This window comes from Hyalella azteca, unplaced genomic scaffold (genome assembly GCF_000764305.2).
Source record: "Hyalella azteca isolate HAZT.00-mixed unplaced genomic scaffold, Hazt_2.0.2 contig16423, whole genome shotgun sequence".
Taxonomy (NCBI): domain Eukaryota; kingdom Metazoa; phylum Arthropoda; class Malacostraca; order Amphipoda; family Hyalellidae; genus Hyalella; species Hyalella azteca.
In genome coordinates, this window is record NW_025946247.1 from 25,115 (window position 1) to 87,917 (window position 62,803).

General features: G+C 37.2%; 6 protein-coding genes and 1 long non-coding RNA gene across 11 annotated transcripts; 2 read left to right on the forward strand and 5 right to left on the reverse strand.

Annotated features, from left to right (window-relative positions):
• Positions 1–3,196: 3,196 nt before the first annotated feature.
• Positions 3,197–13,270, reverse strand: LOC108666747. Its single transcript, XM_018153668.2, has 2 exons — positions 11,496–13,270; positions 3,197–11,107 (listed from the first exon to the last, which is right to left on the reverse strand). The coding sequence occupies exons 1-2, from the start codon at positions 13,104–13,106 to the stop codon at positions 9,473–9,475; spliced, it is 3,246 nt and encodes a 1,081-aa protein (XP_018009157.2). The 5' UTR covers positions 13,107–13,270; the 3' UTR covers positions 3,197–9,472.
• A 3,729-nt stretch (positions 13,271–16,999) lies between these two features.
• Positions 17,000–20,762, forward strand: LOC108666744 (transcription initiation factor TFIID subunit 12). Its single transcript, XM_018153665.2, has 5 exons — positions 17,000–17,165; positions 17,753–17,854; positions 19,244–19,289; positions 19,463–19,921; positions 20,739–20,762. The coding sequence occupies exons 2-5, from the start codon at positions 17,754–17,756 to the stop codon at positions 20,760–20,762; spliced, it is 630 nt and encodes a 209-aa protein (XP_018009154.1). The 5' UTR covers positions 17,000–17,165; position 17,753.
• A 5,981-nt stretch (positions 20,763–26,743) lies between these two features.
• LOC108666752 lies at positions 26,744–29,359 on the reverse strand. The gene is made up of 3 exons (XM_018153675.2): positions 29,151–29,359; positions 28,366–28,420; positions 26,744–27,294 (listed from the first exon to the last, which is right to left on the reverse strand). Exons 1-3 carry the CDS (start codon positions 29,237–29,239, stop codon positions 26,893–26,895), a joined length of 546 nt encoding a protein of 181 aa, XP_018009164.1. The 5' UTR covers positions 29,240–29,359; the 3' UTR covers positions 26,744–26,892.
• Positions 29,360–34,295: 4,936 nt separating this feature from the next.
• LOC108666746 lies at positions 34,296–36,954 on the reverse strand. Its single transcript, XM_018153667.2, has 4 exons — positions 36,842–36,954; positions 36,408–36,546; positions 35,545–35,587; positions 34,296–34,594 (listed from the first exon to the last, which is right to left on the reverse strand). The coding sequence occupies exons 2-4, from the start codon at positions 36,506–36,508 to the stop codon at positions 34,352–34,354; spliced, it is 387 nt and encodes a 128-aa protein (XP_018009156.1). The 5' UTR covers positions 36,509–36,546; positions 36,842–36,954; the 3' UTR covers positions 34,296–34,351.
• Positions 36,955–38,073: 1,119 nt separating this feature from the next.
• On the forward strand, positions 38,074–48,551 carry LOC108666750 (pyruvate dehydrogenase phosphatase regulatory subunit, mitochondrial). 2 transcript variants are annotated; one of them, XM_018153673.2, is made up of 17 exons: positions 38,074–38,454; positions 39,203–39,353; positions 39,596–39,808; positions 40,058–40,221; positions 40,482–40,718; positions 41,034–41,141; positions 41,685–41,860; positions 42,046–42,238; positions 42,593–42,751; positions 43,170–43,318; positions 43,671–43,819; positions 44,109–44,236; positions 45,000–45,082; positions 45,501–45,587; positions 45,786–45,965; positions 46,887–47,087; positions 47,546–48,551. In XM_018153673.2, the coding sequence occupies exons 1-17, from the start codon at positions 38,238–38,240 to the stop codon at positions 47,744–47,746; spliced, it is 2,796 nt and encodes a 931-aa protein (XP_018009162.1). In that variant the 5' UTR covers positions 38,074–38,237; the 3' UTR covers positions 47,747–48,551. The 2 variants fall into 2 exon arrangements, with proteins under 2 accessions (XP_018009162.1, XP_018009161.1); XM_018153672.2 differs by lacking the exon at positions 45,501–45,587 and having other exon boundaries at positions 45,000–45,169.
• On the reverse strand, positions 47,900–49,472 carry LOC108666751. Its single transcript, XR_001930513.2, has 3 exons — positions 49,286–49,472; positions 49,119–49,197; positions 47,900–48,860 (listed from the first exon to the last, which is right to left on the reverse strand). It is a non-coding gene; the product is annotated as an uncharacterized LOC108666751 (long non-coding RNA).
• Positions 49,473–49,985: 513 nt separating this feature from the next.
• Positions 49,986–60,597, reverse strand: LOC108666748 (serrate RNA effector molecule homolog). Of its 4 annotated transcripts, XM_018153669.2 has the most exons (19): positions 60,398–60,597; positions 59,989–60,159; positions 58,745–58,852; positions 58,278–58,454; positions 57,161–57,227; positions 56,802–56,942; positions 56,251–56,360; positions 55,783–55,898; positions 55,151–55,348; positions 54,669–54,844; positions 54,093–54,233; positions 53,664–53,849; positions 53,302–53,490; positions 52,685–52,928; positions 52,215–52,387; positions 51,847–51,995; positions 51,324–51,482; positions 50,881–50,970; positions 50,500–50,567 (listed from the first exon to the last, which is right to left on the reverse strand). In XM_018153669.2, exons 1-18 carry the CDS (start codon positions 60,535–60,537, stop codon positions 50,898–50,900), a joined length of 2,718 nt encoding a protein of 905 aa, XP_018009158.1. In that variant the 5' UTR covers positions 60,538–60,597; the 3' UTR covers positions 50,500–50,567; positions 50,881–50,897. The 4 variants fall into 4 exon arrangements, with proteins under 4 accessions (XP_047740847.1, XP_018009160.1, XP_047740846.1 ...); XM_047884891.1 differs by having other exon boundaries at positions 49,986–50,970; positions 59,989–60,156; XM_018153671.2 differs by lacking the exon at positions 50,881–50,970 and having other exon boundaries at positions 49,986–50,567.
• Between the last annotated feature and the right edge of the window lie 2,206 nt (positions 60,598–62,803).

The following is a 62,803-nucleotide window of genomic DNA, read 5'->3' on the forward strand; positions in this document are numbered from 1 at the left end:
ATAACCTATAGCAAATAAGTATATATAGTATATAATATATAGTACATAGTAACCTATTAATAAGTATATAGTAACCTATAATAATTAATTGCCGTATCGCAACCCTCGCCTACAAAACAACAACTCTTACAACTCTTTGTATATCGCGCGAGACTCAGCCATTAGAGCATTAGTTCAATATTAGAGTTCTGTCAGTTCTAGGACACGTAAACAAGCCATTATCGTTTATCCTCGCTAACTGGGTTCTGACACGCATGCATGCTGTCAACAAATAACTTTGAATAACAATTTATTTCATTTCAAGGTAAGCTAATGTTAATGACTCAAGAGTCGCCAATATTTACCCCTCTAACGTCGTATGTCACTCTCCGGGAACATAACTTTCAACTTAAATTATACATAACTATTGAGTGTAGCAGCCTGAGGACGTTTGTGCTTTCAACTTAACCCTCTACCGCCGTATGCGACTCTCCGAGAACATAACTTTCAACATAAATTATACGTAAACTATTGAGTGTAGCAACCTGAGGACGTTTGTACGCAACAGAGAACATTTTAAAGTTGTTGTACGTGGCGGCAACCATCAGTGCAAGTCATTTTGCGCTCACTAGAACGTATATCCTTTTTGGGAAGTAGGCGCGTGACAATATTGCTCCGGTTACTCATGTCAGGCGGGAGAGGGTTAAGCTGCCAATTTTCAATAAAAAGTATTGAAACGAGATGGAATAAAAGCTTGTTTCATTATTTTAAAGACATTTACATACGGTATCTCTGTTACATATAAACGCAACGAGATTTATTTATAAATTTTATTTTGCACATCGTTTACGATAGACGGTAAANGTTTCTCTGTTACATATAAACGCAACGAGATTTATTTATAAATTTTATTTTGCACATCGTTTACGATAGACGGTAAAAATGCAATGGCGACTTAAACTTGAGGTAATATTGACAATACATACTTAGTAGGTAAGCTATTAGCTATATTTTATAAGTTATTTTGTGGTTATGCAAGAGCGTGACCGTAAGTTAGAAAAGTTAAAATGTTGTTACCATCCGTTGGGAAGGATGAGTAATTATATATTCCCTCTAAAGTTTAAGTACGTTCATTTTTTATCCATAAGCTATTGCGTATGTACAATTGGACGAATACAAAAATCGTCTCGAGGTAAAATATAAACTATATGATATAAAAATAATACAAACGGTTAGTATAAAGTATAAACCATGACTGTCATGACACACAAGTTTATAATACAGTTAAGGATGCGTCAATTATAGAGTGCAATTGCATGATGATCTTGCCACGCTGGAACGATCCTGAATATACGAACTGCCATTCATAGAATTCCACCCTGAGTGAGTTTATACCGTGCCTTGAAAACATACTAATATGAATATCATCATTAGTGCTTCATTGCAGAAAAACTTTTGCCGTCCAACAGAATTTTGTGTGATTTTGGTCAACAGATTTCGATATTTCGTAAGCCGAAAAAAAAAACAATACACACGCCTAATTTCACCTTTCACGATAATCCGTTCCTAAAACTATCTACACATATAATCTTATTCAATGGAAATAATGCAATTTGAGTCAGATGAAAACCATGTTGAGTTATAACATAACTAACCTTATCTTGAAGCTGCTCCATCCTCTGCAGAAGTAATTCATAAGTTCCATATCATAGTTACAGAAGAATCTCTGTTCATAAGAATTTCATGACACATACGCTGAAGAAATTCTCACCTAAATTTTTCAATTCGAACATTTTTTAGACCAGATCATAGATAGAATTTCCCTCAATCTATCATCTTTATATTAGAGAAACTTAATAGAATATCAGCACTCGAGTTTTTCTTCGCACTGATTGCAAACATCACACTCCTCTAATTCAACATCGCACCAACACCACTCTGTTTCTGCCGGTGGCGGGATTCTAACTAAGGGAAACATTTTCCTTGATCCTTCTACTAATTTCATCGACTTTCTCATAACTGATAAAATAAATTTTCGTGGAGCTAAACAAAAAATGAAAAAAATTCTCATTCATCATTCACATTTCCTGCGAAAGAATTTAGATACTTGAGATATATCCAGTAATTGATTATTAATTTTGAGGCTACTTACCAAGTTATCACTCCCAGTCACTTTAATTCGTCTGTTGAACTATGAAGATCATTACGGACCGTATAAGCGCTTCAAAAACCTATCCAACTCCTAACTTTTTAAGTATATACTAGATAATTAATCAAAGGATGAGGGATTTTAAAACATTTTTATTACTAACTTATTTCTTGCTGAAATGGCTGCATGATGTGAACATTAAAATTATTGATTTTGGGGTACAAAATATTATATCACAAACCGAAAAAAATCAAGTTATTAGTTTGATTTGATGGTGGCAGAAGGCTTAAACTTATACATGTTATTACTGTTGATATACCTAATCAATCGTCAGTTATGGAAAGATCGGGTTCCAGACGCCGGATCCCTTGTGAATCAAGTCACGAAAAGTTCAAGAATCGGCAACAGGCCATGGGCCTATTTCTTCAGTGCCGACACTTCTACGTATTCTATAAGAAAAGCAATTTGGACTGCAATAGCAGTAACAATATTTTATCATCCAGTTACCATGTGGAAATTCCTAATGTGTAGTGGTTCATAACCTAGCTGCGTGCAACAATAGTGTTATGCGCGAACATTTTCGGAGCCACGAACGATATTACTTAGTTTATTTATTACTTCACAGTGAAGTTTGGTGCAAAACGATTTTGCAACTGTTGCCTCCTCTCAACCACCGGGTCCCAGCGCCCCACCTATTATTCTAAACTGTAAAATTGTTCTTTGCAATAACCTTAGAGTTAATATCGGTCGGTGGTGAGCGTTAAATGCACGCGATCTCAAAGCGTTATTCGATCATTCACGGTCACGCCCCAACTCAACAACATTCAAACCTAATTAGACGGAACAAAATTCATACTTGTTGGCACAGAATTGATAACCAGCACATTTAAATTATTCTTATTTTGATTTACTACATAAAAAAACCTATGAGCCCTCATATTTCCGCTAACGATATGTCGAGCATGAATCACTTAATTCACGACCTCCGCAAGGCCATGGAAGTACTGGTAAACCCAGTAATAAAAACAATTATCGTCATCGCATGTAACAGGAGGATTAAAAGCCACATTAAAGCCATCACATTTTATTCTGCCAAGACGAACAAGCACGGGCATGTCAGCGCCGCGACGTTGGCGCCTAATTCTATCACTGCAATACATTAGTTACAGCCCCTAGAAGCCACCGCACTCTCGCCTCCACACACGCTCTCCATCACGCCGGCGGTGCAGCGGCAAGCTTTGCACTACAATACCTCCTACAATCGTAACTTTTAAGTACGCTCGACTATTATATGTTACACCTACGCGTAAAAGCCTTACCATGTTGCTATGAGTATTCATCATCTAAAGCAATATTGCACTACGTACACATCTTACATGCCGGAAAAGAATCAGCAGGCCTCCATAGGCCCAGGTCTTCAATAACGTGTAGTGAGAACTGGAAGTCAAGTTCAGTATTTAGAGGACTGAAAGCATGGACATAATACTCTTATAATCACAACCTAAAGATTCGGCGCGTAATTTTAGCAAAAATTGGAACAGTTCCCAGGATCCGATTTCAACTTCAAGCTTGAAACTCCGTTCACACCATACACTCAACAGCGTGAAATTTCTACCTTTTAAAAGACGAGTACTTCACTTCTTCTAAAAGGATTACAAATTCCAGCCATCAGACCTGCGAAGACAAGGGCTGGAGGAGGTTCAGAGATAACCGATTCCTCATGAGGCAAGTATCGCGCTGTCAAGAAATGAAATGCAGCCCCGAACGGACTTTCTTCGTATTGCAAGAGACGAATTCAGTCGGCTCTGCCTACATGCAATGACCACGTCTGTGGATCTCACTTCTGCAGCGGTAATCAATTAACTAACATTCAAAACACGCTAGAAGCAACAAAAGCGGTGTTATTTCATCATTATGCTAAGGGTATTTTCCCTGCTCCTATCACAACGGAAAGCAGTAAATCTTTGAGGAAAATCTTCCTGTCCGCTTTGCGGTCATTTTGTGACGACGATGCTGCAGTTATGAAACAATAATTTATTGACCATTAACTTTTTTGTTGTTCGCGAAAATGTATGATAAAGCCAATTGAATGATCACACGAGTAAAGAATGCTACAAAAAAACTTTATTTCTTAACACTATTAACGGAAGTTCATTAAAAAAATTCATGTTGGCCTATATAACATGCTGTGAAGACTCATCTCGGAACAACAGGTGTAAATTCAACTTCATAAGTTGGAAAATTTCAGCTCAGGAGACCGAAATCAAATGAGAATTTTTTAATGTAACAACCTTGTCTGTTAGCAGACAACCTGACTTTATCAATGCAAAGAAATACAACACTAAATAAAGATTCCAAAAGAAACAAGACAGTTTTCACGAAAATTCGAATGCACAATAGAGTTTCAGCACTGGGAAGTCAACCAAATAATTATACAATCAGTTACGTAACAACAAAAGTCAATAATAAGCGCTTTCAATCACGCAAATTCCGGGCGTTTCACTGGATCACCGACAAAGAAATATCATCGACAATCAATGTTCTGACATTGCACAGCTTATTTTGGTATTAGTCAAACACCATCGCGCTACCATTATCGATGTTTCGACATTGCACTTCGTACTTTGGTGTTAGTAAAAATTCGTAACCAATAGTTTCGCGCTCTCCGAGCACTTGAAGCCAAAAAATGAAAATGTACAGATTCAATTATGGTAATGTTATCAAATTCACTTGAAATTTGTAGATTTCAAAGGTTTTCATAGGAAGCAATGACTAGTCACAAACATTTTGTTAAATACAACACCATAAAAACAATGATTGGCATGAATATTACGAGCAAGACTTACATTACACCGACCGTTCGGTGAGTGGCTGCAGTTTCTAGCAGGAATAACAATTGGCATCAAAAATAAGGGCGAGGCTGAGGTAGCAGTAGCCCGACCAAGTCCACTCAGATTCTATAGGAATAACATTGGCTTGCAAAAATGTGGCACGAACGCGCGCAGTTTAAAACCTATTAAGGAAGAGGAAAACACCCTGCATGCTATCTAACGGCACCGGTTTACACTAGCAACCTTATGTATATATATAATCTAGCTTATCATAAGGTACTTATACACGAGCTAAGTATTAGCCTGTAGTGGTAGTGGCAAGTATCTTTTGCTTCATATATCGAGCTAATTTCTTCCAATTTTCAAACATAATTTTTGATAATTTTGATAAAATTGTTACTAAAATTAAAAATGTTGCATTTTTCTTCCATTTTTAGCCCGATATCTGAAGTAGAAATACTGACCACTAACACTATCGGCTAATACTTTCTCCGTGTACAAGCACCTTTACGCACAGTGTACATTGCACCTGGACTGTACCAATGACATCGTCACGCTTGAAGGCTCAAGCAATACGGACATCAATGGCATTTTAATACATTTTAACTCCACGCTTACATTTTAATCAGCATGGTTAAAGTAAATTGCGAGCGAGAAATACCTAGTTTTCGTGTTTACTAAAAAAACCACACAATTCATTCATAAAGAAGTTTCATCCCCAAATGTCGAGCTCAATCAAATGGAAAGATATCCCTGGTAAATTAGTCTTTGTGGGTATGCGTAATAGCAATTAAAACTAAAATTCCTAACCATAGTTGAATTAACGTAGATACAAACAATTAACCCAAGAATGCCATACAGAATACTTAACAATAATAGCTGTCAATATTCGAGATAATAATTTGGACAACTAATATAATCTTAGTTTATACGCAACATCTAATACAACCATCCGAGTTGAATGGAAAACTAATTTAGCCGGTAGGTAATTTTGGCTTTGGAAACAAGAACGTGAATAGCAGAGGTTGCATCATAATCGATCGGCTCAAAAAAAACAATCTCCTGGATTTGGAGATGAATTTTATTTTATGAAAACTCAAAAAATTTCCAAACTCCAGCACCGGAAGCGAGCAATAAACATGCAGTAAAGTCTGCAATAAACAAGGCACGACGATTTTTTTCATCAAACCCTCGGACGTTTGCAAGATGAAAGTAACTTGAACTTTTAGGACGGCTACACAAAAGGCGTTAATAGCAACAGCAAACCATTCTCTGCCTATAAAATTTAATGGATATTCAAAATACTTCGTTGATAAGTAAATGGAATCCCCGATACCCGATACCTCAAGTCATCGATAGAGAGGAAGTGTCGAAACAGATTCCAATTATCATCAATATTTGACACTCTCAATCATTGTTAAATGGACAATACAAGAGGGAAGATGTTTCTAGTGCATTGATTGAAGCATGACAGGCAGATCTCGGTATGCTAGAGTAACACCTGAGACAAGGGAGTCCGGGAGTGGAGTCATGAAAATGTTCAAGTATTCTGCATAAACGCGTTAATTTATGGTCATAATTTACAACTGAAATGAGAAAAATTTACGGAATTGAAATCAATGTTTCATTTGTTGCACAATTCTCCAAGAGAAATCAGAAACAGATTTCCATAACATGAGGTTTGGATATTCAGTATCAACTAATAAACGCCTCTACAGAAAAAAAACATCTCTATAAAAACTTCAATTAATATACGCATGGATGGAAAATGTGGCGTGAAAATAGTAAACCCAGCTTCGTCAAAAAACATACAACATAGTATCATCATTTTGTATGTTTGACAAAAACATACAATATGCGTGTCAAAATGTTTGTTTCTGACATACATACATTTTGAATCCTCTGACAAAAATGTCGAGGTAATCATAAAAAACAGGCGCGAAGTATAGCAACAAACCCTAGGACGCCTTCAGAATACCAAACAAATCTACGTAAGTTGTAGAATTGAGGACGAGTATGTGAAGAGGTTCCGACAGTAGCCGAGCCTGCGTGTTGATGGAATGTATACAATTAAGATTACGGCTATGAGGTTCTTATCTTAAGAGCATCTAAACAATCCCTAAAGCTAGTTATCTAAGCTGGTAATACTTCATTAGTTCTACCACAGACAAAAGCTCTCATGTGTTTGTGATCAGTTCCACTATAAAAATAAAGCGTATACAGCGTTTTACTATAGCACAAATTAAAAATAAACATTTTTCTATTACAAAAAGAAGCTCAAAATATAGCTCATCTACAATGTTACCATTTCTAAAAAAGCACACTATAAACAACAGGTTTCTAGACTAACATTCTAGGAGTCCAGAAAGCCAGATACTTTGAAGCTATGTAAGGTACTAAGTTCACTCCCTCACATTCACGCACATTTATTCATACAGTGAAGGCTTGGAGCAGAACAAGCTCTCATTACATCATCTTGCTTGCAATAATTCAATAGCAGTAACAACCTCACACTTTAACGACATGCAATTCGTTAGAACAAAAAAGCCTCCTCTCAGTCAGCACACAGCTTTACTTGAATGCCTTGTCAAATATTATTTTTTCTCCTATCGTTATAAATTTGTTCTCCGATCGTAATAAATGAAAAGAATGAGAGAAATTAGTTTTCATGTCCTATAGAATTACAATTATGTGCATTGTTAAACATAATTAATGTTGTTACAAGTCAAAAACAACGATAAGATCAAAGAAAATTCTCGCTACTCCCGGCAATCGTCAGTTACACAACTCTAAAGGTAACTCGAGAACATCAAAATATCAAGGGACAAAAACAAACTTGAATACCATTAAAGTAAAACAAAATAACAGGAGATTCATAGCGGGTACAGATAACGTCATTGCACATCAGTCATGAAATGATACTCAAGGTGGTTAAGAAAGAACCTATTTTGTAATTCGATGTCAACAATTACCTTTTAAACCAAAAAAATATGTACTAAAAAAGTCTAACAGTAAAAACAGAACTCACAATAGGACGGCCATCAAGTTTTGAACACATCTTCATGATGCAGTCAATTCATTAAAAAATAAGCAATTGTATCCTCATGGAAGTTTTTCGAGCACCGTCAGTAGAATTTCAATGAACTAAATAAAAATGAATGAGGAAAAATTCAAGACGTAGCAATTTTAAGCAGTAGTTCTATTATAACCAGATAACCATTATTGAAAGTTTGAGCGTATCCAAAAAATAATAAGCAATTACAAACAGAAAAGCTACTCCAAAATCACTGAAATGTTACATCAACTATGAGTATTTACCAGAGAGTTACTCAAAATATAACGCGTGCATCCACGATATGGCTAATCCACAAAGGCGTAAAAATATCATTTTTCACTCATTGAACAAAGTCTGCGTTCACATCTCCGCAACAAACAAGAACAATAAGCTCCTCTTGAAGATCGTTTTCATGCCGTACGACAAACAATGTAAAAACTTAACTTCATTGTAATGATAAGGAACACAACTATCGAAAACGTTCAAATATGCCCACAACCAGAGGATAACTATACAGTTATTTGACTAATAATGCGAGTATAGATAATACATAACAAAATATACAAATAATCATCAGGAGAACTAGATAGCAACTGGTAACACAGCTGTTGGGTTCAATGTGACAGTGCTAAAGAGTATTAAGTCAGAGTATTAAGTCAGAGTATTAAGTGAGAGGATTAAGTCATTAAATGACTCGTTTGAAAAGTTGAATGCCCTTATTAGGAATCACAGTAATCATACCTTGGCATTGGCATTTCTTTACAGTAATATCAGAAATTCAATAAAATAAAGTTTGTAAGCCAATTTACTGATAAACAACACTAGTAGTATGAATAGGGAGATGAATTCAGTATAATCTCGCACAATAAAATCTCGCATGATTGCAAAAGCCAGCTGCACAAATTTATGAAGGTGATGAAGCACCAGGACGAATAAGTTTCAACACATGTACGAGGTTATCGCAGCATTAGATGCACCTAGTTTCGAGACAGCAGGTAGTTCATATTATTAAAACAAGAATGCAACAACAAATGTCAGGTACAAAATTTCAACCTTGAAAACTTAAAAACACAAGAGTATTATTTCAGGATTAATGAAACGGATAAAAAGCATAGAGAATTATTGTTTACCTAATTAAATGTGAGTATTCCAAACATCCGAGTATTGAAATAATAATAATATTGTTCACATCAGTAGTGACATTAAACAAAAACCGAAACATGGTGTTATTCATAACATTCAATTTCCTGACATTCCTTTCAACTTAGATCACTCAAATGTTTAAACAAATCATAAAATAACAGGAAAGATCATTCAGTCGTTGTATTAGAAAAGAAATGTTTGGAATCAAATTATTACATGGGCAAGTCACTCTGAGAACTGTTTAAACAAATCATAAAATAACAGGAAAGATCATTCAGTCGTTGCATTAGAAAAGAAATGTTTGGTATCAAATTATTACATGGGCAAGTGAGTGCGCATGTGGCACTCGAGTTCAAAACGAGACATGCAGGTGTAGAGGCACTGTGTGCAGCTGTGGGTGCCTGTAGGGTCCATGTGTAGGCGCATGTGCGTCTTGAGCTGCATCTGCGACGAAAAGCAGCACGAGCATTTGTTGCAGGTATACGGCTTGCCTGAGCCTGTGTGAGTCTTGATGTGCTTTGTCAGGTTATTTTTGAAACTTGATTTGTATGAACAATAGGGACATGAGAAAGGCTTCTCCCCAGTATGAGTGCGTATATGGTTATCATAGCTCACTTTTGAGATGGAGCGATAGCGACAGTAGGGACAAACAAGCGGCTTCTCGCCACTGTGTATGTGCATGTGGCGTTGCAAGCAAAACTTATACTTGGTGCGGAATGAGCACTCGGTACAAGCAAAACTTTTCTGCATGTAGCTTTCATTTCCAAGCTCATCAGACGTGTGAGTAAGCATGTGCTCTTCTAGCTCATCCTTGAGTGAGAATCTCTTGCTGCAGAGACTGCAGTGGAAGCTCTTGGTGTGATTGCTGGATCGCGGTTTACGCTTGACCGGCATTGATGCATCGCCAGTGTACCTCATTTTCTTCAAGGCCTGTTGCAGAGTGATGTCTTCAAGCCCCGGGATGGCCTGTAGTCCAGCGAGTCCATTGAGGGGTGGCAAAGAAGTAAGGCCATTCAGGGCATTAGTTATGTTGCCGCTGCCAAGTCCTGCTGATTCCAGCTGAAGCTGTTGCTGCTGCTGAAGCAAGTAGGTCAGGGCCGCCATGTTACCCAAATTGTTCATGGAAACATTCTCTAAAAAAGATTTATCAAACTGTAAAAGCTGTAATTTATCAGGACCCATTGATTTACCATCAACAGCAGATTCATTACGAAAAGGTCCACAGGGCATACCAGATAAAGATGCTGACAGTGTCATCAGGTCCATGCCTGGAGCAAAAAGTGAAGCACAACGAGAGAAATCACTGCCTGCATTGCCAGCAAGAAGAGCTGACAGAGGCGATGAGTCAGGCATCAGTGGATTAGAAAAGCTGCCCTGGACAGCAGCAGCTACAAGAGCAGCCACAGCAGCAGCGTTGTTATCAGAAGCAGATTGCTGGTCGTCACTTGAGTTAGATGCGTGCTTACCAAGATCCATTGCTTGATCATTGACATCTTCAGGATCCTGATCGTTGTTAATATCCATCCTTTGAGAGTTATGTTCATTCACCAAATCCATTACTTGAGACCTTTGTTTAGAGGTTGAGGGCGAAGAAGCACACGAATCGTTTTTGTCTGAATTGTATGGAGATGGAGCAGCATCCTGCTCTTCAAAAGAAGGATGGGGGCTTTGCAATGCAGTTTGTTGGGGTTCTATACCTGATGCAGAAGGGCTATCCCGATCACTTGGGAGAAAAATAGAGTGACTGGAGTTTGGTGCATCTGCAGAGAGGCTATTAGGTTGCACCACATTCTTGGCAATGAGGTTGTTAAGAATACTAGTCAAGTTGTTTTTATCAATGTCAATATTGATAGTGTTTTTAGCTTTCTTTCCATTAGCAGAGGAGTCCTCAGGGTGCTGAATATCATCATTTCTTTTGAGTGCTTGCTGGACCATCGCCCCATCATGTCTCTGCAAAATAAGAATTTTATTAGCTCAAACCAAGCAGCAAAATTCAGTACCTAGCTGGAATGAAGAAGCAGTTATGATCTGTAAAGAATGTTGAATGTAGGAGTTTAGGAAGACAGATAAAAAAATGCTTGATTTTACAGCCAATTGCAAATTTATGGGAACTTAAATATATTTCCACTAGAGGATCAGTGTGAGATATAATTAAAAACCATAATTTCAATAATAAATTACTGGGAACCTTTACACGGCATGAAGTGTTATTCACACACCTTTGTTATGAGAATTTCTTCAAATTTAACTGATCACAGAGCATGTCTGAAGTTCATGAATTTAATCTAGATTTCAAAGGAAGTATTTTAAATCAAGAAAATTTTTAAACAAACTTTACCTGTATATTAGAATCATCAATCATGAAAAAATCATTGGCAGGATTTCCACACTCCCTGTTTTGAGATGCAGTCAAGCGCTGTAAAAGCATAGCCATGCTATTGGCTGGGAATGCATCACACGCAGATTTGTTGTCACCATCGCCATCAGATGTCTTCTTGCAGGCTTTCTTGCTGCCATCAATTGTAAAATCAGCATTAGAAGACACTGAGCCTTTTAGTTGAGTATCAGGGATACCAACGGCAGAAACTGACAATGATGAAGGGAGGTGAACAGATGACCAGAATGACTCATTTAGAGATGATACTCTTGAGAGATTAGGAGTTGGACACAATGTTGAGCTTTCACTATCAGTATTGCTGATATCTGAGGGTGAATCACACAATTTTTTATCCAGGTGAGAGAAGAAGTGGCTGTGGTATGGAGGCGGAGGAGGTCTTGAATTGTCTTCTCTGCATTGATTTTGTTCATGTGCATCACAGGACTCGTTCATCTCTTCATGGGCACTATCATTAGAATTAGGTGCTTCATTGGACCTCAAATTCATCTTGTTGGTAATATGTATGTTTTCAACTTTGGGATACGGGGGAGGTGGGGGCAACTCATCAGGATTGGAGATGAAGGAATGGTGCTGTTCATCTTGTTTCAGTTGAGATGAATTGTCTATTTTGTTAGGCAGCTTGTTCAGGACGGCAGATGATGCAGGCCAATTATCAATTGGCAATAGTCTCGGTAGAGGCGCTCGAGGAGCACACTTGTTCTCATCACTATTAACGGAAGAGCATGGAGACAAGCTGGAGAGGCTAGACTGTACGTCAGAAAGAGGAGGGGAGAGAGGAGCTTGCACTGACACAGGGGGAGTGCAAGGTAAAGAAGGGGAACTCAAAGTGGGAGGAGGGGAGAGTTCAGTGCAAGTAGACAGTGGAGAGTCACTCACAGCCTTCACATAACGTATGCTTGACTTGAGTGGTTTACGTGACTTTCTTCTCTGCCTTGGTTGCATCTCTGAATCCTCAACAAAATGATCTGATTCCTTGCCACACTGACCACTGTCACGTGAATTGGTAGCATCCAAGCAGCCATTTTGAAGATTTTTAGATTCTTCTACACTATTAATATTAGGGTTATAGTACCCTTGGCAAGTATTAAAGGAAGCATTATGAGGATTGAGCATTTGCTCATTGAAAGTAAGATTATTTTCCTGAGAACTAGTAATGTAATTTACATCACAACTGCTGGTGTTCAAGATACTATTTTCTCCTCTCTTTTGAAGGTCTTCAACAGAAAATGAATTTCCTGTTCCAACAGAATGATTCATGAATGGAGATTTTCCTTTTTCAAAAGTTTTATTTTCAGCATGGTAGGGCAAATCTTGTTGAATATCTCCATCACAGAAATCAGAACTGGAACTATTTACAATACCTTGAGAGTTGGAAGCACCTAGGCCTTGACTTGAAGACAAATGATTCCATTTATCTTTGTTGTCTGAAAGAGGCAGGTTTTGATTGTTTGCATCAAATGAAGATGATCCCAAGTTGTCTGATTGTAAGGAAATAGTGTCAGATGCAATCATCTTCATGGTAGCATGGAAATCCTTCACAGCGAGATCCATGCCCAACACTTTGCTATTTCATGGAAGACGTCCTCATGAGAGGCTCAACAAATGTTGCTCTGGATTAGTGTTAATTTATGGAATGGAGACAACACAAAAGCTGATACACAAATTGTTTATTTGGAGACATTCTGTTATGTGTGAAGAACCTATTCAAGAGAAAATAAATCATTTAATGGAACATAACACTCCTGAAAGTTTCAGAATTATAAAATTGAATTTTTTTAACAAGATAAGATTTTCAGTAAATCATTACATAGTTAATATAAACCACACTCCAAGTTCAGTGCCTTGGTATCCTCCAAATCCTTAAACAAGGCAATCCTGAAATGCTTGAGAATCCATTAAGAAAAATTCTAATGTAATAAATATCAAGTCCACATCATTACCATGAACATTTTTAGAGTAATTAAAAGGCATCATTAGATGACACAAAATATATATATGTCTTGCAGCTAGATCCATTCTTCTTCTTCTAAGAAGAATGGGAGGAAATGAGGAAATCAGTTCATTTTTGATTTCCTCATTTACTCAAGATTTAAACCAATTTCTTATGTATGATAATGCTGATATCGATGATACTTTGCTTGTTTACTTATAGGAGTCAAAAATAAACTTGAGGGAGAGTCTAAAAAAAACTCCCTGCTTTGCCACTATGCCCAGGAATGAGAAAAATCCTGCCTTTGCAAAAAATGTTTTCTATTAATATGGGCATAGGGTAAACGCTGTCTCTTATACACATCTAGATGTGTATAAGAGACAGACCTAGCTGGAATGAAGAAGCAGTTATGATCTGTAAAGAATGTTGAATGTAGGAGTTTGGAAAGACAGATGCAGAAAAAATTGCTTGATTTTACAGCCAATTGCAAATTTATGGGAACTTAAATATATTTCCACTAGAGGATCAGTGTGAGATATAATTAAAAACCATAATTTCAATAATAAATTACTGGGAACCTTTACACGGCATGAAGTCTGTCTCTTATACACATCTAGATGTGTATAAGAGACAGACTAAGTTCATTCAAGCAGAGATTACCGGACTAAATTGGTTANTGTTCTATTATATTCTAAGCATTATGATTTTCTATTGAAATTCTGAGAGCTCAAATCAGTCAAATGCACATGCCGATTTCATATGAGTGAGAATTAGGGTAACAAATATATTGTTTACAATGAAACTCATCCGACTCGGCTAATTTTTTACATCATTTATTGATGTAAATTGTAAACATAGCTACTGATTCAGTAGCAAATATATAACTCAAATGTTCTAATATGCCGATGATGACTTGAGATTTGGCAAAATTGACTCTTTCCTGCAAGTTCTCGTGTAAAACAACATAAATTTATGAATTAATAATGGTGCAAAACAGTCAAAGAGTTATCAAATGAACTTCAAGCTCTTCTTATCATTGATAAATTTAAAACCAAACTAATATACATTGCGCACATCCTAAATTTTTGTTGACATTCTTGAGACTGAGCACAAACACTTAAGGAGTCAGGGATGCCAACCGAACTACATCGAAGTATTTTCTTTATCCCATTTCTTCTTTTTTATTGAAAATTAGCAAAAAAATTCATTGGCACCCGTGTGAAATAGAGTTTACAAAAGTTAACTATGAAAAATCTGAAAATTTTTCAACTTAGAGCGTGAAAATAAATTTTCATCTTTTTGACTGCAAATTGTCAGCAGCAGCGAAATGAAAATTATTTAATCGGCTTGACGAAAAAACGCTAAGACTTACTTTCGGACATTATAGCTGAAGTTATGCAGCTATTAATTGCTATACTTAATCGTCCTATTATTACATGTAAACAGTTCTTATGAACCTTTTTTGTTGTTGGCGTTTGCTACCCAGTTCTGAAGTCATTATAATAGCGGTTTCAGCGTTTATTAGGCCGCAGGCCTGTCGCCGATTCTTAACATCGCAGAACATTCACAGCATGTAGCAGTCTCAAACTCACAACTCACTGCCCCAATTCTGCTTTACTTAACTGCCCGGCCTCAGGGCAGTTAAACTGGCGCACAGAGCTGGGTTCGAACCCGCGCCTCTCTGCTCCAATCCTGGTACTCTGCTGAACTGTAACTACTGGGCCACTTCTCTATAAGTTCTTTAAGGCCCACTTTCAGCACAAGTCAACTATTGACGAGATACAGTTCAACCGTGGTTGAACTAATAATCTAGTTCAACCATGCAGTTCAACGCACTCCATACCAAATTTTCTTCGCTCTCCACTTGTGCAGAGCACCTCAAGTTTGTTCCTCACTGTGTTGAAAGAAGTTGGGAACAAGTGATGACGTAGCTCGCCGGGGATGGAATGTGAATAAAGGAAAAGGTTAAAATCATTAAGCTGGAGAGGTTAAAAAATCTTGACGCATTAAACTTGTCGGACTCGACTCGACTCGTCGGACTCGACTCGACTCGTCGGACTCGACTCGACTCGTCGGACTCGACTCGTCGGACTCGACTTAATACTGATTTAGTGGCGCGTGCCGTAGTTGAAAAGGATCGTTTATGCAAACAGAACCCTTGATTTGGCGACGTTAAAAATTTGTCATTGTATGAATTTAGCAGGCGCATTTACACGTAAGATACATATCAACCTAAATCAGCCCTTATCAACCTAAAGGTTGTCAACTTATTTAAAAATTCACGAACATGAGGCCTGATATTATTTTATTGCACACAGGAATCGGGTATTCTAATGAAGTTGCCTCCTGTTTAACACAGCGAAAAAAAAACAAATACCTCCACATAGTTTAAATTCAATAAAATACTCCAGATAACTGTAGCGCATTATAACTCTTCGAATGGGTTAATTTGCACACAAGGAAAGAGTGCAACCTCCGTTGTCATTTATCTCGAGAATAAATTTTTTAATTAGATCGCAATCTCTGCGGTTTCAGCGTTGATTAGTTCGTTGTGCATGTCACCGATTCTTAAAACCGCAGAATATTCGCAGCTTGGTGCTGTCTCGAACACGCAACCCACTGGTCCAATTCCGCTGGGCTTAACCGCTCGGCCTTCTCGCCGATTCTGACCAGAAACTGGCGCACAGAGCTGAGATCGAAACCACACCTCTCTGCTCCACTCCTGGTACTCTGAACTGTAACCACTGGACTATCTTATGGGCAGATTGCTTTCATAAATGTGTAGTATGATCCATGGGTGAACTATATAAGGTTGCCCCACGAGAAGTTCCGTCTTTCAGTTCAGCTTTCTTGTTACGTCACATATATCGAGAAACGTAAACAAACCCGTCATTCTCATGAAGGATTGGTTGACTAGTTTGATTGCATTTCGGTGATTAACGTTAGTGAGATCGTGCCGTTACTGAGATCAGTGACGTCACGGGCGAAAAACGAACTACAACCACAAAAATGGGCTTCTGATGGGTCAACCTTATACTAGTTCAAGTATGATATGGTCAGTGTTACATTAAACACAGCTTCAGTATCTCGGGCATATTAAAATATGTTTCCGTCTTGTCAAAGTCATTGTCTCGTCATAATGCGCGAATACAATTTGTTCGTACCAGGATATCTGAAAAATCTTATCATATCTGTTGACGTCAACGAATGTTTCATTAATTATGGTATGATGACGTCAAACAGAATTTGAAATGCGGCTTGATCAATTAACCTTAAATCGTCATGCGACTCTTCTAAGAATGCAGCAAGAGTTTTTTTGTGATAAATATTTGTGTTATCGCCTCCTCTCATCTCCCTCATTATCTTCTGACTATGAAAGACGTCTTACATAGAATCTCTAGTAGAATACAGTATTTTATCTACGATAAGACCACGTCCGTTGATCAGCGGTAAATGCATTGTTTTGGTATAAGAGGCGATCTTCTTCACGGGAAATTCATTTGCTACAACTGTGCCCTGCGGTGCAGTGCTGACAAGACGACTAATTGAGTTGTTGTAGCAATTATCAAAAAACCCTCTCAGACATTATATATAAATAAGCTCTGAAAATTATATAATCTCAGCTATATCATGAGCCAATATTTAGTTTCTTAAAATATCGACGAAAATAAATTTGAAAGGTTGGTATTGGTCTTCATTTTCGGTCTGCATGTGCAAATTTCCGAAAGTACTAGAATGTGAAGCGAGGAAAGGCTTCTAGATTTTCATACTCAAATTCATAATTTATGAAAAATTTGATTATCAATCTTCGAAATCCTCCAATCTCTTTGTCGTGTATCTGTCAACCTGCACGACCCTCTCAAGAAGTAAATCATTGTTAATTACTGTATCGGTGATAAACGTCATAACTTCTATGATTTTTCGCACCTTTTTGTTCCTTTATTGTTCTAACGTTCGTGAAAATCGACACAAAACTTTAGCAGCTAAGTCTACATGATCACTTACTAGACATAGACATGATGTTTCATCAGCTGTGTCTTCATAGATGCTCTCTTCCCAGAAATTGACATGAGGCTTCACCAGCTGAATTTACATGATTTTTCCCAGAAATCAACATAAAGTTCTTTAGCTAAATATATTATCTCTTCGAGAGTCACTCAAAGGACATAGTAATTCTACATAATAACTTGACCAGATAATATCTTCACTGGAAATTAGTATGCACACTATTCCATAAATACCGAAATGTTCTGTTTTTTATATATAGGATGATGGGGCATAGCGGCGCTTGCAAAATTCTTCTCGCCATAGCGACTCTGTTGACCGTCCTAGGCGCGGCCAACGGTCTGCCTCGAGACTACCTCCACGAGTGAGTATCCCAATTTCGTAATTTCCAGTATCTCAATTTTTCCAATTCCGGTATCTCAATTTTTCAATTTTCAGTATCCCAATTTCTCAATTTTCAGTATCTCAATTTTCAGTATCCTAATTTCCAGTATTCCAATTTGCAGTATCCCAATTTCGTAATTTCCAGTATCCCAATTTTTCAATTTCCAGAATCCCAATTTCTTAATTTCCAGTATCCCAATTTCTAAATTTCCAGTATCCCAATTTATTAATTCCCAGTATCACAATTTTTAATTTCCAGTACTATACCAATTTCTCAATTTCCAGTATCCCAATTTCTTTATTTCCAATATCCCAATTTCTCAATTGCCAGTATCCCAGTTTCTTAATTTCCAGTATCCCAATTTCTCAATTTCCAGTAACCCAATTTCCAGTATCTCAATTTTCAATATCACAATTTCCAGTATCACATTTCCAGTATCCCAATTTCCAGTATCACAATTTCCAGTATCCCAATTTCCAGTATTCCAATTTCCAGGATCCCAATTTCCGGTATCCCAATTTCCGATATCTCAATTTCCAGTATCCCAATTTCCAGTATCACATTGTCCAGTATCCAATTTCCAGTATTACAATTTCCAGTATCCCAATTTCCAGTAACCCAATTTTCAGTATCCCAATTACCAGTATCACAATTTCCAGTATCCCAATTTCCAGTATCTAAATTACCAGTATCCAAATTTCCAGTAACCCAATTTCCAGTATCCCAATTTCCAGTATCTAAATTTCCGATATCTCAATTTCCAGTATCCCAATTTCCAGTATCCCAATTTCCAGTATCACAATTTCCAGTATCACATTGTCCAGTATCCAATTTCCAGTATTACAATTTCCAGTATCCCAATTTCCAGTATCTAAATTACCAGTATCCAAATTTCCAGTATCTCAATTTCCCAATTCCCGCCACCACAATAATTTACTAGAGCGATGACTCGTCACAAAGTTGTAACAGGAGCCTATAGTTTATTCACAAAAGAAAGTATATATGCATGACCTCATACGAACGTGGACATTTGCATCACAAAGCAAGGCACATATATTCACAAAGTATTCGAACGCAAACATTTTCATTTCTTGCCGAGCATTATTAGTCATTGCCATCGCTGTGTAAGAAGTTAGCTGGATTTCATTTAGAACAGTGGTTCCCAAAGTGGGCGATATCGCCCCCCTAGGGGCGATAATAGATTAATTAATCAATTTAATAGTAATCATATAAATGCTAATTCATTAAGCATTAATATAACTACTTGATTCCGGTCTGTTACCTACATTAAACCTTTTTGATCACATAGTTTACTTCATTTCACGCCAATTTTGCATCTCAATTCATAAGTAAAATGTTTCATTTCAGGCTCGACGATAATGAACTTCTCTCTGAATACTTGGAGCCGCAACAGGTGAACCAATAAAATTTTTTAAATGAAAAAAATTATAATATGGAATAGTGTATTATATGAAATGGAATAAAACGTGTCATTTTAAAAAAAATTAACTTAAAACGGTGGTAACTTATTATATACCATCAAATCAGTTTTGAATTAACAGCTTTTTACTCATATCTATTATGCAGGAATTTCATAAGAAACTGTTGCTGGATCTTAACATTGAAGAGGATGATGAACTAAAAAAATCAAAAGCTTTTTCCGAACGTTTATCGTTTGAAAAAACCCGAAAGAAAGAAGAATTTGACTGGATTCAAGATGGCTTAGCAATAATCAGTCAATCCGCGAACGCTACAATACCGGACACAGCTTCTACAACACTGGACACAGCCTCTACAACACCGGACACAGCCTCTACAACACTGGACACAGCCTCTACAACACTGGACACAGCCTCTACAACACTGGACACAGCCTCTACAACACCGACCACAGCCACTACAACTCCGACCACAACCACTACAACTCCGACCACTACTACAACACCGACCACAGCCACTACAACTCCGACCACAACCACTACAACTCCGACCACGACTACAACTCCGACCACAACCACTACAACTCCGACCACGACTACAACACCTGTCTCTTATACACATCTAGATGTGTATAAGAGACAGGGTCTANTGCCCGTTCCAACAGAGTGATTCATGAATGGAAATTTTCCTTTTTCAAAAGTTTTATTTTCAGCATGGTAGGGCAAATCTTGTTGAATATCTCCATCACAGAAATCAGAACTGGAACTATTTACAATACCTTGAGAGTTGGAAGCACCTAGGCCTTGACTTGAAGACAAATGATTCCATTTATCTTTGTTGTCTGAAAGAGGCAGGTTTTGATTGTTTGCATCAAATGAAGATGATCCCAAGTTGTCTGATTGTAAGGAAATAGTGTCAGATGCAATCATCTTCATGGTAGCATGGAAATCCTTCACAGCGAGATCCATGCCCAACACTTTGCTATTTCATGGAAGACGTCCTCATGAGAGGCTCAACAACTGTTGCTCTGGATTAGTGTTAATTTATGGAATGGAGACAACACAAAAGCTGATACACAAATTGTTTATTTGGAGACATTCTGTTATGAATGAAGAACCTATTCAAGAGAAAATAAATCATTTAATGGAACATAACACTCCTGAAAGTTTCAGAATTATAAAATTGAATTTTTTTAACAAGATAAGATTTTCAGTAAATCATTACATAGTTAATATAAACCACACTCCAAGTTCAGTGCCTTGGTATCCTCCAAATCCTTAAACAAGGCAATCCTGAAATGCTTGAGAATCCATTAAGAAAAATTCTAATGTAATAAATATCAAGTCCACATCATTACCATGAACATTTTTAGAGTAATTAAAAGGCATCATTAGATGACACAAAATATATATATGTCTTGCAGCTAGATCCATTCTTCTTCTTCTAAGAAGAATGGGAGGAAATGAGGAAATCAGTTCATTTTTGATTTCCTCATTTACTCAAGATTTAAACCAATTTCTTATGTATGATAATGCTGATATCGATGATACTTTGCTTGTTTACTTATAGGAGTCAAAAATAAACTTGAGGGAGAGTCTAAAAAAAACTCCCTGCTTTGCCACTATGCCCAGGAATGAGAAAAATCCTGCCTTTGCAAAAAATGTTTTCTATTAATATGGGCATAGGGTAAACGCGGTATATTCCGACACATTAAGGATGCATCGAGAAAACAACGGACACAGCCAATACAACAACGGACACAGCCAATACAACATCGGACATATCCACTACAACAACGGACACAGCCAATACAACAACGGACATATCCACTACAACAACGGACACAGCCAATACAACATCGGACACAGCCACTACAACAACAGACACAGCCACTACAACAACGGACACAGCCACTACAACAACGGACTCAGCCACTACAACACCGGACTCAACGACTTCGGAACAGACCTCCCCAGCTCCACCAGAGCCTCTCACAGGAGGCGAGATCGCCGGCATCGTTGTAGGGTCCATAGCTCTGGTTGGGCTGGTCGGCGGTGCGCTCTATTATGCCTACATAAATAAATTAGTCTGCTTCAAAAACTTCACCTTATTCTGAGCTAGTATAATGTAAAAATCAGTGTAAACAAACCTAGGCAACAATTCTAAATATTCGCATGCTCTCAAACAAGAATATTTCATTAGAACTGCCAATTCTGTACCATAGTAACTCTGGACTCAGTATTTTCATGGACCTATTCGCACAAATCCCCAATTTTTATAATTGGTTGTATTTTTTAAGAAGTTCTAATTCAGGTTTATCTCAGGCGGTGACCGTAACTTAAAGGAATTTATTTTCCGTTCAATACGTCAGCATCATATTGCTGCTGCTAACATTTCATTTCCGTTATCAACGCTTATCAGATTATCTCATCAACGTCAGTCATGTCTTCCCCAGGTAGTCAGAGAATGTCAAGTTTTAATCCTAATGTCAGATTGGAAAAAAATGATAATGAATTCATGTCCCCGTAAAAAAGTTGACATGATAAAACCAGAGGTGACAACGTGTTCAGAATTTCAAGCTGCATTATAATTAGAATTAAATTCATCGAACCTTCATTTTTGCTCTGATAGTAAAGATGAAAATCTATGTACACCAAACAAATCAAGCTTTCTACTAATTTATAAAATATTAATATCTCAAATTAAGTACTTCAAGTATTAATGTCAAAAAAGTCTATGAGTTTTACATGGTGTTTGAAAAAACTCCTACCCACGCAGAAGTTATACGTATCATTGGAGCAAGCTTTCTCCAACAAAATTTATTTTTATTTGAGCCATTATGACGATGATGAATGAAATTTTAATACAGAAAACTAAATTGCACCAGGCAGAGTTGAGTTCCATTCACATTCATGCAAAATGGAAATGAACACGTTTGTGAGTTGAAAGTTTTTTTTATAGTTTAATCCATGTTGAATCGAAGTAAATTTAGATTACATTCCCAGATTCATATCAATTAACATTTTACTAGGGTCAAGTTAGCCATAATGCCAAAAGAAAGAAAAGTATAAAATGTTAGTTGTGCAATGTTTTACACGACAATGAGTTTGATTTTTAGCTCCTTGAACTGACTCACGCGCGTTCATACTCTGAGCGCCAACGATGTAATCAGGGAGGCTGTTCTACATGTCGGTGACGCATCGAGAATTAAGAATTGATGTCGCGTGGATGAGTTGCAACGCATTATTTTTAGTTTATATTCGTAACACCTGGTGTTGGTTCTTGTTTCAAATTTCAGTAATCTTTCTTGGACCTTGTATAAGTCATGATTATATTTGTATGCTTTAATGAAGTCACCGCGAAGAAGTCGATAACAGAGGCTTGGAAGATTCATAACATTTAATATTTTTTCGTAAGATTTGCCCTTCAAGCCTGGAATTATCTTTGTTGTTGCGCGTCTTTGAACACTCTACTGAATTTTTGTTCTGTTCAAGTTTCGGTGGCCAAACGGCGTTTCCAAATTCTAGGTTCGGGCGCACGACAGCGAAAAACAACTGCTTCATCGCTTCTGCATCTAGGAACTCGAAAGAGCGTCTGAACCATGGTTGAACTATACTAATTCATGGTTGAACTATACTAGTTCAACCATGGTCTGACCAATCCAAGAAGTTTATTGGATTCAGTAGCTTGCGTTTCAATATGCCCTATAAAATTACAGCTCCTTCTCGAAATAAACTCCCAAATCTTTTTCCACACTAGACTTTTCAATCATTACTCTCTTGTTGCAACCGTGTCTTCTTGTACTGTAAGCTTGCTGTTCATTGTTCTTCCCGAGGTGAAGTACTTAACACTTGTCAGCATTAAAACGCAGCGACCACATATCAGAGCAATTAACTAAACTGTCAAGATTTTATGAAAATAATGTCGTGGCGAGGACAGGAAAACAACGATCGAGCAATTAATAAATCTTTTTAGGAATTTATTGAAAAGAAGATTAACTAAATCGCTGGAGCCGTCCACGGAAGGGGCAACCAAGCTGCGCCACCCCTTCTTCCACACGACCTATCTCGTCAGGACACTCTTCCTAGATAGAATAAGACTGCGGTCAAGACCAAGTAAAATATGAGAAATAAATTAGTAATCAGTTATCCCTTACAGTAATCAATTTTATCAATTATAAATTTTAATAAATTATCACTTATAATCAGTTATCAATTATAATCGATTTTCAATTTTAATCTATTAATTTTAATCAATTATAAATTTTAATCAATTATCAATTTGAATCAATTATCAGTTTTAAATCAATTATCAGTTTTACATCAATTATCAGTTTTACATCAATTATCAGCTTTAAATCAATTATCAGTTTTAGTAAATAATCAGTTTTAGATCAATTATCAGGTTTAATCAACTACCAGTTTTAAATCAATTATCAATTTTAATCAATTATCAATTTTAATCAATCATCAGTTTTAATCAATTATCAGCTTTAATCATTTTCATTTTTAATCAATTATCACTTATCAACTTAAATCAGCTATAATTCACATAATTATCAGTTTAACTCTAGGAAATAGGCAACTAATGGGGAATGAGGTATAATTGGTTAATTTAGAATGAAGACAAAATTTAGCCAGATGTATGTCATTAATTTTGATGAACTTGGCAAATCGATCTAAAGGCACTTCAAGAAGCAGTCACTGAACCACGGCACAGCAGTGTAGGGTAGCGACTTACGGCTTCAAAATAGAAGAGCAAGCTCTTCTGGACCCAGGTATGGAGTCGTCTAGTATATGGTAGTGCACTACCACCATCAAGTTCCATCATTCCTACGGAGACACAAGACGAAAATCCGACGCACGGATGGGCACAAAGGTTGGCAACGTGAACGACACAGGTGGAAGTAGCAAGGATGGTGAATGAAGATAATCTGTGTGTTAGCGGCCAACACTGCCCTACTTCGGCTTCGGTGAAGGGAGAGCCTCAAAAATCGTTTAAGCAAAGTCGCGACCTGCCTGGCCGCTGAATGGCTGCGTTAAATTTTAAAATGTTATGGTAGCGAAAATAATTTGAACCTTCCCAATAAGTTGCCATTACATTTGGAAAGGAGATGTACTCAAATTTAGACACTTTCGACAAGATCATTTTGCAAGTGCGTAGACTACTTCTTGCAGTTCATTCAAAATAACGAACAAAACAGGCTCAAGAACGCTTCTTTGTGGCACGCCGCTGCGCACTGGAGCCCAGTCTGATAAGGACCCATTAATACCGACACGTTGTCGTCTATCTACTAGTAAATCTCTGATCCAATGGGGTACGTTTCCCTCTATCCCCAAAGGCTTCACTTTACGCAACAGCCGCTCATGTGGAACACTGTCAAATGCTTCGGCAAATCGAGGTACAATGCATCCACTGGCTCCCTGTCGTCCAGCCGGCGGGTCCATTCGTTCAGAGTAGACAAGAGGTTAGTGGTGCAGGATCTACGGCAATAAAGCCATGTTGACTGTCTGATAGGAGATTGTTAACAGTCAAGTGATCGATAATCCTATCGACAACATTACCTTGCAAACAACACTTGTGAGACTGATAGGAAGATAGTTACAGGAGCTACTCTTGTCGCCTTTTTAGCGCATTTTCTCATTTATGAAAAAAATGCACTATTGTGCTCGCCATGTCCGTCTGTCTATCCGTCACGGTTGCTAATTCTTTGAGCAATCTGGGGTGGAAGCCGTCTGGTCCACATGACTTGTTGGGATTAAGAGCCACCAGGCGCTTGAGAACCTCTACTTCGTGTATTTCAAAACCCGTTAACTTCGAGTCTACATTCTGGGCGCTCCTTGCAGTAGCTGGAATACTGTTCAAGTCCTCATCTGTGAACACACTGCTAAAGAACTGATTAAGAACGTTAGCCTTGCTCTCATCAGAGGATATCTTTCGTTGATTTGCTTTCAAATCAGAAATATACCGTTATTCGTCCTACACTTCAAACTAGCGTACAAAAAGGACACTTTCGGATTTATTTTTAGCATTTTTCGCAATATTATTTTCAAAGTTCTTTACCGCGATGCGACAGATTTTTTTGCTTGATTTGAACTCTTACATTCAGGTTAGAATCAGCATCGCTACGAGTCTGTAAATAACGTTTGTAGGCTTCCTTCTTGGACTTTAGCTTAGCTATAGCTGCACTGTTCATCCACTGTGACTATTTAACTCCACCGAGCTTAACACGCATCGACTGCAGACGTAACCTTGTCTTTGCGAAATGACCATGAATCGTCCCCATTCATGTCCTTAATACCGTCCGAAATATTCGCCGCACTCACTGCATCACGGAGTTTTACGTAGTCGCCTTTCGCAAAGTTCAGACGTTTGCGCTTCCGGGGCATCTTTTCTGGATGCCACTTAATAGTGAAAAATAAATTTTGGTGGTGGATTTTGACCAATAGAGACTCATGACGAAGCTCACCTAACATTGATTCTTCACTAGTAAACACTAGATCTAGAATATTTGGGGTCTGTTTACCCCTAAAATGGGCTGGCTTGGTGATGTTTTGGATTAAAAATGAGTCTCATACAGACTCCAAGAACAAGGAGGCTGGGTGATTCCCATCTCTTGGAGAGGATTCATCTGCCCAGTCTATTCTTAGATGGTTAACATTTTGACTCCGATTGCTTCATTTTTACTGTTATTTCATTTTTTGGACTATTTTCAATATGTACCACTACGTCCTGGAGAAATGTAATTCGTAGTACGCAGTCAACGTGTTGAAGGCAACAACAATCAACGTATGCGACCTGCTGATAGTCATGCTCGGTAAAAGACTGTTTAGTACTTTATTGTCAGCAGAAGAACTGTTTGGTGATCTATAAAGGACCCAAATGAGGAGGCTATCTTTGCCTTTTAGAGAAAATTCGCACCACACTGATTCTCTAGCTAATTGATGCTCTGCAAGTAACTTAACTTGCTGGGCCCCGTAAGAGGTTCTAACTCACTGAGTTACACATCTACTGCATTGCGCTTCATTTAAGTTATGAAAACAATCAAAAAATGGCATCTGAATTTCAACAGGTACAATTTACGTCCCCGTGATTTTTAGGTAGTAAACACAAATAAAACTGGTAATACATATGTGACTTCTTACATGTGTAGCCGGTGTTGTCTTGACATCTCGTGAGATTCATCCTGATCCTGATTTTTACTCCATATTCATTGCAAGCTCAGTTCGTGCTCGGAATACATGGATGACGTATTTATGGATGACGTATTTATGGATGACGTAACACCCATGGATGACGTAATTATGCATGACGTAACAACCACGGATGACGTAACACTCACGGATGACATAACACCCATGGATGACGCAATACCCATGTATGATCTAAAAATGTCACTATGAAATGAAAAAGGTTAAAAAAGGTATGTGCAACTATGACCAGCTTTACGTATGATTACATCGTGAACTAGTATAAAAGTGGCCTAAACGCCTACTAGGATAGTAACTAAGGACGAAATGCTTCAAGACGTTACTCAACATGAATTACGCTACAAATGAAGATAAATTTGTTTTGGGCTACTCAAAGCAGTACATTTTCTTAGTGTACATGTAGTAAACTCCTCCGCCCACCAGTGCCACTACAGCCAAACAACCTATTACAATGCCAGCTATCGCTCCTCCGGACAAGCCTTCGTCAGGAGGGTTGCTTGGGTCTGTCCCCATGGCTTCAGTGGTTGTTTCCGGGGTTGCATCTGAGGCTGGAGTTGTTTCCTGTGTTCCATCTGTGCCCGTTCCAGTTGCAGCCATGGTGGTTGGATCCGTGTATGTGCCAGTTGTATCCTGGGTGTTGTTATTCCATTCCGCCTCTGCAAAAATTTCTTCACCCTCTGCAGAAATGATAACCTCGTTTTGAAGTTCGTTGAGAGCTTCCATGGCGCGATGTTCTTTGATGAGCTCATCATGGAATTTGTTGTTGACCTGCGCACGCATGGCGGAGAAAGATTATTTAAAGATAAATGTAATAACGGAAGATTATTTAAAGATAAATGTAATAACGGAAGATTATTTAAAGATAAATGTAATAACGGAAGATTATTTAAAAATTACTTTAGATTAAAATTTTGAATGAATTTTAAGTGAACATTGGTTTTTAGTAAAAAATTTACTGCTATCATATATCCTCGTAATAGTTTTTACTGCCTACAATTAAAATGAATTATGAGTTTTATCCACATTTGGAACTAAAATCTATTACAATCAACTCCATTGTTATTCTTCTCATTGAAGAACAAAGGAAAAAACCTCCGTTAATCTATATTCAGATGTTGAAAGAATTTTAAATAACTAGGTTTCCATAAGCTTCACTGTAACTGCTTTTAAATAAGCGTCGATGTCAGATAAGCCATTAGCGGCATCAATTAATGTCGTAATTNGTAACTGCTTTTAAATAAGCGTCGATGTCAGATAAGCCATTAGCGGCATCAATTAATGTCGTAATTGCCTTCCCAATTATTCAATTACAGCAACAATTTCTGTACGTGATACTGAAAACCGGATACTCTTTCCCGGATGGCTTGCGCTTTGACAGACGTGCCTTCCGTTTGTGGCCGTAGAAAATGAAAATAATTGTAATAATAATGTTTTAAATACTACTGTCTTACTGTGCATAATATTAATAATTTTTCATGATAATAATAGCGCTAACAATCTTACCGCTTTACTAGGCATAATATTATTAATCTATCATGATAATAATAATGCTCACAATCTTACCTTCTTACCACGCATAATATTAATAATTTATCATGATATTAAAAATGCTAACAATCTTACCTTCTTATCATGCACATGCATAATATTATTAATCGATAATGATAATAATAATGATAACAATCTTACCTTCTCAAATGCATAATATTAAAAATAACTGTCCATGGAAATTCATCCCATCGAATAATATGTTAGAGCAAGATACCAAGCATTAAAATAGTTATTTGAGATAAGAATTAATCAGCAAGCGTACACATGTCGTTTTTGCCACACACTCACCCCATTATTTGCGGACAACTCGAAACCACTGCGCAAGTCTTCAATTGGATTGGCCCTGTGAACATGGATCATACAGATAACAAGGTTAGAGACACAATGTTACAATTTATGCGTGATATTGCGTGTTTAGTTTTATGTAATTGCTCTTCCAACCCGAGTTGGAAGAGCAATTATATAAAACTAAATATAAACATATATTTAAAATTTATATATAACATGTACATATATATTATATGTTCTTCCAACCTGAGTTGGAAGAAGAATTATATAAAACTAAATATAAACATATATAAACAAATAGTTAAAATTATATATAAACATATAAATTAGATATATTAGATATGTTAGATATAGAACATATAAATTATATGTTCTTCCAACCTGAGTTCAAATGAAAAGCAACTGGCTTTTACTTATTTAACTATAAAATTATGATACTAAATTGATTTAGACAGGATTTATTTTATTTTTCTTGATTAAATTTATTAAAGCGTATTTCTTCTCAAATTTTTATATAAGTAGGTTAATTATAAGTAACTTAATTATATAAATTATAACTATTTTCTTTTCAATTCATTGATTATTATTTCAGAAACTCGAAAAAAATGTTTCAATGAATTTCAGTACGGCCTCCGCAAGTCGCACTGAAACCAAAACAACGCGATGAAAATTTTTAATATATTAAATGGCATTTCATCAGCAGTGTGCAAAGAGGTTATAATGAAGATATAAATGATATTATTTGCTTATAAAAATTAACATAGATCTAAATTATATAGTCTTACCTTAGACATCTTCGTCGCGACACGTTCAACGCCAGCATCACCACCACAAGCACCAACATGTGGTTCAACAGCTTCACTCTGGTCTCCATTGTCACTGTAGTTTTTAAGTATGTTTCGAAATTATTATTATAACTATTTTCCTGATATCTGAAATTATGTGATATTATTTTCTCCTTCTTATACGTGAATAGGATTTCACCTGAAAAAAGGCAGTGACAGGATCTCTGTTGCAGCAGTATTCTGTGAGGCCAAGAGTTGCAGGGTCTCTGTTGCAGCAGTATTCTGGGAGGCCAAGAGTTACAGAGTCTCTGTTTCACTTTTTTTTAGTATATTTCGAAATAAAATGTGACTAAGAATACAAGTGTGACTGTTAAATAATTATTCAATGTAGAGGACAAAATAAACACCTATACGAAGACAAAGTTCTGACCGTGCACCGCGGAGAAAGTGCAGTGAAGAAGTGAGGAACGAGTTTGAGATCTCAGGCTGAAGTACAGAGAAATCAGTTCATTATCATCAATATCATTATGCATGTCTCACACATGACACGATAATTACAATGACGCGATCACACACATGACACGATGTTTTCTCTGTAACTAAGACTTAACATGACGTGAGATGCACACTCAATTTTAGGCGTGATAAAAATAGATAACAGGAATCTTAATCAAAGAATGCGCCTCATGGACATCATGAATCGATATCAGTACCAAATATTCTTTCATTATATATAATTTATATTAATATAATGCCACTACAACATTTTGGGCCACTTAGAGAAGCCAAAAATGTTCATTATTCCTACTGTAAGATGTAATTCTGTAAGGCTATCATACATGCAATGAATCTTGAATTCGAGTAGCACCTAATTTTCATGCCTTCGTAAGTATTCATTCCGCTTTAATTATATTAACAAAAGCGATTTTGTTATATAATTCAAAGCTACTCCGTTCAGCGGTAGTAATCCAGATCACTGGCCTTACAATAAAAATAATTTGAGTTACTAGGAATTACAAACCTAAATTCAGATCTTTTGACTTACTTTGAGAGTTATTTTGTGCTACTTTACTTACCATAACCAGAAGCATACATACTTTGGGAGTAACTAATGGCATTGTGTTATAACTCAGTTAACTTAAAAGTGTTGTAAATTACCTTGATTGGGATCGTTTGAATGACATTTATAGTTGTTACCAAACTCAAGTGAATTGAAGTGAATTCTCTTTCATCGAATGTCTAAGATAATATCTTTGCAGTGAAAGATTCTGAGCTCAAGTTGTTTACGTTTCTTCATATAGGTTTCTCAGATTGATTTAAATAATTCGTATCTTGCAAGCCCATATAATAAAATATTAAATATCATACAGAGTAGACGTTTTTTCAAAGTTATCATAAATATTCATGGCCACTTTCAAGCTAATGAACCAAAAAATTTCTCTTTTTTGTTATGGTCCTGATAAGAATTATTTCAAACATTTTATACTTAGCTGTACAACGACAACAATGGTTTGAACAACGCATGAAACATACATAACCATTACTGGCAATCCATTACTGGCAATCCATTACTGGCAATCCATTACTGGCAATCCATTACTGGCAATCCATTACTGGCAATCGTGACGCAATTCAGCACAAAATTGAGGGGAAATTATGTGAAGAAGTCACAAAATATGGATAACAAATTTACTTACGGTTAAATACTCCAATGGATTGCACGGTTCCGTGATTTAAAGTCTGTGGAGAAATATTGGAAACAGTAGAGTAAAATCTTAGGAAAATATAAATCGCACGAGTATGTAAATCTTAAGAGTATGTAAAAGTTAAGAGTATGGAAATCTTATGAGTATGTAAATCTTAAGAGTACGTAAATCTTATGAGTATGTAAATCATAAGAGTATGTAAATCTGAAGAGTATACTTTCTTAAAGTAAGTATGTAAGAGTATGTAAATCATAAGAGTATGTAAATCTTAAGACTATATAAATCTTAAGAGTACGTAAATCTTATGAGTATGTAAATCATAAGGTATGTAAATCTTGAGAGTTTGTAAATCTTAAAAGTATGTAAATCTTAAGACTATATAAATCTTAGGAGTACGTAAATCTTAAGAGTGTGTGTATAATAAGAGTATGTAAATCTTATGACCATATAAATCTTAAGAGTGTATAATCTTTAGAGCCCGTAAATCTTAATAGTATGTAAATTTTAAGAGTAGGTAAATCTTTGGAATACGTATGTCTTAAAAGTATGTAAATCTTATGAAGAGCTTGTAAATCTTTAGATTGTTTAAATCTTAGGAGGATGTGAAACTTAAAAATATATAAATCTTGAGATTATATAAATCTTGATAGTATGTAAATGTTAAGAGTGTGTAAATCTCAGGCTTATGTAAGTCTTAACAGTTTGAATAATTAAATTAACCCAAATAATGAAATAATTGAATTTATTGCCTCTTATACTGATTCATTTTTCTATAATCATGAAGTTTGATGACACATTTCAAATCTTATCCCTTTTTAGGTATAAGATCTTAACTATTTTCTCATTTATGGAAAAAAGGCGCTATTGTGCTCGTCACGTCCGTCCGTGACTTCACGTCACGGACGGACGAAAAAATGCGCTCTCTGGCACTCACTGCAGTGAGTACTGAGTTATATTTTTCATTAATTTATATAGACTGCGTCTTGATATGTCAGAAACTGTCACTTTGTCAGCGACGGTTTAAGTGGTGGAACTTTTGTCATGCATGCATGTAAAAATATTTTAGTTTTACCGGGAAAAGTTGATCATAAGGATGAGAATGTCATTTCCATTCTTATCATTATCATATGATATTATAATTTATTAACTTTATAAAAAACGTGGCGCATTATAACAATAAGTTGAAAGCAAACCGAGTTTGCTTCACTGTCAGTGATTGAAGATGACTTATCTGCAAAGTTTATTGATTCCTTGAACGTGCCTAGCTGTCGGTACACTATAATAGTAAATCTTTTTATTATAATTAGAAGATTATTTTTTGTTATTATAATTAGACGATTATTTGTTGTTATTATAATTACACGATTATTTTTTGTTATTATAAAATACATATATTACCTATTTTTAAGTAAGGTTGAAGTTTTAACAAATAATATAACAATGGAAGTGAACGTGAGGCGTTAGGAACACTGCAAAACTATTTGGTGCCTTCATAACATATATCATATTTATTATCAATCACTTATTCAACTGGTAGTAGCAAATTGACCCGGGCCTATACTTTCAAAAAAAAAAGTTAAGAGATCGTAAGTTAATCAGCCAATCATTGACGGCCTTTCAAGCAAAATCCACCAATCATAGACAAGAAAATAGAGCGCTAGTACTTACGTTCACTTAGCGAGTTTTGAAAGTATGGCCCCTTACCTCAGATCCGTGCTATAGGGTGCTTTTAATCAAACACTGACTAGAACAAAAACTATGCTAATGAATAATCAGTCAAAATTTCAAGGAGACTTTAGTAAGAAAAAACTAACTTCAAGGAAATTTCCTAAATTTACGTAGTGCTATCAGAGCGAAACTATTTTTGTGCAACGAGCCGCTTTGCTTATCAGATGACAGCTTGAACTGATAAGCATCAAATTTCAAAAGAAATTGAAGAAAAATTTCAAAATAATTGAAAAATTTAAGAAAATTTTCAAACAATTTCTTAAAAGAAAAATTTTGAACTGATAAGCATCAAATTTCAATGCCAAAAACTTCTCTGTAAATCTTGAATGTGTTTTTTTTTTAATTCCCAGATCAAGACATCAAAAACATTTCAAAAACCTTAATATAAAGGCCAAGTAAGACTGCCAGAATTTGGATGCCAAAATGTACAATAAATGGATCCATAGATAAACTATTCCAGTAATATCAATTTTTTATGTTTGGTNGATATGAGAATTTAACTGGGCAAGCGATCGATACCCACAGGGATAATTCAGTACCATTTAGATTAGAGTTCCATGCCATATATAAATGTCCGACGATTCAATATTGCATCATTTTGTTGAGATAGTTACTGCAGGGAAAGAAGTAAACTCAATTTTTACCTTCAATATCATTTATTAAGTGAACTTTCAATCGTTATTTCTTCAAATGTTACGGCATTGCGACGTTCGATAGAAACCTGCTTTTTTAGTTTACTAAAAAACAAACTAAAACATGGTTACAAAACGTTAAATGAAAAATGCATTATAAAATGTAATGAACGTAGAATGTTGGGCGTAATGTTTTGTTAAAAATTGTTTTTTCAATAGCTTGCAAAAATTGGTTTTACTCTCACCAAATTGTATTATAATGCATGTGGGTGTTTTATTCTACGATTCAAATGATAAAGAAAACGTCTTGCTATAGAAGCTATTATTCAAGAATGACTGAAAATTTTAATTTCCAATCATTCATTTTCTCCTGGACATGATATAAATAGTCATTTTTGGAAAATGTTTTACCCATTTTTAACACTCGTAGTGAAATAACTTAGTATTTTGCTCATTCCAAATGTTTCTTTAGATAAATTCAATCATATTTAAATGTCCTTGTTTAAGTTAAGTTAAAGTTAAAAATGCCCTGATAAATTATTTTAGTTTCTCCCCTTGGAACGCATGTTGCATCTCTATCTCGCGGTAATCAAATCTTGGTATAATCGTATTCGGTATAAATGAATCTGGATTTCACTTGGATAATATTCCATATAAATAGACCTGATTTTCACAGCGTCATTTTCCGATCAAGTATGATACGAAAGAGTTTAGTTTAATTTAAAATTTTTATTTGTATTTTCTGACGGATGAAATTCTATTACGACTGGCATTTTACTTTAGAGTGAGAGAATAAATAAATTTATTCAAGACTATTAGATACTCTGTATGAATCAGAGTGACATTCAATAGTTATAGCATGAATACCAATGCAAAAATTTCAAACAAAAGTTTACGGGAACATCAACATGCACGGCTTTATACGGAAATGTTTCTATTGCACTCAGTTCTTTAAAGGATTCAACGATAATTTTTTTTAATTTTTGTCTAGATTGCTTCATGAACGCTCAAAACAGCGAAAATTTAAACGACTTAAACGACACCCAGTCCGTGACCTCAAGTTTTCGTCGACGAGAAAATGCGCTCTCTGTCACTCACTTCAGTGAGTACTGAGTTATATTTTTTTCTACTTGTATTAAAACCATCGCGTATAAAGTTTTTCCCTGATGACATGAAAGAGGAAGGCGGCCGCGTAAGCTAATATGACCATCAACACAGCCACTATGCTTGCTATTCCTCCAGCCGTTATACCACCATCATCTGTGTTGTTACCAGCACCATAGTCTGGGTCCATGGTAGCTTCCAGGAGCTCGACGTACAGAAAAGAGTCATCGTCAGGCATGTGGAGCGAATTGTGTTTGATGCTTTCCGTGTCAGCCTGTGGAAGCGGTTAGTAATTAGTTTTGTAGTGTTAATTATAGGTATTTAATTTAATTTATAGCTATTCAATTTAAATAATTTCCGGGTCGAGTATGGGCAGTGATACCAGGTCGGCCTGTGGAAGCAGTTAGTAATCAGCTTTGTAGTATTAATTATAGGTATTTAATTTTATTTATAGGTATTTAATTTAAATTATTTCCGTGTCAAGTATGGGCAGTGATTCCATGTAGGCCTGTGGAAGTGGTTATAGTAATTAGCTTTTTAGTGCTAATTATACTTTCTAAAACATTAATTAGTGACCGATAAACGACCTAAGATTAATTAGTGACTAAATATTAATTAATGATAACCATTCATGATCTCTTTAAATTGAGATTTATGAGAACAAAATATTTTATTCTTCTGTTCACCAACAAGTGACGGAAGTGAATAAGCTCCACCCATTGATGTCCAAAAAGGGAATATTTAACATAAAATTAAATAAAAGTATTATAGTCTTTGGATCTCCAAAATTTTTGTTGTGAACATTGATTGATAATACCTAAGTATATTAGACTAAAATTTCGAGTTACAGTTTGAAAATCAAAAGAATTTACCTGAACTCAGAAGAAGAACTTAAACACTGTACAATGTTCAACGGTGCGTACTTCTTTCGTTCATTAGTCTTATTCGTATATGGTAAAACTTGAACGTTTAAAATTAAGTTAAAAATAATTAATTAAACATTTAGATCATCAGATAAACACTCGAAATCTTGATCCTGCATCGTCACATAAAAAAACATACAAAATAAATTAAGTTTCAGAGTACTTTTATTAAAAGCCCTTTACGCCAAAGATCGACTAAAAATTGCATATATACTTATGAGTATTATTATTTATGCATGATAGTATTATTATTTATATATGTGAGTTAGTTTAATCTATAATTTTCCTAGCGAAGTCTTACCGAACGGAAGAGGGCGGCCTTCGCAGCTCCGTTCACATCAGCGCTGTACTCCGCCATAGAAAAGGGAAGATGTGCATTATAACATCATTTTATAATCGCTAAAATTAACACGAGCCATCGCTTTTGAAATTGATTTCAGCTTCATGGACGAAAACTTAACAGTTTCTCAAATCTACAAAAGGGATTGACTTAAACGAAGTTGCAATTAAACTTCGACAACAATAATAGAAAAAAAGTTTGCCAAGGGTGATAAAAATTAACAATTAAATGAAACGTTCAATAGAAAATTAAGTTCTTTGTCAATGTATAAATCAAATGTAGTTTAATACAGGTCATAATTTTTCAAAAAAATTACTGAACAGCTAAGAAGTTTATAAATTAATTCGAATTTATGAAGTAAGAAGTTACTTTAGTTCCAATCCACGCGATACTGTTGATATAAATTTAGTCAGCGTCTGGCCATCTCCCGGTACTCTGTCTTTTACTGGTAAATTTCGGCTTCAACATATAGTTTTTTTCTAAGAATTTATTATACATATACTGTTGAATTTTTGGACTGATGCTAGAGCTGCTTTCGGATACGTTAAAATAAGGTAAATTTCCTCACTTTGAATATGATAGAATAGAATAGAAGTGTGGGCACTGACGAAATAGGCCCATGGCCTGTTGCCGATTCTGGAATTTTTCGTGACTTGATTCACAAGGGATCCGGCCTTTGGAACCCAATCTTTCCATAACTGACGATTGATTGAGATAGATGATGAATTTCTGTGTCGTTTTCTAAACATTAATATTCTAATTAAAGTTTAATATGGAGTATCAAGAGATAATAATTTATAATTATAACAATGAGAGCATTTTACCCGTGATGCACAGCGCTCAGCGTTTTGAGAGGACCGCTAGTGTCAGCCCCGACCGTGACCACGACCAGCACGGCCGTCGCGAGCAGCAAAAACATCTTCATTGTCTCGGGTGTAGCTTACCGTCCCGTGGGGATATTTACTGAAAACATAATCAGAACATAATTTATTGTTTTTATTTAGAGACTAATTTAAAATCTTTCAATTACCTTCCTGCGCGCTCCTTGACACGTCTTTTTAGCGCATTTTCTCATTTATGGAAAAAATGCACTATTGTGCTCGCTATGTCCGTCTGTCTGTCTGTCTGTCCATCTGTCCGTCTGTCCGTGACCAATGCCATCAAAATTTGCATCGTACTCTAGTCTAAAATTCTTTCGTTTCTAATAAACGAAAACTTCACTCATTTTGCACAATGCGATAAACTTCCGTTACTTCACCTGTACTGGTATAATTTATAATAGAGTCAACTGAACTTAATATAGCAATAGGAGATCTCGATGTTCACTGTTTATGATGGTGAACGATATAATGTGTCGACCATGTTGGGTAATCCGTATGGTCGTTCTCTGATAAGGCGCCCTCTTCTTGATAAGAACATATCTAAAACATCGTCCTCGGCATGACTTTGCGTAGTCACATGTTTACCATTTAGTCACGTGACATGTTCTAATTTTCTTAATTATTTGCAGTAAACTCTGGTAAATCAATATTGAAGAATATGAAAAATTATAAAAAAATCAATGTGAATTCATGATTTCGGGTAAAGATAGATTTGATAAAAAAACTGTAATTAATGTGCATCTCATGAAGCTGCTCTCAACTGAATGTAGTAATAGATCTCAATAAATTACATTAAATTTTAGAAATTCGAATAAGACAAAAAAAAACTATGCAGAAAGAAGGCATGGAATCACAACGGCAATGATTTAGCAGGAATTTTCCGTCATTTGTGTCTAAAATATTTTTTTTAATGCGCTTTGCAAGGCCGCTATTCCATTTAATTATTTCACTCTCACATCTCTTTAATCTTGAATACTGATTTCACTCTCACATCTCTTTAATCTTGAATACTGATTTCACTCTCACATCTCTTTAATCTTGGATACTGATTTCAATCTCACATCTCTTTAATCTTGGATACTGATTTCAAAATTAGGTTATTGCTTGCAGAAACAGATATTTTCTATAAGAATTTCTCAAACTCTGCATCAATGGAGGTAAGAGCATTTTTAGTCCTGTTCGATAATTTATTCTGAAGCGGTCAAAACTTATACAAAACAATTGGCCTGTGGTACGCAGCCTTAGATTGTGCTAATAGAGTTTGCTTAATTTTATGTTGCGTCTAGGCCAACAGATTCTATAATTGTAGTGAAAATTAAACAAAGATGTAACCGGTGCCATGTCGAACTACTTGCATTAACATGCGATAAATAAGTTAGGTATACACAAAAAAATATAACGCAGTACTCACTGCAGTGAGTGACAATGAGCGCATTTTATCGTCAACGAAAACGTGAAGTCACGGGCAGACGGACGGAGGGAAATACTTTCAATAAATGAAAAAAATTCTTTCGGCAAAAATCAGCCTCATTAATGAAAAGCATATGAAACTGTTTCAAGCATTTGGTCTAATTTTCAAATTATTGTGATGCGGAATTTGGATGAAACACGGACCAACCTGTCAACAATAACAAAAACATTCGTTTTCCTGCCAAACATGGCATATATGCACAATCAAGTTGTGCTGCGAGGTGTGATCTCTTCATACCCGAAGTCTTAAGATCAATTTTAAAAATACATATATGCAAATTGAAATCAGTAACAAATTCTAATATGGCTTTATCATTCAATATAAAATACTTCAATGGTTTTCACCGTGCGGTAAATTGCTGTAAACTTCTTTCATATGAGCCTTGTAGGCACTTGTCCCGACTTCAATTTCACACCAACTCGGTAAAACTGGAAGATGGGGCATCTGGCGCTGGCAGTGGAGGCTTTGGCCCACCGTTTGGTCTGGAATTTGGTGATGATTACTTGTCAACAAACTATGGTTAGCACCCTTAGGCCTTACTCTTCTGATTTTACCACCTTTATTAGTTTATTAGAAACTTTCTGTTTCTTGCTACTCTCAGTCTGAGGTCAGGCTAAAATATAATAAGAAATGAAAAAATATTTTTCCAAGATCACTGTATTTTCATGTGTACAATTATCAATTATTTTTTTTTTCAATATAATTTCAGAGCATTTGAAACTTTTAACCAGGAATTCTTTGGCCTTTGCAAAGGCTCACGGCCTCACGCTGAACTTAGATTGAAATTATCTCTAAATTAAAAATTACATTACTAATAGCTAATGCATCTTAAAATCTTTAAAATTTGCTTATCTGGAAATGACTGGAATATTAGACAATATTTCCCATAACTATATCATGTGTAAAGAAATATTTCATAATGCAATTGTTACAAATTGCAGGTAAAAATGTGATGGTTTTCATCATTTTTATATTGGAATCATTCACGGGGCATAAAAATGGGTTCAATTTACCGCAATCTCAGGCATTTTGGTCTTGCACATGGATGGTTTTTGCCTGATTTTTAAATTTGAACCTTTTGTTCTAGTTTTTTTTTTCTTATATTAATCTCTAGCTTTACACTTTGGACACTGCCTGCTGATGCTGTGAGAAACTATACAACAAGGTTAAGTCATCTCCTGTATAAAAAATGCTAAGAAATTTTGCAATATTATTATAATATTTAATAACACTATATGATAGGCTGATGTATTTTCTATTTGTGCAGGATGCCTAAGTGATTTGGTGAACATCAGCTCAACACCCCCAAAGAATGCAAGGGTTGTGGTGTGCGGTGGAGGAATGGTTGGCACTGCCATCCTCTATCATCTGGCAAAACTTGGCTGGGCCAATGATGTTGTTCTTATTGATAAAGAGAAGTAATTTAAAATAATTATCATGCTCAACTATTTATATTATGTCAATAAACTAATCACTGACTTAAGTACTTGAATCTCTCTACTACATTTAACTTTGCTACTCTAATCAAATAAAAAACCTTCAATATTTAGTAAGTTGTAAGTTTCATTGCATTTATGGATTATCAAAAGATTTTCTTAAAATACTTTATTTAATAACAGTTTCCTTGTAAAAAAACACTTCTATATTTGTGATTTTGCAGTCTTGGAAGTGAAACTTCGTGGAGAGGCTCTGGATTCCTAGGAGGTGTGAAGCTAAGCAAAGTGGAGATGCAGACACAAATAAGAACTCAGGCTTTGGTGCAGGAGCTCAGTGAACAGGGGCATGACACAGGGTGGCAGCAGACCGGCTCTCTTCACTTAGCACGTTGCAAACCAAGACTAACCTACTTCAGGAAAAAGAAAGCAATTTCTCAGTAAGTTTTATGATGTGTTTATAAACATTTGATTATCATCCATTTAATTAAAAGATTTCTTCTCACGATTATTCAGACAAACTAGGGGAGTTTTTGCCATAATTTTCAATATTCTGAGTTTCTATGTCATAGCCCGTTAATCCCTCATTGGTGCTGGCACAAATAAATTAATCAAGGCGCAAATTCCTTAGATAAATCACAGCAGCTACTGCATTTCATATGTTATGTGCCATTATTCTATCTGTGCAGAGCTCGTGGCACTGAATGTCACATGCTATCACCTGAAGAAGTAAAGGATCTATGCCCACTTCTCAACACTGATGACTTAGTGGGGGGAATGTGGGTGCCTCATGATGGCGTTTGCCATCCTTACAAGCTCACTCGCACTCTCATGCAGCTCGCCAATAAAATGGGTCTATTAGTGATTTATTTCTCGATGAATCATACCAGATTTTTTATCCCTTGTTTTTATCTCTCAGTAGCAATTATCCGTTGCTACTCAACCAAATGTTTGAGACCAGAATTCAATATTGTTCTCACGTTTCATCTCCCAGGCACTTCTTATCTCATCAATAATTTGTTTCATGGTACTTCTCGATGTTGATTAGTTGCTTAGCTCTGAATGGCATTCAAACGGTGAAACAAACATAGTAATTTTCCCATCTTGTTACAGGTGCTGAGGTCGTTGAGCAATGCGAACTCAGCAAAGTTGTTGTGAAAGATCACCGCGTGGTGGGCGTCGAGACAAATAAGGGCATCATTGAGTGCGAGATTTTTGTCAATGCTGCAGGCACTTGGGCCAGGCACGTCGGTCTGCTCAGTGAACCGTGCGTTAGAGTACCCATACATCCCGCCCACCACTATTGCCTTGAGACCTTCCCTCTTGACAATGTCAATTTCACAATGCCAGGTGAGCGGTTAATAGTGACCGTTTTACAGTCCTTTATTCGTATCAAGATCAAGTCGTATATCATAATGAAATAAAATTCTATCCTGATACAGATTTTCAATTTTAATGATTTTAGGAAATTACATTGATACGTGCTTAACATTATTAAACACATTCAATATTGATGGTTTTGGTGTGTGACTAATATACTTGTATCATTTTCTTTAAATTATGATATAGGGCGTTATATAAAAGCGCGCACTAACTGTAAACTATTACATCAGTGAAGTCTTTAGGAATTCTTAATCTCACACAAAACTTGTGTCCTTTTTTCAGCAATACGCGACCCTGATGGCTGCATCTACTTGAGGGAGTATTGTGGAGGCCTCATGGCTGGCACTTTTGAACTCAACTCCATACCTGCCCTCGTGCCTGGCATCTCAGGTTAGGTCCTTTACGTCTCATCTGATGTACCTTCTGAACCTTTATTAATAAGTGGCAAAATTAGGATATTCGTTCGTTTCTAACTGGACTAACATCGCCAAGGCCAACCTCCCAGCGGCCTAAGGCCAAATCATTCCAGTCATCTAGGCCTCAGGTTGCAGTGGAATTTAAATACTGTGTTTTGTTGAGAAGCTTATGCTGTTGGCTGCCTCGTGCTGAAAGTCGTGATGCAGAGACATATTAATGATCCATATTTGAAAAATTTTCACTGGATATTATACTTTACCTGACCATTACACAACAAATATCCTTGTTGGTTCTAATTTATCCTTGTTCTCTTGGCGTTTTTAGACCGTTTTTAGCTAAATTGAAATAAATTTTAATTTTAACAATGACGTCGAAATATGCAAGCTTCAAGATGATAGTTAATGTTGGTTGACCGTTTGTCCATGATAGCTATTCCAGTATGTAAAGATTTCTTAGTTAAATGTTCGTGTAAGGAATGTGAATAACTGAATGGGCATGAACTCTCTTTCATTTAAGACTTGCGGTCCCCAACGGACCGTGTTGTGGGGCCGGACTGGGACCACTTCCAGCCGGCGCTGTCGCAAATCCTGCGCCGTGTGCCGTCTGCGGCAAGAGCCACCCTCAGGAAACTCGACAACTCTCCCTGTGGATACTCCCCTGACGGCAAATGGATCATGGGGATGAGTGCTGAGGTTAATATTTAACCGTTTGTGTACTGACGGGACCTTTCGGCCTCAGACCCCATTAACGAATAATGAAAACAAAGTTCCTCGTTTACTGGTTTATATTTAATATTCATAATCAAAGCAAGTTTACCCTCAACATGGTTAGGGCTTTAACTTTTGCATTATTGAAGGCATAGTTGCCGTGATGCCAGGTAGACAACTACTACGTGGCGGCAGGCCTGAAGAACGGCGGCAGCAATGCAGCGCTAGGGCTGGGGGAGATGCTGGCCGTGTGGATGACGGAAGGTGCGCCTCCCATGGACGCATACGAGCTCGAGGTGTCGCGCTTCCTGCCTGCCCATAACAACTACAAGTTCCTGAGTGACCGCGTCACGGAAGTTCCTGGTAACTGAAGTTTCTGATGGGGTTTCTACCACTTTGCGTGCAAAAATGCATCGTGTGTGATTTCATCGATAAAATGTTATAGGTGATTTGATCAATCACTCCTTTGCTCGCTATTGAAGTTATATTTTGTTGGTATGGTTCCAGCTTCTAGCTTTATAATCAACTAAAAAATTAGATCAGTACTCACTGCAGTTAGTGACAGAGAGCACATTTTCTCACGTCCGTTCGTCCGTCCGTCACGGACGGACGGATATGACGAGCACTATAGCGCCTTTTCTCCATAAATGAGAAAAGAATGAAATGCGCTAAAAAGTATGAATTTCCCGCAGATATAATTAGTAATGATATGTGCAGGTGCTCACTACCACATCCAGTACCCGTTCCCGGACTTCCAGTCCGCGCGCTGCTTGCGGATGTCGCCGATCTTCCCGCGCATGAAGCAGCAAGGCGCCGTCTTCGGCCAGGTCATGGGCTACGAACGTCCCAGCTACTTTCAGGACCTCAATTCTTCTGGTAATTCTTCCATACTCTGAACGCCAGGAATTTATTAAAATTATAAGATGCACAATTATTGTGGACAGCAAATTATTTTCTGTAGTTTGATATTATACAGTCTATATTAACTATATTATTTATAAAGTTTTATATTGTACAGTCTAAACTATATCATTTTCTGTAGTTTGATATTATACAGCACTTGTAAACTATATTTTTTTCTATAGTTTGATGTTATACAGTGTAAACTATATTATTTTCTATAGTCTGATATTATCCAGTCTAAACTATATATTTTATATAGTTTGATATACGTTTAAATTATCAGAAATCATGGTTCTAGGGTCTGTGCCCCTTTTGATATACTGATAAAACGATTAATAGTGTCAGATTTACTCAACCAAATTCTATCATTAATGACTGCTCCGTTGAGCAGACGATCGTCAAGAAGCTCCATTCACGCCCACAAAGAACGACTCCTTCAGTCTGCCACCGTGGTTCCAGTTCACAGAACGGGAGTATAAAGCCTGCAGGGAAACTTGCGGATTATTGGACTATTCTTCTTTCAGCAAATTTGACATTTACGTTAGTTTTATAGTTTTATATTTCTTTACTGTTGATGGCATTTGTTTATTCGCTTTATATTATTGATACATGACCATTGTTATTTCACCCACTGGTTGACTCAGAAGTATGAGCTACATACTTTTTAGCCATATAAGTATGAGTGTGTACCACTTGAAAATGTATTTTTGCTTATTTCTCATTTGTATCTTGTTTTTTTTTTTAATATTTTTGTTCAGACTAAAGCTTCAACAATAGAAATTAAACCAAGTACCACAGTAGGTCGTGAATGTGTCACAAACTGTCCACTTTCAAATAGTTCAGATTTATTTATTCAATCTAAATTCACATTTGTATTCAATTTGTTTGGCAGTCACAAGACGAGAGCGTGGTATCTTGGCTACAGTATTTGTGTAGCAACGACGTAGACATCCCAGTAGGTGGCATCATCCACACCGGCCTGCAGAACCAGTGGGGCGGTTATGAGAATGATTGCAGCCTCGCCAGAACTGCTCCCAATCAGTGAGATTATTAAATTATTTCAATAAACTTTTGGTTAAGAACAATTGATTTTCATCGTCTAGGTGTATACAAGGGATAAATATGGCTAAAAATTGTTGATACGTGAAATGAGCTTTGAAGTTGACCTGAGGAAAATCAAGATTTAGACTAAACTTTAGTTTATTCAATTTCATGGCTAGTGAATGTTCAAGTAATCAACAATGTTTTAAACCTCAGCCTTCAAATATTATTTTACTGCAAAGAAGACTGTGTTCTTATGTGCTGAAAGTGTTGAATTCTCATCCTGCAGTTACATGATGATCGCTCCAACGATACAACAGACCCGGTGCAATGCTTGGCTGCGGCGTCACGTACCTAAGGATGGCTCCATCATTTGCAATGACGTAACTTCTATGTTCACAGCTATATGTATTATGGGTGAGAAATTTACCTTCTCAATTGTTTCACTCAAGGCGAGATCGATGTTGCTATAGTTGAAAAAATTAGATCAGTACTCACTGCAGTAAGTGACTGAGAGCGCACTTTCTCGTCCGTCCGTGTAGTCACGGACAGACAGACGGACGGACGGACGGACATGACGAGCACAATAGGGCATTTTTCCATAAATGAGAAAATGCGCTAAAAAGACTGATTTCTGTAGAACTTTGTCTGTTCGCTGTATTTATTTTTCATTAACTATGAGGACGCGTATCCTTGCTCGTCAGAAATTTCTCGTTGCTAGGGGCATTATTCCTGTTTTTACCTCTGGTTTGGTGAAGTTATCATGTAGGCACGATTCCTTGCTCCGTCCATCTCTGTCTCTCGTTTGGATAGCTGACGAACCGTGCAAGCGACCTCTTGTGCAAGTGTCTTCGTTCCTGTGTCTGGTCAGCCGCTCCCTTGCTCTTCGTCTCTCCGAGATGTTAACTCTCTTTAGAATCAGCCTTTAGATGTTGCCCATTTGAAATATCCCGCTTTATAAATAATAAACTAGTATTATTGTAAAAAATCATTTCTATCATAAATCTGTAATTTATGAATAATCTTCGCAACTGAAGTTCTACTAAAACTATATCCGTTGTACTCTGTATGATGTATCTATTTTAACTGAAAGTTGAAATTACCTTTGACGTTTATTCAAATGATGTTAAAAGCTAATTCGTAGTGAGAATGACAAATAAAGACTTTCTGCGTTGCGCAGGTCCCAAATCAAAAGCAGTTCTCTCAGCCGTGACGGACTTCGACCTCTCGTTGAAAAGTTTTCCGTTTTTCTCATTCCGGGAAATTGACGTGGGCTTCGCTAACGGCGTCCGGGCTATGAATCTCACTCACACTGGAGAACTTGGATGGGTTCTTTACATCCCCAATGAGGTTAGAGGCTTAACATTAGAGACACAAAATCTCTAATAGCATAAAGAAAAATAGTTTGCACTCATGAGCAACCTATCATAATTCAATGACACTATTACTTCACCCGGAATTTCATGATAGTATACAGTACATAGTATACTTCAATGTTAGTTTTTTTTCTTCCATGCAATATTTTTATCATACTTACAGACTTTCATGCTAACATGTTTTTAGCGCATTTTCTCATTTATGGAAAAAAGGCGCTATTGTGCTCGTCATGTCCGTGACTTCATGTTTTCGTCGACGAGAAAATGCATCGTTGAAAAGTTTTCCGTTTTTCTCATTCCGGGAAATTGACGTGGGCTTCGCTAACGGCGTCCGGGCTATGAATCTCACTCACACTGGAGAACTCGGATGGGTTCTTTACATCCCCAATGAGGTTATAGATACGTAACAATAGGGACTCGAAATCGCTCATATCATAAAAAAATAGTTTGCATTCATAAGCAACCCATCATTATTCAATGACATTATTACTTCACCTACAATTTGATGGTAGATTTAGTTTACTTCAATGTTAGTTTTTTCTTCCATTCAATATTTTTATCAGACTTTCATGCTCACTTATATTTTTCAGTTTGCGCTTCATGTGTACGAAAGCCTCCAGAGAGCAGGAGAGCCACATGGACTGCGCCCTGCAGGCTATTATGCCATGCGTTCCCTGAGGATTGAGAGGTTCTATGCTTTCTGGGGCCAAGACTTGGACTCCGCCACGACACCCCTCGAGTGCGGACGTGCCTTCAGAGTCAAATTAGATGTGAGATGGACAAATTAATAGAGTTGGAATGAAAACTTGATCTCTTAATTTTATTTTCTAACTGGTGTTGTCAGAATATAATTAGTGTGTCTGAATGTCTAGCTGCAATCTCAAATGCTCCCTTCAACATTTCAAATGAACTTTGTTTGTGTTCTTTATCTGCTTTGAGATCGGAAAGTTTCCAGTTCTTCCGACGATGTTTTTTAAATGAGGTTTTATCTGTTGTTCACGTAATTATAAATTTATTCGTTAATGCCTGAATGACGTATCTTAGATTTTCAACCGTCGGTAATTGAATAAAGCTTTGAATTATTTTTGGAGATCTCTCGATGTGCTACTCTTAACCTGAATCAAATAAAATTTACCTAACCTAAAATAATATGTATCTTACCATGCATTGAGGAAAAATCTAATTTTTAGACTTCATTTCGGTTGTAATTCTTATTGAAGATGAAATTTCATCTCTAAAGTTTCCTTGCGTAATTAGCTTCACTACTATTAAAACTTTATAGTTTCTTCATTCCAATCGTTGCAAAAACAAAAAAAATATAACTCATTACTCTCTGCAGTTAGTGACAGAGAGCGCATTTTCTCGTCAACGAAAACGTGGTCACGGACAAACGGACGGACATGATGAGCACAGTAGCGCCTTTTTTCCATAAATGAAAAAATTCGCTAAATGAAGAAAAATCTAAAATTTAACTTTCATTTCGGTTTCAATTCTGATTAAAGATGAATTTTCATCTCTAAAGCTTACCTGCGCAATGAGCTTCACTATTATTAAAACCTTGAACTTTCTTCATTCCAATCGTTGCAAAAGAAAACTTAAGTTAAATTTCATTAAAACTTTGAAGTTTCTTCATTCCAATCAGTGCAAAAAAAAAAAATAAAAACGCAACTAAAATTTCGAAATTTCTTCAGAAGCCTATCGAATTCATCGGCCGCGACGCTCTGCTCCGTCAGCGTGAGACAGGAGCTAAGCGTCTGTACGTACAGCTCGTGCTTGACGACCACGACCACAGGGTGGACGCGTGGCCGTGGGGAGGCGAACCCATCTACAGGAACGGGCAGTTCGTGGGAGTCACAACCACCACGGGCTACGGCTTCAGCCTGCGCAACCTGGTCTGTTGAAAGTAACCTTTTCTTTGAAACTTATCAGAGTTGATTGTTGTTTCAGAAGGATGCTAGTGATAGAGTTATAATTGTCATGCAGAGTGACTTTAGTGCTTTCATAGTGACGCTAGTCATTTCAGAGTTATGAAAGTTATTTCATAGTTACGCTCGTGAATTCAGAGCGACGCAAATAATTTCAGAGTTAGACTATTGGCTCTCTATTTAGTTGTGTGTAAATAATCAAATTATTCTTCACTAATCGCTTTGCTTTGATGTGGTCAGGTGTGCTTGGGTTTCATTCGTCACTACAACTATTACGTTGTGTGTAAATAACCAAATTGTTCTTTACTAATCGCTTTGATTTGATCTACTAAAGTGTGCCTGGGTTTCATTCGGCACTACAACTATTTAGCTGTGTGTAAAGAACCAAATTATTCTTCACTAATTGCTATTATCTGTTCGGTCAGGTGTGCCTGGGTTTCATTCGTCACTACAACAGCAAGGGAGAGATGGTGGCCGTGGAGCCAGACTATGTCCTGGACGGGGTTTACGAAGTGGACATCGCCGGCATTCGTTACCCGGCGAGTGTTAGCCTCCGGTCTCCAACACTCCCCGCGACTGAAGCTATTTCAGATGAGCGATACTTGGCCACGCAGCTTTTGACTTAGTTGAAGCGATGTCTTCTATTTTGGTGCTTCCCATTACAAAAAAAATTTAAATTCTCCAACACTCTTCTTGGAGGAAGTTATCTCAGATGAGCTGTGCAGGGCCATGCAGCTCTAGATACGATGACGAAATGCAGAGTCAAAAATCAAGTCGAAGATGTATTCTATTTGGGTGCTTCTAATTTTAGATACAACTAAAAAGAATTATGACTGTAGTTTTAAATGCGTAATTCAACCTAGCACGTTCGAAAATTTTTATCTAAAAACTAAAACTCTTTGAAAAATTGAAAATCAATTTACAGGCTTTAAATACTGACTTCATCGAATTAATGCTAGCGTGTTCGTCCAGAGTCAATTCATACTTCCAGGGCCACAATTTATATAAGATCATACATTTAAATTACCTTCAATCCTTGCAGTTTGCTCTGCCACGTTTGGCTTACAGCAGCGAAGTAACTCAGGAATCAGGTTATTCAGGTGCTGCTATTGCTGATGCTGCCGTCTTAGTTCTCCAGTCAATAGCAATATTAAATGAATTTAATTTATATGCAAGCATTCTGTGCCATAGAAATAGGTTTGACTAGGTAATAATTCGTCTGCTGCTAGTATTATTCTCGATGCCTTTGAATTTTAGATCAGCAAAGAGGCAGTGTATAAACTGATTAGTTCCTAGCTTGTGGATATAACAAGAACCATTGACTGTATTGTACAGCCAAAATGTTGAATTCTAATTATTTTGTTTGTGAAATATTACTAGAGTTGAGAAATATCGATTCTTATGTCGGTTCAAGGTAAAAAATGAAACGTTTGTTTTTAAAATTTTTTACCCTAAACACTTCAGCTTCAAGATTATGATTCAAGGTACTACGTTCGATTTGCGGTCATCGACTCGACACTAAAATTAGACGTTGCATGTCTAGGCGAGGCCGCTGTAAGAAGACACGTTCTCTCATGGTTGAACTACGTAGTATATAGTTCAACCATCCGTTCTCTATCCCCAACTTCACGTTGTATTCTAGGATCACCGATTCAGGTAAACCGTTTTTAATTCTTCTATTTTGTCGTGCAGCGGGTTGTGATTCTTTGCTTTCAACAACTCAATTTCTTTGTTGATTTCCTGAAAAAAAAATACAACGACCCTTGGTGAAAAGCAATTAGTGAGCATTACTGCCTGCATATAATTTTACTTAACGCAAGATGATTCGTCAAGAAGTTGACAGTGTCGGAGGAACATAAATATTCATACTTGAAATTTCTCGAATTCGTTACTTTAAAGAACATTTAGTGCAACAATGCGTTCGTGGGGGGTCGCACAAGGAATTTTTCACACTGACCTCGCAATACACGTCAAAGGATTATCTAAGATTGAACTCACCTTGAGCAATTTCTCGTTCCTTTCCAATGCCTCGGCATCGCTAGGAATTTGATGCTTTTCATCTTGCCTTCTCTGCGGCCTGGAACAAATTTTTCTTAGTCTGTGCTTTACAAAAGGCCGGAAACCTGGCATTGCAGTAAAATCGTAAAGCATTCCTGTGTTCTCACCGTGAAATTGGGTCCATTTTCAACAATTTATTGGGCGATGTCGGCATGTTCCTGAATTTCCCAGAATCGAATATTTATGTTGGCGTGATGTGTTGGCCAACTGGCAAGCTGACTAAATGTTTGTTCAAGTTTCTGGTTGCTATGGTAACGATATCACCACAGTTCTATGAAGTTAGAAGTCTACAGCAAGTACCGAAATAACATAACATTTGTGATGTCAGCGCTGAAGTGTAGGCCTGATGTGGCCTGTCGCAGATTCTTTTCCTTTTCGTGCCTTGTCCACAGATTTAAAATCGTGTCATTTGACCGGATCTATTCATGACTGACGATTGTTTGAAATAGCTACTCGACTTCCTTCCACCGGGTTCGATATGGTGCTAGGCATTTCAGTCTGAACATATATTTTTCCATAGCTTTATCTATTCTGTTCTTGAACGCGTTCATACTTGGAGCGCCAACGATGTCATCGGGAAGGCTGTTAATGTTTGCATTTTAATAAAATTGCACTCACGATGCAATGGTTTTCTTCATTCGAAATTCGATCATCAAGTAAGGCACGTAATACGCGATTTCTGGAATGTTGCATCGCGCTGCGATGAATTTGAAGGGAGTTGAACGCATTAAAATAAAAAACACTGCCTAGACTTTCTGAACTCTGGCATTACACTACGATTAACTTGAATGGAGAAAAACGCACTAAATGGGGCAATTTCTTTATTATAGTTTCATTACAGGTGTCAATGAATCTGAAGGTCGAATAAGTTAAACCATTAACTCAAGTTCCAAGGACTTGATTCATATCTGCTCTGAAAATTAAATCCAGACTTACTGGCACTTTTACTTTCTATTTTGCAGTCTATATCACTGAAGAATAAGGTTCAAATTCACCAAACCCAAAGTCGCGAAAATTTAACTCAAATTTTCCCAAGTCATCAAACATTTTGTTAAATTTCCATTTTGAAAAGTAATCCATTCAAATGAAACATCATATAGGAGATATCTGAATTAAATAGTCTAACCTTTGAGTAACATAAAAAATCTCGTCGGACAAGCAAATGATGAACGTTAGTCCCAATAACCTCAGTCCCAATAACCACCTTCCCTCCGAGTTTCTATTTTTCCTACAGCATACGCTAGCGGCCGAGGTTATTAGGACTAAACTTAGGTGTCACGATCAGGTGACTGACGAATGATGCATTGCTAGGCTGACACAGCAGACGCTGCTCTGCCGGTTAAGCCTCAATACTCCTCCTTAGGTGCGTCCAAATCACGATATCCGACACTGCAACACCAGAAACACAGCATCAGTCAACGATGCTGGCCAGGTCCCAGAGATTTCTACTTGGAAATAAGTAGTCCCACGACCACTCAACGAGATCTAAGTGACATCCACAGACCCAACCAGCATCATGTTACCAGTCACTGAGCATTGCCTATGGATAATTCAAAATGGCACTTCGAGCTTTAATTAATGACAAATTCAAAGATGAATCTATTTAAAGAAGAGATTCTTCAGTGCGTTTACTACTGAATATATCAATTACGTTAGAGCAACAGTAACACAATGCGGGCAGTGAATTGCAGTAGCCACAAACCATCTACGTTGAGGGAATCAAAACAAGTCCGCATCTCCCGGCACATCAAGATCGTGATAACCGATGAGCTCTCTGGGATCGCCGCTTGACCTAGAAAAGAAATTACTACATCTAATTCCACATCAACAAGCATCGCTTTGTCCGGTTCTCAGTGTTTTTTTCCATCAGTTAAAAAATATGTTAAAATTCATCAGTTAAATATACGATTGAAGGAGGAAAATAGTAGCTATCTCCTACACATATTAAAATTACAAAATTGTATGAAAACAAAACTATTATTCCGAGAAATTTCTAATTATAGCAGAAGACAGGGCCATATACGTTTCGAAAATTTATCAAGTTCCCCCTCAACTCTTTCGTATTATCGGTTGGCCATGGTAAAGGAAGGGACTACCTATCAACAATTCTCGAACGAATAACTGGAACTGGCCAGCTAAACATACCGTGAGCGATACGTTGCCCGAGGACGCTGATCGCGTAGCTGCGGATATGGATCACGGCCATAGTAGGCGTCACGGGGATACGCTGCAGGAGCTCCGTAACCTGGGGCTACAGGAGCCGGACCATACGCGCCGCCTCCGTAACGAGCTCCGTAACCGTAACTGCGGAGAGATTAGGTACGGTAAGAGTTAGGGTAATCGTCCCAAGGATGCTCGCTACTAAAGCTGTTACTAAATCTGGTCATTCATTGCTAAGGAGCTAGAGTAGGAAGTATTTGAGAGACCCACTTCTGACTATTGTTCGGTCACCTACAAATGTTTACATCACAAGCTGTGCAAAGACAATCTTTACGAGGGACACTGCCTGGTGTTTCATGTTGCACGCTGTTAGCTCAACAAGTAAAAAGATTAGGGTGTCACGCAAGGCTATAAGTTTTGACCTCAGCTTTCTGGATCAGCCCACAAGCGACTCGTATATTAGGCTACTCGGAGACAACATATGATTACATTAGCTTATTTTACTCACGCGGCTGGCTGCTGCGGGTAAGCAGCGATGTAAGGATCAGGACGAATGTCGTCCTTACGCCCCATCATCCCTCCTCCAAGTCCCTTTGTGGGAAATTCGGGCAGCTGAGGTCGCTTCGGATCACGCAGGTAGTTGTTGAAGTAATCAACCTGCAAACGACAAGGTCTGAGTGTTAAGTGTATATCAGAAACCGAATTTTTAACCAAAACGAGAAATATGTTGGTGACAAAATTGTTGGCGCACCGAATTAAAATTTCATACATCATGTTTAATTTGTGTGTATCAATTGAATTATTCTTTTTTAATTACATACAATCAAAGAAGCATCTACCAATGATTGCATGTTAAGAATATATCACTGAACTCACTTCCTTCTTGACTTCCTTGACTTTTTCTGCGTGTTTGTGCAGGATGTGTTTATGGACGAACTCAGCTGCTTTGAATTTCTTGCCACAGAGCGGACACTGCCATTTGTCTTTAGCCACTTCCTGAGTGTTGGCTTGCACAAACTTCTCCACCTCATCCTCGGCTTCCTTAAGGCCTGTGTGAATTTTAACGAAAATTGGTTTATCTGAGACGAGCAAATTCAAAGCGTCATTTATTACACGAGTTCATAGAACGTACACACAAGTTCGGTAACAGTACATCTTTCCACTTCATATCCGATGGAATATGAAGTGGATATCCTTATATCCACTTATATGAAGTTCATATCCTTGAACTTTCCACTTTATATCCTACCATCAGAAATCAGCACGATGGAAAAACTGAAGAGGTGTCAAACTATAACTGAAAATAATCAAGAAATTAGAGAGTCAAGGTTTTACAAGTTAATTACCGAGTTTCTTGGCCTCTTCATCTGTGAGCTTAGTGAGAGGCTGGAGGAATGATCCAATTTTATTCTCGAATGCACCGCAGTAATCTTGCACTTCCTGTTGAGTGACTTTGCTGGAGGGCGGGATGCCTCGAGCATGCATGATGCCGCACCTATTGGGCATCTCGTCTTCATTAGGATACTCCGAGTGGTTGTAGTAATCCACCGAGTGAACGATGCGGAGGTACAGCAATAAGCGGTCGAGCACCTGATGGGTAATAGAGCTATGTTAAAACGACTATCGAGAATATTTATTTATGATCATTTCTAGGTGTAATAACTCACGTTCTGCTGAGAGCAGTAACTTCTAAACTTATTTTTCATGAAAGACATTATATAGATGCAGAAAAAATATAACTCAGTACTTAATGCAGTGACAGAGCGCGTTTTTTCTCGTCGACGAAAAACGTTAAGTCACGGACAGAGAGACAGACAGACGGACAGAGAGACAGACAGCCGGACAGTGAGACAGACAGCCGGACAGAGAGACAGACAGACAGACGGACATGACGAGCAAAATAGCGCCTTTTTTCTATAAATGAGAAAACGTGCTAAAAAACACACGACCGAAATAAAATTACCTTAATTAGCGTCTCGTCGCGCTCGATAGCTTCACCATCACTCTTGTCGTCAGCTTTCCTCTGCTCATCTCCGCCATCAACGCTTCTGACTCCCCCAAGGAGCTCTTCTTCCTCGGCGCTGGCCTCCTCGATGAGATAATCGGTGATGTTGCGAAGTACAGGGTTGCTTGAAGACGTCAGAGTCTGTGACTAAATAACAGTATTTTGAATATCATCATCCGTACTTAGTTAAAAATATCACTACGAAGCATTTCACGGCATCAGTAGGTCACAAAATATCCATAAAAATCTCGAGTTAACAATATCGAAAATGTCAAGCTTATTTTTCAGTCACAATTGCCATTTGAAGAAAAATTCCTCACGTGATCAGCAGCGCCTGCACCCGAGTCATTCCACAGACCCCAACGGGAGTCCAGATTCTGAATGATTTTGGCAGCCAGTTTGATGTCGGCCTTGACGACGCTACGGTGCGAGGTGATGCCATTCACCGTCCGGATGCGGCGGCTCAAGTCGCGATTAACGATGGCGCCAAGCTCACAGTCACGTAGCTGAAATAGGCGAATTTTTATTGAAAAAATTCACGAAATAAAATACGTGATCATAGTATTAACAGTATCTAAGATAGGACAAAAATAATTTACGCACACGGCTATAAGTAGTTAAGATTGGAAATGGGATAAGGCTTTTTGAAAAGAAAACTAATAAACCATTGAACCAATCCACCTTCAACTGTCGAGTCAAATAGAATTCTAAGCCAAACAGAGAAGCTGGCTTCAGTTAAACTAAATTACCTGTATATTGTTGAGGTTCCAACAGATATCCTTGATATTCACAGTTCGCTTGAACGTCACCCAGCCACGTCTGAACCAACGGCGTTCGGGTTGTGGATCTGCAATGGCAGCTCGCAAGAAGCCGCTATAGCGACGACACATCTGCAATAAATTAATTAATAATTAATAATAACTCGGACTTGAAGTTCACGAGGTAAATAAAGGCTTAACAAGAAGAAATATCAAATGCCTTTAGCATTCACACGAAGTCATTCTGTTGTACATTTTTTGTTGTAGTACAAAATCCCAAGATTCTTAAGTGCAAGATTAAAAAAGAATAAACATAGAACGCATCTCACAACCAAATGATCATTCCATTTCAATCCACACAAAATAATGTAAGATACATAAGAACTTGATTAAACACGAGCATGATACCAATTTTTGGATATCCGCTATTAAAATTGATCAAATCTGTATGAACATCGATGGTTTATCCTCTGACGATAAACGTATTTAGTCAGATTTAAGATTGACATTTTTACACATGAAACTGGAGGATACAAGTTTATGGCAGCATCTGCATCAACAACTTACAGCTTCAACCTCAGCCTTGGTTATGGTAGGAGCAAGATTCCTCAGGAATATAGACGCCGTCTTGTGCAAAGCTCGAGGTTTAGGCTCCTCAGAAACTTCAGGGTTGTCGCCGCTCTCAACAGTGCCCGAGCCTGGGACGCCTGATGCAGGATCAGCCGAAGTGCCGTTAGTTCTACCTGCAGGTCGCGGGAAGTCAAAATTATGAGAATAATTAATAATACAAATTATCTTGAACATTTCAGAAATTTAAATGATCTGTATTCACCATGAATAAATAAGAAATAATGGAATAACACTAAACTGATAAATTTAATTTCTTTCAAGTCTAAAACATGAGAAGCGATGTTCTTATTAACCAAAACAATGACCAGCTATTAATTGAAAATACAAACACTTCACTATGAAATCAGGAAATAAAAAAAAAATACCATGTTTAAACTTATTAAATATTAATAAATTCAGAAACGAAACAAATGTCCCACCATTTTCAGCCACAATCTCTGGATCAGCATCATCGTCTCGAGGGATATCCATGCCAGGTGGCAGAGGCTCCACGGCAGTTGAAGCAGCAACGTCAGCACCAGGTGGGGCCTCTGCCTCAGAGTCGCTCGAGGAGCTGCTCGAACTGCTGCTACTTGACGAACTGCTGTGGGACCGCTTCCTCTTACGGGCATCCACAGCTAAAAGTATATGATATTGTACCAGCTGTAAATGGCTATTTCTATACTGACATTCGATTCAAACATGGTAACAATGAGCAAGTTATGATGATGGTACGTAAAATCGAGTTTGAGCAAAACAAATCCCATTTTGAGATATTTTTCAGGCGTTTACTTATTAACTTTATGCCAAACAAGGTTGAGTTTTCTTTCTTCTTGTATGATCCATTCAGAAATAGGGACATATTAATATATCGGCAAGTAAAGCAAAATGTCTACCACCATTTAGTTAGATTATATGGCAAGCCCCTAAAACCTGGATTTAATATCACGTTCAGGATTAGTTGTGTAATCATCGGCATCTAAGACATAATGGGCTACACAAAATCAAAGCAATGTCAATTTATCGACGGTGTCAATAACTTAAGTTAAAAATTTACTGAACGTGAACCAACCAGCTTCAGATGACTTGGCTTTTAGGTATTCCTTTGCTTTCTTCTGAAGCTCCTCTTCTGTTGGAGGCTTCTCAGGGTCCTTGTTTTTCGGATCGTCTTTCTTTTCATCATCAGAGCTACAAAATATGGGCGTCATGTTAACTGTGATCATGCTAACACCATTTCAACATCAGTACAACTATTACCATTAAATGTTCCTCCAGCATATTAGAAAATCAGCAATGTTAATAATTCAGTACAAATTTTAACCAAAGTATGCCGTTAATGCAAAAACTAGCCTTCAAATCATTCACAATTAGCAACATTCCATACGATTTGTCCACCCTAAGGATTGAACGATCAAAGAATTTACAATACATTATTTAAGATCATAAATCCATGCTTAGCGAGGCGAGTTCACATGCATATTTCAGAAAGAAACAGATTGGCCAATTATTCATTTAGAACCAAATAATTTCATTGACTCACTCTCCAGTAACAATGAGAGGCTTCAGATCTGAGTTCTCATTGGTAGGTCCGTCAATGCTCAAGATTCCCGAGTTTTTGGCCAACTCTTCCTCTGTTGGCTCATCCAGAACCTAAGAAAATCAAAGCACTATAGACGTGTTGGTACAAAAATCATTTTAAGGTATTTCTAATATTAATTAAAAAGGTTCATCACGAAACATTATGATAAAAAAGTATAAAGCATGTATAAAGCCATGAACAGGGACTAATAAAGCCTTGCAAATATTAAGCTCGAGCTCAAATCACAGTATTTGCAACAGTTCAAATTTATTTCTTAACATTTGTAATTATTTTGAGACACCCAAGATGATAAAAAACTGCCGAAATATGTGAAAATAAATCACAGTAAATTGTAACCATTCAAATTTATTTTTAAAGCATTTTGCAATTAATTTGAGACAGCTAACATGATAAAAACGCAACACATGAAATTGAGACCAGAATTAGGAATCAAGTAGAAATGTTGGCGAATACTCGAGTGTGCATCAACAGCGTTTAGCAAACATTTATACCTGAAGATCGAGATCTGTGCCACCCTCAAGCTTGATGACAACAGAGTCCAGGAGTTTCAGAAGCTGATGTGACTGATCAGCATCGACAAAAACGTTGAGGCGTCCTGAACTGTCCAGGTCCGAGAACACCCCAATCCTCCTCTGTACAATGGCAGACATTAATATTCATGCAAATCACGGGTTAAGAATTTACAAATGCACTCTAATGATAAAGATTACGTAAAACGAAAAAGATCATAATTCAATTACCATATTTGAACCTTAATAACCCAACCACTTTGCAACATTATTCAAGAAGGACGGCATAATGCTTATTTAGAGAATTGAAAAATGGATGGTATTTAGATTATTCCTCTCACCTTTAGATTTGCTATCTGTTCTTCTTTGTGTTTTTCGTGTTCTTCTGCATGATACTTGGCTTTGAACCTAAAGATAAAAAATTAATTAGAACAAATCAAACTTGACCTTTCAAACAATTTCCGAGTAGAAAATGACCAGTTTTTCATACGCACCATGGACGGTTTCTACCGCACGTTGAAGTAGTACGTAGACAATCGCATTTTTTTTCCTTCCACTTTCAGAGAACACAGCAAGAGACATACCTACTTTAGTGTCATCTGGTAACTGATTCCTCAGAGTGAATTAAGTCTGAATGCACGAAGCTAGGAAAAATGTAGAGGGCGCGTAAGTGCAGAAATCAGAAAATACAATAGTGAAATAAAACGATAGGTAACGATTAGGAAAATCTACCTATCATATTAGCTACTTACCGGTACCGCCATCATCACCAGAGCTGAGAGACACCATCGAACAGAGAGGCAGTGCCAACCCTGACGCCAGGGGTAAATACGACGCATGTCACACAACACACTCAGGACCATTGTGCGGTCCATGCCTAACAAATTCGCCGCTTAACTGCATTGCGCGCAGCCATTACACCTAGCATTATACGCGCCCTACCGAGCACTGCCTCTCTGTGCAGCAGAAATACTTGAGGCGATGCTCCTCCAAATCATTGCACAAAACACTATTGCAAAAAACGCTCCTTGTTTGTATCAACTTAAATGCTGCGGCTTGAGCTGAAAGTGTGAGGAACAATTGCACATTAACTGCAGTCATCCTTCCCCAGAACCAACAAACATTTGGACTCAATATATGGAAGTACACTTGAATCAGTAACTGAAATAATTTTACGATCTGAGCAAAATTTATGATTCAATTTTGATAAGGTAAGTCACGTTTATAGTCGTACAGACTTGAACTAAAATGCTAGCTGGAACTTGGAAAATTATCAAGTGATGGTAAAAAATTTTGATGCAAGAATTCAACTCTAAATATGGGAATGCTCAGATACAAAGCAAATCCATTACTCCACCCAGATGGCATACACTCGTAACTCAAGTGAACTCAGCTTTGGTAAACTGGTCATTGTTAATTGAATGTACCTCAAATGAGGATTAAAGATTAAAAACTTACCATTCCTCTTCCTTGTGGCTGATAAAGAACTCATTAAGTTGTTGCCGTTTGAATTCAAGTTTATACTGAGAATATTTGCGGACAGCATCGGCGTCTGAGATGGTCTCGTCGCACTGCTCCATGAATACCTTGAAGGACATCATGGGCGGCTGCGTTGGGCCCATCTCTTCCCCGCCTCTGTAACACAGAACTTGTGAAATATCTTGATATGATAGCCGATGAAAATAATACTGTATGGTTATTTCCATTGTTACATAAATCAAGTGCATGGTTTAAAAATTCAATTTTTGTAATGAATTTGTAATGATATAACTATAAGGTATTAATTTGTTATAAAAACTATAAATAAATTGAAATAGCTCCAAGTTTTTCAATAAAATTAGTTCTAAATTTGAATTATTATATAAAGACTTTTAATCAAGACAGCCAACGTGCTGTAAAAAAAACTATCTTATTTTAATACAAACCTGACGCCAGCATGGGGTGCAGCATGGACATACTCGTGAGGATAACTGCTGTACATGGCTGCTGGGTAGTTGCTGCCAGCACCTTCATAAGGATACCTTCGCTCTTCCCTATAGATTATACAATAAATTGGATTAATTTATTTTATTTATTTAATTTTAATTTATTTAATTTTAATTTTTAAATAGCATTCATGGACCTGTTTTGTTCGTCGCTTTTATAAACGATCTACCAGAAGTAGTGTAAAGCGTGTGCTCCATGAATGCCGATGACACAAAAGTTTATAATACAGTTAAAGCTGCGTAAAATAAAATGCAACTGCAAAATGATCTTGATAGTTTAGTTGACTGGGCTGATGCGTGGCAGCAGCGTTTCAATGCTGACAAGTGTAAAGTACTTCACCTCGGCAAGAACAATGAACAGCAAGCTTACAGCATGAGAAGACACGGTTGCAACGAGAGGGTTATGATTGAGAAGTCTTGCGTGGAAAAAGATCTTGGAGTTTGTCTCGACAAGGAGCTAAAATTTTATAGCCATATTGAACCTCAAGTTAATACATCCAATAAACTGCTTGGGCTGATCAGACGCTCCTACGAGTACCTAGATATAGAAATGATGAAGCTGTTGTTAACCTCTGTTGTGTGCCCAAACCTAGAGTTTGGAAACGTTGTGCGGTCACCAAGACTTGAAAAGGACAAAAATTTTGTTGAGTCTTCAAAGACATGCAACAAGGACAATCCCAGAATTAAAGGGGCAAGTCTTTTGAAGAAAGATTGAAGCTTATGAACCTTCCCAGTCTCCATTATCGTCGCCTGCGTGGTGAACTCATCGAAGTATACAAGTATACTCATGGTTTGTACAAGGTCCCAGAAGGATTACTAGAATTTGAAACAAGAACCAACACCAGGGGCCACAGCTATAAACTAAAAAAACTGCGATGCAACTTATCCACGAGACAACATTTCTTCTCGCTTCGAGTCACCGAAGATATTGTTCCCGAAGATATATTGTATTGTATTGTTACTTCAGCCTCCCTGAAGATATTGTTGACGCTCCGAGTATGAACGCGTTCAAGAACAGACTAGACAAGAAAAGCTCTCACCAATGAAAAAGCTCTCACCAATGAAAAAGCTCTCACCAATGAAAAAGCTCTCACCAATGAAAAAGCTCTCACCAATGAAAATGCTCTTGCCAATGAAAAAGCTCTTGCCAATGAAAAAGCTCCTGCCAATGAAAAAGTGCTCACCAATCAGGACGCATCCTTTTAGGAGGTGGTGACATGTCATGCCGAGGGGGAGAGTATCTGTCACGGGCTCTGGCTCCACCAAAATCTCCCCTCCCTCCTGCAGCACCTCCAAAATCACGACGGCCGCCACCAGCTCCACCACGGTCACGTCCATACCATTCTCTCATCCTGCTGTGAATTAGCACAATTTCATCATTTCATGTGACAACAGCAAAAATTTGGTGTGTATACTGTATAGATCAGTACATAAGGTGTTCAAGAAATATATTAATGTCAATATTAAAATTTCAAAACTGAAGCTACTACAAGATTATACTGAAAAATGTGAATAGAATAGGTCACACTACATATTCAACTATTCACACTATATTCTGCAGTGAATTTACAGCTCCAACCAAAATGAACTAACCCATCAGGCCAATCTTCACGTCCACCACGTCTGCTGTCCATGCGCCTGTCTCGTCCAGGCTGGGCTCCAGCAGGGTATTCTGCTCGTTCTCCACGGAATTTGTCCCGCCTGCGTTCATATTCATCATCGCTGTCACCCATTTTTGGGGCTCTTTAAAAATTTTAGCTAACCATAAACAATTTGTTATTTTACTTTATACCTGCAAAGATAACATAATGAATAATACACATAAAATTTTTATAATTAACACAGGCTGCATGAAATACAAATAAAACCTGAATGAAAAAATTACCCTTCTCACACTGATTTGAAAAAACCTGGTGGTGGCAATTAGGTAAGGGAAGGGTGATTGGTCTGTTTTTCAGGGCACTTAGGTACTAAGGCCAAAAGTAGTTCCACAACCATCACTGGCTGTCTGGCTCACTGACCCACTAGAATTATTCATGCTCATGCATAACACAAATTACACTGTACCCTAGTGGCCTAGTCCCTAGGCAAACCAAGTATTCATTTATCAATCAGAATTGTATGAATGGCTGTGTTGGCCTAGCTTCCCTAAAGAATTTGTTGTCAGTGGGACTCAAAACTCAACCAATGAAACCATAGTAGCTGGGCCTGCTAGGGAGTTTGCAAAAATTTTGTCTGATAAGACAAAAATCAAAATTAGTTTAATATTGCTTCATTTGCCATCTCTTGAGAGAGAAAATTTGGAAAATTCAAAATAGTTATTTCATGATCATATTAGTACCTACCCATTTTCATCTTTAGAAAAACAATAAATGCAATCAAAAAATTTGAAAACATCAATGATATAATTGAATGAGGCTAGCATGATAGCCTACTGCCTACTACCTACCTACCTAGGTACTTGTAACTTGGAGTCTTGGAGACATTTCTTTTTGGATAGCTAAATAAAATCACAATTCTCAACAGTAATTTATATACCTAATTTAAATGTTGCTTACAAGCTGGAAAATTGGAAATCGCCAAGATGCAACAGCGACAGATAAACCTCTAAAATGCTGAGATAAATTTGGTTAGGTATTTCTATCTTATACAATGAAGGCGGTAGAAGGCCACTGCCGCGGTGCCGCCAGCCCGCCACTTTGAAATAACTTGAACTCTTGAACTACAGTGTCTAGAGACCAACTGAATGAACTGATTATATATTTCTCATAACATTTATAAATTTTATGATAATTTACACACCATTCGCATTCGGTTTGATTAGATACATATTAGACGGTGCTAACTAGGTAGTTGTAACTACTAGTCACAAATCAAGTTTTTAGGCTCTCCTCTGAGGATCTGACGCTGACGGTCGACGGATGACCATTGACCAGTGACCACTTCAGTGTTTCAGAATTAATAGCTTTAAATAATTTTCCATAATAAAATCTAGATAATAATTTGATTAATCTTCTAAAATTTAACTCAATTATTCATTAGAACCTCGCCAAATTTCATTATTTTTGGTTATATTTCACCGTTCGAGCCCCGATAGCAGCCTATCAAGCCGTACAACCGCGTCACCGTAAAACGAAAATGTTGCCATCGCTTACGCGAATGCGGGTACTGTGTAATCAATTTTTCTGTAGTAATTCTTCCTGCAGGAGAAAGTATTGCCATTTGCGAGAATAATTGCCACTGTTGTAAAAATTTAATTTCATTGAAGTAAACGCTTACGTAATTATTATTTTATCAGGGTCAATAAATTGAAAACGAAAAATGAATAAATTTGTCAGGTTATATTTCATGTGCGTACAGCAATCGAAGTTTAAAAATACACAGTAGATTTACTGTATCTATTAGAAAATAGTAGTTGGTTCTTCTCAGAAATGCTGCCATCACGTTAAATCTACTTGTGCGAATAAATCTTATCAACAAACCGATGATCATAATTAGAACCGAATCGGGTCAGACTTGAGAATTTTAATTTTATAAGTGAAGTGGATGCCAAAAATTATCGCTTAGCGCGCTAATTAAAAGACGTAGAGGGCAAATAATCTTGACGAAGCTGAAGATGAAAAAGAAAAGAAGCAAAAAGGTTGATAAAAATTAGTGCGCTAAAAATGATATTGTGACCCATATTGTCATATTGACCATATGACCCATTCATAATTAGAACCGAATCGGGTCTGACTTGAGAATTTTATAAGTGAAGTGGTCGCCAAAAATTATCACTTAGCGTGCTAATTAAAAGACGGAGAGGGCAAATAATCTTAACGAAGCAGAAGGTGAAAAAGAAAAGAAGCGGAAAAGTTGATAAAAATTAGTGCGCTATGAAAATTTCGTGCCAAATTTTTGACCAAATACATCGTAGCTGTGTTCGTTCAGAGTCACTCCACCACGAATTCAAAATCCAATAATTTTACTAAAGAAGCATATATTTGGTGCTGAAAACAA

Bases quoted from the DNA above. Each gene is read 5' to 3' on its own strand.
- LOC108666747 (XM_018153668.2), bottom strand. From the start codon at position 13,106: ATGGATCTCGCTGTGAAGGATTTCCATGCTACCATGAAGATGATTGCA. The intron at 11,108-11,495 runs GTAAAGTTTGTT...CTTATTTTGCAG, and splicing joins TTGATGATTCTAATATACAG to AGACATGATGGGGCGATGGT.
- LOC108666744 (XM_018153665.2), top strand. From the start codon at position 17,754: ATGATGGGGCATAGCGGCGCTTGCAAAATTCTTCTCGCCATAGCGACT. The intron at 19,290-19,462 runs GTGAACCAATAA...TCTATTATGCAG, and splicing joins AATACTTGGAGCCGCAACAG to GAATTTCATAAGAAACTGTT. The intron at 19,922-20,738 runs GTCTCTTATACA...TATGTCTTGCAG, and splicing joins CGACCACGACTACAACACCT to CTAGATCCATTCTTCTTCTT.
- LOC108666752 (XM_018153675.2), bottom strand. From the start codon at position 29,239: ATGGAGACCAGAGTGAAGCTGTTGAACCACATGTTGGTGCTTGTGGTG. The intron at 28,421-29,150 runs GTAAGACTATAT...CCATGTTCACAG, and splicing joins TCGCGACGAAGATGTCTAAG to GGCCAATCCAATTGAAGACT. The intron at 27,295-28,365 runs GTGAGTGTGTGG...ATGCGTGCGCAG, and splicing joins AGTTGTCCGCAAATAATGGG to GTCAACAACAAATTCCATGA.
- LOC108666746 (XM_018153667.2), bottom strand. From the start codon at position 36,508: ATGAAGATGTTTTTGCTGCTCGCGACGGCCGTGCTGGTCGTGGTCACG. The intron at 35,588-36,407 runs GTAAAATGCTCT...GGCGGAGTACAG, and splicing joins CTGAGCGCTGTGCATCACGG to CGCTGATGTGAACGGAGCTG. The intron at 34,595-35,544 runs GTAAGACTTCGC...CCGCTTCCACAG, and splicing joins AGGCCGCCCTCTTCCGTTCG to GCTGACACGGAAAGCATCAA.
- LOC108666750 (XM_018153672.2), top strand. From the start codon at position 38,238: ATGGCTTTATCATTCAATATAAAATACTTCAATGGTTTTCACCGTGCG. The intron at 41,142-41,684 runs GTTAGGTCCTTT...CTTTCATTTAAG, and splicing joins CCTCGTGCCTGGCATCTCAG to ACTTGCGGTCCCCAACGGAC. The intron at 47,088-47,545 runs GTCTGTTGAAAG...CTGTTCGGTCAG, and splicing joins GCTTCAGCCTGCGCAACCTG to GTGTGCCTGGGTTTCATTCG.
- LOC108666748 (XM_047884890.1), bottom strand. From the start codon at position 60,537: ATGGGTGACAGCGATGATGAATATGAACGCAGGCGGGACAAATTCCGT. The intron at 55,899-56,250 runs GTGAGTCAATGA...CATATTTTGTAG, and splicing joins CCTCTCATTGTTACTGGAGA to CTCTGATGATGAAAAGAAAG. The intron at 52,388-52,684 runs GTAATTAACTTG...AAATTCACACAG, and splicing joins TGAAGAGGCCAAGAAACTCG to GCCTTAAGGAAGCCGAGGAT.